The sequence below is a fragment of the Pantherophis guttatus genome, chromosome 2, assembly GCF_059756535.1.
Source record: "Pantherophis guttatus breed Tessera chromosome 2, ASM5975653v1, whole genome shotgun sequence".
Classification (NCBI taxonomy): domain Eukaryota; kingdom Metazoa; phylum Chordata; class Lepidosauria; order Squamata; family Colubridae; genus Pantherophis; species Pantherophis guttatus.
The window spans coordinates 280,604,396-280,675,462 of NC_142064.1; the positions used below are offsets into that span (position 1 = coordinate 280,604,396).

General features: G+C 43.0%; 4 protein-coding genes across 6 annotated transcripts in view; all 4 read left to right on the plus strand.

Annotated features, from left to right (window-relative positions):
* Positions 1 to 12,343, plus strand: part of LOC117668096 (uncharacterized) — a 13,609-nt gene extending 1,266 nt beyond the window's left edge. Inside the window, exons 1-11 of one of the 3 annotated variants that reach the window (XM_060693389.2) lie at positions 1 to 88; positions 681 to 1,055; positions 2,666 to 2,786; positions 3,195 to 3,268; positions 3,703 to 3,829; positions 5,694 to 5,933; positions 6,720 to 6,965; positions 7,098 to 7,171; positions 8,016 to 8,142; positions 9,341 to 9,687; positions 10,351 to 12,343. The exon at positions 1 to 88 is cut by the window's left edge and continues 1,266 nt beyond it. In XM_060693389.2, the coding sequence (XP_060549372.2) occupies positions 1 to 88; positions 681 to 1,055; positions 2,666 to 2,786; positions 3,195 to 3,268; positions 3,703 to 3,829; positions 5,694 to 5,933; positions 6,720 to 6,965; positions 7,098 to 7,171; positions 8,016 to 8,142; positions 9,341 to 9,687; positions 10,351 to 12,288 (3,757 nt within the window). In that variant the 3' untranslated portion in view covers positions 12,289 to 12,343. Of the gene's footprint in view, positions 89 to 680; positions 1,056 to 2,665; positions 2,787 to 3,194; positions 3,269 to 3,702; positions 3,830 to 5,693; positions 5,934 to 6,551; positions 6,966 to 7,097; positions 7,172 to 8,015; positions 8,143 to 9,340; positions 9,688 to 10,350 lie in introns of all 3 variants that reach the window. The other 2 variants (XM_034421771.3, XM_034421772.3) reach the window with 2 other exon arrangements.
* LOC117668122 (uncharacterized) overlaps positions 1 to 25,085 on the plus strand; it is a 43,330-nt gene extending 18,245 nt beyond the window's left edge. The window contains exons 6-11 of the mRNA XM_087885356.1: positions 15,786 to 17,155; positions 17,338 to 17,473; positions 17,593 to 17,669; positions 21,046 to 21,172; positions 22,327 to 24,012; positions 24,511 to 25,085. Coding sequence (XP_087741482.1) covers positions 15,786 to 17,155; positions 17,338 to 17,473; positions 17,593 to 17,669; positions 21,046 to 21,172; positions 22,327 to 24,012; positions 24,511 to 24,623 — 3,509 coding nt within the window. The 3' untranslated portion in view covers positions 24,624 to 25,085. The remainder of the gene's footprint in view (positions 1 to 15,785; positions 17,156 to 17,337; positions 17,474 to 17,592; positions 17,670 to 21,045; positions 21,173 to 22,326; positions 24,013 to 24,510) is intronic.
* A 4,369-nt stretch (positions 25,086 to 29,454) lies between these two features.
* On the plus strand, positions 29,455 to 41,131 carry LOC117668111 (uncharacterized). Its single transcript, XM_034421807.3, has 8 exons — positions 29,455 to 29,478; positions 30,535 to 31,785; positions 32,750 to 32,882; positions 33,011 to 33,087; positions 34,341 to 34,467; positions 35,154 to 35,281; positions 35,466 to 35,657; positions 38,472 to 41,131. Exons 1-7 carry the CDS (start codon positions 29,455 to 29,457, stop codon positions 35,514 to 35,516), a joined length of 1,791 nt encoding a protein of 596 aa, XP_034277698.2. The 3' UTR covers positions 35,517 to 35,657; positions 38,472 to 41,131.
* A 372-nt stretch (positions 41,132 to 41,503) lies between these two features.
* Positions 41,504 to 47,744, plus strand: LOC148116033 (uncharacterized). Its single transcript, XM_087884750.1, has one exon. The coding sequence runs from the start codon at positions 44,573 to 44,575 to the stop codon at positions 46,742 to 46,744; it is 2,172 nt and encodes a 723-aa protein (XP_087740876.1). The 5' UTR covers positions 41,504 to 44,572; the 3' UTR covers positions 46,745 to 47,744.
* The last annotated feature ends 23,323 nt before the right edge of the window (positions 47,745 to 71,067 follow it).

Below are 71,067 nucleotides of genomic sequence, written 5' to 3' on the forward strand. Positions count from 1 at the left end.
ACATCTGGAGGAAGCTCCTCAAGGGACCTCGCGAAATGTCTCCCCCGAGCAGGCGCAGCCTCATCAGGAGTCAGGAAAGACTGTGCAGGTAGCCCTCGACTTACGGCCACCGCGGAGGCCGAGCTTTCTGTCGTGAAGCGAGACGTTGGTTGAGTGAGTTTGTGGTTTGTGGAGTGAGTTTGGTCCCATTTTACGACCTTTCTTGCCCCAGTTGGGAAGCCAGTCCCAACTGTATAGGTAGCTCTCGACTTACGACCACAATGGAGCCCAATATTTCTGTCGTTAAGTGAGTCGCTTCATAAGGGGGTTTTGCCCCGCGTTGCGACACTTCTTGCCACGGTGGTTATAAGTGAACCCCTGCAGTTGATATGTTGGTCACACGCTCGTTAAGTGAGATTCATTCCAACCTGTTGACTTTGCTCCTCGGGGTTGCAAAAGGGGTGAGTGGGTGGGTGGGTGGGTCACATGACCCAGGGATGATGCAACGGTCATAAGTATGGACCAGTTGCCAAGCATCTGAATTTTGATCACGTGGTCGTGGGGAATGCCGCAAAGGGTCGTCAAACTGAAAAACGGTCATGTTTTTCAGCGCCATCGCAACTTTGAACGGCCCCTAAACGAACTGTTGTAAGTCAAGGACTACCTGTGTCCACCGACTTCTGCTTTTCCCTCATCCAAAGGAGCTGCAGGCAGAGACAAACCTTCCTTTTATGAGTGATGCTCCGTGGAGGAACGCGAAAGATCTTCAGGATGCCCTGCGGAAAACGACCAGCAGGAAGACGAGTGCGCTGCCACCCGGCTTGTGGGACCAGGGCCCCCGGAAGATGTGCAGCCATCTCCACCAACTTTGCCGCCAGTGGTTGCAGCCGGAAAAACACACAAAGGGACAGATGCTGGACCTGGTGATCCTGGAGCAGTTCCTGGCTCTCCTGCCCCCAGAGATGGAAAACTGGGTGCGGGAGTGTGGAGCAGAGACCAGCTCCCAGGCGGTGGCCTTGGCCGAAGGATTTCTCCTGAGCCAGGCAGAGGAGAAGAAGGAGCAGGGAAAGATGCAGGTGAGAGTCCGTCACCTGGCAAGCCCGAAAGGGATCTCAAGAAATAACCATTTATAGGAATTTTTACAGGGGTCCTTAACAGGTTTGTGAAGATACTTAGGAGATGTTGAACTCTCAATCAATCAGAATAGAGCTGGAAGGGACCTTGGAGGTCTTCTAGTCCAACCCCCTGCTCAAGCAGGAAATCCTATACTCATGATGGCGAACGTGCCACAGGTGGCGCATGGAGCCATATTGGTGGACACGCGAGCGTTGTCCTAGTTCAGCTGCAGTGTTCATATGTGCGCCAGTCAGCTAATTTTCAGGCCTTCCGGGCCCACCAGAAGTTGGCAAACGGGCCGTTTCTGGCCTCCAGGGGTGGTGGTGGGGAAGGCCATTTTTGCCCTCCCCCAGGCTCCAAGAAAGCCTCTAGAGCCTGGGGAGGGCAAAGAACAGGCCCACCGTGCTATCATCTGCCAAAAGCGGGCGGAGCGCAGGGGGTCACACGTGCATGCGCGGGGGGAGGACACTTTGAATTATGAGTGTGGGCACGCACACGCGTGACCCCCCCCCACCCCCCCGCTTTTGGCACTCTGTGGCAAAAAGGTTAGCCATCACTGTCCATTTCAGAAAAGTGACTGTCCAGGCTCTTCTTAAAAACCTGATGTCAGCACTCCAAACTACATTCGTTCCAGTGCTGACATAAGGAGGAGAAGAGGGGGCAGCTGGCAAGAGGACGCTTGACTTTTCACCTACTTATTTTCCCTGAAGATAATATCCCCTAGGAGATGGGTTGGGAGGGGGGACATTCCTGGGAGCTGAAGTAGTAGATATGGGGAGAGTGATTTGGAAGATGGCCAATGAGACCCAGAGAATTGGGGAACGGAAAGGGAAGGTTTGGGGTCAGGAAGTCAGTGTTGGCTACGACATAATCGGGGACAGATTGTCGTGCTTAATAAATGAAAGATTTCATCAAAGATTATTTGTTTGGAAAAGCAATTTATTTGAGACGATACCGAAACCTGACACCTCCAGTGATGAAACACCTGCAACTTCTGAAGGCAACTTCTGCTCCACTGGTTAATTGTCCTCACTGTTAGGAAGTTTCTTCTCAATTCCAGGTTGCTTCTCTCCTTGATCAGCTTCCATCCATTGCTTCTTGTCCTGCCTACAGGTGCTTTGGTAAATAAGTTGACCCCCTCCTCTTTGTGGCAATCTCTCAAATACTGCTATCATGTCCCCCTTTTGTCCTTTTGTCTCTAAACTAGCCAAACCCAAATCCTGCAGCCGTTCTTTATGTGTTTTAGTCTCCAGGCCTTTGATCATCTTAGTTGCTCTTCTTTGCACTTTTCCCAAAGGCTCAACAGCTTCTTTGTAATGCGGTAACCAAAACCAGAGGCAGTATTCCAGGTGTGGCCTTACTAAGCCTTTATAAAGTGGTACTAATACTTTGCGTGATTTTGATTCTTATGCCTCTGTTTATACTACCAAGGATTGTATTAGTTTTTTTGGCTCCTGCCACACACCCTTGGCTCATATTGAGCTGACAGTAAGAATATGCTTCTTTTTCATAAATTCTCTTACTTGTATTTTTTTTTTTTTATTTTATTTTGCTTTTCCTGGACCATCAGTTCCAAGGACTGAACTTGAACTCTGAGAATCCGGAGGAAAGAAGGGATAAACCAGATTATTATGGGGACCTGCTCTTCAGTGGGATCTTCCATGAAGAACCAAGTCAGGACACCTCCTCAGGTAAGGGAAGGTTCCTTGGAAAGAAAGGATTTTTTTCAGATTCTCTGGGCCCTGTTTTTTTTTTTTTTTTTAATTTGATTTATATGCCGCCCTTCTCCGGAGACTCAGGGCGGCTTACAGTGCGTTAAGCAATAGCCTTCATACTTTTGTATATTTTATACAAAGTCAGCTTATTGCCCCCACAAACTGGGTCCTCAATTTACCTACCTTAGAAAGGATGGAAGACTGAGTCAACCTTGAGCCTGGCAAGATTCGAACTTACTTTAATTGCAGGCAGCTGGTGTTAAATTACAGTGTTTTAGTCTGCAGAGCTATCCAGGCTCTGCTCTGTTTTGTATCATACTAGCCCATCCATATCTTAATAACTATGTTTCTAAAAATTCTGCTTATGTCACTTTTACCTCACAGGGAAAGGAAAATCTGCATTCATAGGTTCTTCCGTTTCTCGTGAAGTTGAAGAGCCAGTTGAACCCCAAACTCAGGTAGGAGAGGAAATTAAGGTACAAGCATCAGTTGGAGGTCTCTTTCAATGGACTCTACATATGATATTGGGCTCAGTGTCATCTGAATGTTGATGGCACCCCAAAAATCAAAATGGTTTATGAGCTTTACCCCACATTCTTCTGAAGGGCAGGATTGATCCATTAGGACCCCTAGTCCATTGGCTAAAATGTTAGAGTCGGGAACGACTAGCACAAATATGTGCAAGGGGACACTTTACCTTTACTTTACCAATGTTACATCAGTCGAAATCTCCGATAGTTCTTTCCACATCAGATTTTTAACCCTGCAGAAGATTCCTGTTTAACCCACGGCAAATCTTTGCTTTGGGATTCTTGAACCAAAGGAGAGAATTTGCAAATGCATTTGGTTTTCTCATAGGGGTATGCATTTTTTTCTTCTTTTTTTTTTGCAGGTTCTTGTCTCTCTAAAGGAGGTTACTGTGTGTTTCTCTGATGATGAATGGTCTCGGCTAGATCCCCTTCAGAAAGCCCTGCACAGAGACGTCATGCTGGAAAATGCCAGAAATGTGGCCTTTTTGGGTAAGGGCCCCTGCCTTGTCTTTTGATGCTTGGAAGAAATATTTTACGGATAGATAAAATATAGATTCGTCACTTTTCAGTGCTGTTGTACCTTCAAATGGTCACTAAATAAATGGTTGTAAGTTGAGGACTGCCTATATATTCGTTTTTCCTGGTTAATAGGCATTTCAAATTAGACCATTTAGCACAGCTCCTTGCTTCCCCCCTTTTCCACCTCTACAATAAATACTACAAGCTTTTTTCCCAATCCCTTATTTCCTTAAATGGAACTCCATCTGTCAGTAGAATTCGAGAAATAAAACAAATTTATTGAGAACAACGGAGCAGATGTGCCCCTTTATTTAAACAAATGTATTTTGTGACAGTTTAAGAAGCTCGTAAAATAGAGGTGGTCCATTTTCATACTGTGCAGTTTTACAGGTAATCCTCGATTTACAACAGTTCATTTAGTGACCGTTTGAAGTTGCAACGGCAGTGAAAAATGTGATTTATGACCATTTTTCACACTTATGACTGTCCCAGCATCCTCATGATCATGTGATTTGCATCCTCAGGGTCACATGATTGACAACTGACTCACATTTATTTTTTTGCATGTAAGATTTTTATTTTTGCTATAAGTAGAAAAAGCAACCTTTTCAATATCCATATGAACAGTGTGTTGTCTGGTTACAATTACTTTGAGCAATCTTCATCCTGGTTCGTAATAATATTCTTCAGTAATAGTCCTGTAATAACAATGCTTTCTTATAAAATTAATACATGTTAATTATTAATACTAATCAAAGTTAATAACAACATATAGTAATCAGCCCTCATAATAAAACTAATCCTTCTCTTGTGGTTTTAAAGGTTCTAACTTCTGTTTCTATTGTTTAACCATAGATAAAATGAACCCCATATTTCAAAATATTCAGTGTCTTCCTTCTTCTTAATTTCAAGTGCTAACAGTTAATCTATTCATTTCTGCACATTCTAATCTTTTTTTTATTATCTTCTCTTCTGTAGGGATCTCCTCACCCTTTCAATATTGTGCAAATATACAATTCTGGCCGCTGTTAACACATATAATATTAAATACATATTCCCTTTACCATATTTTCCTGGTATGATATCCAACAAGAATATTTCTGGTTTAAATCTGTATGTTCCTTTATCATTTTTTCTATTTGTATGTATTTTTGTCCAATATATTTTTGCCTTTGGGCACGTCCACCACATATTGTAGTACGAGCCCGGAATCTGGATATACTTCCAACATTTAGCAGACATACCTTTGAACATCTTGGCTAATCTAGCTGGTGGGAAGTGCCATGTATAATACATTTTATATACCGTATTTTCCGGCATATAAGACGACTTTTTAACACATGAAAATCTTCTCAAAAGTCGGGGGTCGTTTTATACGCCGGGTGTCATCTTATAAGCCGCTATACGGCGTGCTGAAACTTACTTCCGAGCCGGACTGGAAAAGTTGTCCTTCTCCAGCTTCAGGGACAGGCGCCCTCTAGCTGAGCCACCGTGCGCTGCATCCCGGCCAGCCGCTCCTGGAGCAGCCCCCTCTCCCTGCTCTCAGTGGTTTTCTCATGCCGGCAGTATCACATTGCGTACTACCGCTCGGATCGTCTTGGAGACAGGGAGGGCTGGGCAGGCAGGGAGAGCTGACCCACCCAATCCAAGCAGGCTTTGTATGCAGTGTGCACAGAAAATACATCACTTGCCGTGATTGGCTGGTTATTGTATACTGGGTTGGATTGGCGATTCTGAGGGAAGGCAGGGGGAAGCAGGAGCATCTGCACTTCAGCCAATTCTAATGTTGGAACGGCGGATCTCTATTGAAGTTTGGTGTGCATCTTTCATACAGCACCGGTTCATACAGTACAGCACCAGAACATACAGAACAGTATACAAATGGCTAACAGTCAAGATCCCATCATGGCTCCACCAGGAAGAAGAAAGAAATATGACGCCAGTTTCAAACTTAAAGTTGTAAACTTTGCCATGGAACATAATAACTGTGCTGCTGCAAGACAATATGGAGTAACAGAAAAGATGGTTCGGGACTGGAAAGCAAATGAAAAAGCATTAAAGAGTATGCCAAGGGGTAAGTGTGCATTAAGAAGAGGCACCCCACATTGGCCAGAACTTGAAAAACATGTAGCAGATATGGTGAATGAGCATCGCCAAAACGGTTATGTAGTGACACGAAATAAAATACGTTCGTTTGCACTTCAGTGGGCCAAATCTAACCCAGATCACAGCAACAGATTTAAGGCCACTGTATCCTGGTGTACTAGATTCTTGGAAAGGCATAATATGGTACTGAGGTAAAAGACGAAAATGGGTTTATTGTCTTATCCTTCCTTAGAGTGAATTAGGAAAAGTTTAATCCAATTGCACTGTTTTATGTTTACATGTTTGATGACAAACAGCCTTATGTTTATAAGTGACAGTTTTCCTGCTAAGTACCTGCATGTCATAAACATTTGAATTAAAATTACCATATTGAAATCAAATCTGATGTTTTTTAATTTTTATTTGGTGTGCGTTGGAAGAGGAGTAGTCAAATACGGCGAGTATAGCCCAAACCCTATATTTTAACAGGAAAAGTAGGGGGTCGTCTTATACGCTGGAAAATACGGTAAGTTATCTTTATATGCAGTAGATACTGTTAATTTATAGTTTCTATCCCACAATTTTTGCCATTTATCCAATTCTATAGAGCAGTGGTGGCAAACCTATAGCACGCATGCCAGAGGTGGCAAGCAGAACCCTCTCTGTAGGCACGCGTCGCCACGTCAAGTTGCTTTCTGGCCGAAAAACTTCCCATTTATAAAATGGGAGGGAAAAAATGGACCGCTTGACTGTCGTTTCCAATCACATGGCCCAGGCCCAGCTGCTCCCGAACCCCGGCCACTGCTCCCAGACCTCGGCTGCTTCTCCCGGACCTCAGCTGCTTGCCTGTTGTCGCCGATTGGTCCCAGCTCCTCCTGCCATCGCCTATCGGGCCCAGCTCCTCCTGCCGTCGCCGATCGGGCCCAGCTGCTCCCGAACCTCACCCCCTTTTCCGCCACCGATCACCCGGACCTCTTCAGTGGGATCTTCCATGAAAATCCAAGTCAGGATACCTCCTCAGGTAAGAGAAGGTTCCTTGGAAAGAAGGGATTTTTTTCAGATTCTCTGGGCCTTGTTTTGTATCATACTAGCTCATCCATATCTTAATAACTATGTTTCTAAAAACTCTGCTTGTGTCACTTTTATCTCACAGGGAATGGAAAATCTGCATTCATAGGTTCTTCTGTTTCTCATGAAGTTGAAGAGCCACTTGAACCCCAAACTCAGGTAGGAGAGGAAATTTCAGTTGAGATACAAGCATCAGTTGAAGTTCTCTTTCAATGGACTCTACACATGATATTGGGCTCAGTGTCATCTGAATGTTGATGGCACCCCAAAAGTCAAAATCTTTTGTGAGCAGTCCCCGCACTCTTCTGAAGGGATAGGGGCAAGATTGATCCATTAGGACCCCTAGTCCATTGGCTAAAATGTTAGAGAAGGTCCCATCAGTGCATTCTGCTGCAATAGTCCAGATTAGAAGCTGTGAAAGACCTAACTGTGATTTGTTGAGGAAAGATGTCTATGGAGATTCTCAATCATCCAAGTCATGGTTGTCCCAAAGGTGATTTTTCAAGAGGCAACTGGACTTTCTGTTTTTTCTTTGAAGTTGTTCCATTTCTCATCCAAGAAGCTTCTTCAGCTCTGACTGGATGGTGGAGAATGGAAGGATTTATATTCCTTGGAGAGAGCTGGCCATTTGCATTCTTTTAGAGCAGGGGTGACAAAAAGTCATCACGTGACGTATCGTGACTTTTTCCTCCTTCGCTAAACCGGAGGTGGGTGTGGCCAGTGCGTAATGCATCTGGCCCGCAGGCCGCGAGTTTGACAGTCCTGTTTTAAAGAGTTGTTGAGGCCACTGGAGGTTTATCTGTGTCGTCAGGATCACCAGAGTAGTGCAAATGCTGTGAGCTCCGACAGTTTTTTTCACATCGGATTTTTAATCCTGCAGAAGATTCCTGTTTAACCCACGGCAAATCTTTGCTTTGGGATTCTTGAACCAAAGGAGAGAATTTGCAAATACAATTGGTTTGCTCATACGGTATGCTTTTTTTTTTTTTTTGGTTTTTTGCAGGTTCTTGTCTCTCTAGAGGAGGTGGTTGTGTGTTTCTCTGAGGACGAATGGTCACGGCTAAATCCTGTTCAGAAAGCCCTGTACAGAGACGTCATGCTAGAAAACTCCAGAAATGTGGCCTTTTTGGGTAAGGCCCGTGACCCTGTCTTGATGCTTGGAAGAAATATTTTACGGATAGATAGAGCCAGTTATTTTTCTCCTTTAAGTTAACAAACAACCTCACCTGACTAGGTAAAGGAAGGAATGGATCAATTTATGGGTAAAACATTGATTTAATGGCACTAGATGTAATTGTCATTTACTACACCAACCATTGCAAATCCTTCCCTGTTGTGACCTTAAACTCCAAGTAGACTTTTATGACAATTGAGGCTAAAACTTCCATTCCTAAGCAAGTCAATTATTAAATGAATCTTGCCTCATTTTACGATCTTTCTTGCCACAGTTGCTAAGTGAATCACTGCAGTTAAAGAGAACACATCTTTTTTCTTTCTGTCCTGGCCACTTTTTACAGAGGCATGATTGAGAGCATTTTAACACATTGCATCACTGTTTGGTTTGGTGGCAGCAGTGCCTCAGATAGAAAGTCCATACAGAGAATGGTGAGGACTGTCGAGAAGATTATAGGAAGCTTGCTTCCCGTTATTCAGGACACTGCTTATAACTGCTTTCTGCTGATAGCATCGTTAAAGACCCCACACACCCACTTTATGGTATTTCTGTTGCTCCCCTTTGGGAGGAGGTTTTGAAGTATTTCTAGCAGGACTACTACATTCTATAACCTTTGTTTCCTATGCCATCCCGTCTGGTAAACTCAAAGATTCGTTTTTCTCGCCATAAACATGTACCGTATTTTTTGCACTATAAGATGGACCACGCAATAAGACGCACATAAGGTTTAGAGGAGGAAAACAAGAAAAAAAATAGTTTTTCTGGCATTCAGAAGGACTCTGCCAGCCAAAAACAGGTTGGCAGAGTCCTTCTGGAAGCCGGGGAGGGCAAAAACGGAACTTGCGGAGGCTTCCAGAGGCCAAAAACAGACCCGGTTTTGGCCTGCGGAGTGCTTCTGGGGGCCAGGGAGGCGGAAAACGGGACAGGCGGATGGTTCGGGAGGCCAAAAATAGGCCCGTATTCATTCTATAAGATGCAGACATTTCCACCCACTTTTTGGCATTTCCACCCACATATCTTTGAACATCTGGCTAATCTAGCTGGTGGGAAGTGCCATCTGTAACACATTTTATATAAGTTTTCTTTATATGCAGTAGACATTGTTAATATATAGTTTCTATCCCACAATTTTTGCCATTTATCCAATTCTATAGAGCAGTGGTGGCGAACCTATGGCACGCATGCTGGAGGTGGGCATGCATTGCTGCGCCAAGATGCTTTCCGGCCGAAAGCAGACTTCCCATTTACAAAATGGGGGGGGAAAAATGGACCGCTTGACTGCTGTTTCCGATTGCCCGGACCACGTCGCCCAGTGCCAGCTGCTCCCAGACCTCGGCCACTGCACCCAGACCTTGGCCGCTGCTCCCGGACCTCACCTGCTGCTCCCAGACCTCGCCCTCTTGCCTGCCGTCACCAATTGGGCCCAACTGCTCCTGCCATCGCTAATTGGGCCCAGCTGCTCCCAGACCTCGCCCGCTTGCCTGCTGTTGCCATAGTTGCTGTGAGTACAGGAACTGTATGACCCCCCCCCTTTGCTTCCATCGCTGCTCGCCCAGACCACGCTAGGGCTGGTGGTGGTGCATGGAAATTCTGAAGCCCCTCGAGGTCTTCGGGACAATCCATCCAAGGCTTTGCTACCCAGGGAAGGCTGTGTGGGAGCTGGGCCCAAAAGGCAGCCGAGCCTCATCATCTCCCCCATTGCCCCGTGGCCCGTGCATTTTTTACAAGGCTCCTGCGCCGCGCCCTGCTCCGGCTACTTTCCTGAGTGATGCTTCTGTGCCGAAAAACCTTCCCTTACCCTCCTCCCCCCCTGCACATGCCACTGGCCCTGCTTATTGCTTACACCTCCACTTCATCTTATTTATGCAAATTCCCCAAGAAGTAGGTCCAACACATTTACAGCGGAGGTAAATCAATGGTAGGAAATGCCCTCAGATGCCTTTTTCGGAGCAGGCCAAAAGCTGGTGGTCAGTGGAACATTGCCCCCTTGGGCTTGTGGTCAGCAAATTCAAAAGGGACCCCAGCTGAGGATCACTGCCATAGATCGTTGATTCAGGGAATATCTATTTCATTAGTATTAACTAATAGTGTTAGCTATTTTTAGTACAGGGATAGATTTGTATTGGATGCTTCATTTTTAAAAATTTTTTTTGTGTTTTTGTAGACTCCAAGTCTTGAACACCTAAAAACGAGCGCAGCAAAAAAAGCAAATACAGGTAGTGGAAGATCATTCCAAGAGGCCTGGACAGAGTCATTTGGAATGATTGAACACCATGGGAAAGCGTTATGTACTTTGTGTAATGAAAGTGTTGTGTGTCGCACATCAAGTGTCAAACGGCACTTTCTCACCAACCACAAAAATGCTGCCGCACTTGGTGCAACTGAAAGAAAAGAGTTTCTTGAAGGGAAATTGAGGACATATCATTCCCAGTCTCTTAGTTTTTCCAACAATCTTTCTAGAATAAATCATCTGACAGCTGCCAGTTTTCAAATTTCACTGTGCATAGCAAAACATTGTAAGCCCCTCTCTGATGGAGATATTATCAAGACGGCCATGTTGTCTAAGTGTAATTCCCTTTTTCATGATTTCCCAAACAGGGATAAAATTATTAAACGCATCTCTGAGATGCCACTTAGCAGAAATACGGTTAAAGATCGAGTCCAGCGCATGGCAAGTGATGTTAGTCAGCAGCTCACTACTGACTTAAAAAAGGCAGCCTGTTACTCCATGTGCTTGGATGAAAGCACAGATGTAAATAATCATGCCAGGCTAACAATAATTTTGCGTTATGCTGTTGGTGACATCATGAGAGAAGAGCTGGTGAAACTGGTGTCTTTGCCTGAAAGAACACAAGGGATCGATATCTACAATGCTGTGATGGAGGCTTTTTTGTCACAAGACATAAGACCAGAAAAAGTGGTTTCGATTACTAGTGATGGGGCACCTTCTATGGTGGGCGCAACATCTGGTTTCATACAGTTGTTTGTTAAAGAAACAAAGCATAAAGTTATTCAGTTCCATTGTATTATACATCAAGAAGCTCTTTGTGCCAAGGAAAGCAGCAAAAAATTTGACGATGTCCTCAAAGATGTCACAAAAATGGTGAATTACCTCATGGCTTGTGCTCTGAATTTTCAACAGTTTAAAGCACTTTTTGAGGAGCTTCAGACACAATATAATTGTTTATTTATGTACAATAATGTCCGGTGGCTGAGCAGAGGACGAGTCCTGGAGAGATTTGTAGCCTGCTTGGATGAAATTAGGCTGTTTATGAATGAAAAAGGGCAGAAATATCCACAGCTCACTGAAACGGCCTGGCTTACCAACCTCATGTTTTTTACAGATTTTACAGTACACTTCAATGTACTGAACAAACAACTACAAGGTGTAGGGAAAACAGCAGAAAGGACGTTTTGTGATATCAAAACATTTGAGAGAAAACTGCAGGTTTTTGAAAGAGATCTTGAAAGTGGGCAGCTGAAATATTTTCCAAATCTAAAAAAGCATTTAGAAAGTTCTACATCATTTTCAGACAATCCTACAAGCCATCAGGAAATCTACAAGGAATTTTCTAGCATTGTAGCAGCTGCAAAGGTGAATTTTAGTAACAGATTTTTACAGTTCCGTAAGATGGAGACAACTCTGTATTTCCTTACTTCTCCAGATAAAGCCAAATTTGAAGAACTTGATCTTTCCTGCTTAAATTGGTTAGATTTAGAAAATCTGGAAATGGAGCTATTGGAATTTCAAGAAAACCGTATATGGAAAAATAAATTCTATGACCTGCGTGAAACACTTGAGAAGATGGAAAGGATGACAACGGACAGCACAGTTAGTTCTGAAAATGAAATCCTTAAAGTGTGGAATTCTCTGCCAAATAAGTTTAAGTCAATGAAAGCACTTGGGATTGCTTTCCTTACTTTGTTTGGATCATCTTATGCTTGTGAGCAGCTGTTTTCAGCCTTGAATTATATCAAACCTGACACCAGGAACAAACTCACAGATGACCTGAGTGCTGCATTTGTTGCTCTCAAACTTACAAAGTATGAGCCAAGGATAGAAAAATTATCAGCGTGCATACAACAGCAAAGATCACATTAAAGCATGCCAAATGCAAACTTTTACTTTTCAATAAAAAGTTGTTTTTATCATTGAAGGCTCTGTTATTGTGTTTTTTTTAAGGCAAAATATGTTAATCACGTATGAGTTGTTTTTCTAAACGAAAACCTCAGTATTCAGGTTAAATTGCTGTGTTGGCACTTTGCAATAAATAAGTGGGTTTTGGGTTGCAGTTTGGGCACTCGGTCTCTAAAAGGTTCGCCAACACTGCTATAGAGTAACCAAAATTTTTAGCTCATACAATCATTATTTCCTTTACTTGCTCTTCTGCCATTCTAATACTCAGTAAATAGTTATAATGTTTTTAAATTAATTTCTCTTCGTTTCCTGTTAGGATCAGGTCCAATTCTGTTGGTTCTTTATAAAAACCATATTTTTTAGCATCTTTTTCATAGCTTGATTGTATTTGTAACTGTGGCCACCATGCTAAATCTATCCCTTGACTATTCAATTCCTGTTTCTTTTTCAGTTCTCCTTTCTCATTTAAGATATCTTTGTATCTTAGAATTTTCCCCATATCAATCAAGTTTGGATGTATCAATGCCTCTATCGTGGAGACCCAGGCTGGTGTTTTCAAATAGTGTTTTTCCTTAATTTTTGCCCATACTAAGAACAAAGCATTTCTAACATGTCCTTGGAAATATTTGTGTAATTTGCTTTTCCCGTACCATAGAAAAGCATGGCACCCCAGTTGCAAATCATGTCCCTCCAGAGTTAATAATCATCTGTGCCTCAAAGTTATCCATTCTTTTAACCACGTAAGTGCAGATACTGGTAATATAGCTCCCAGTCTGTCAACCCAAAACCTCCTCTATTGTTAGAGTCTTGTAGTAGTTTCAAACTTATTCTTGCTTTTTTATCTTGCCATATAAATTTTAATACCGTTCTGTTTAATTCCTCAAAGTATTTCTTTTTCAATTTTATTGGAATTGTTTGGAACAAAAATAATAGTCTCGGTAAAATATTCATTTTCATGGTAGCTATTCTTCCTAACAACGATAGTTGCAGGTTTCCCCACTTTTCCAGGTCAAATTGGATTTGCTGTATTAATTTGGAATAATTATCTTCTTTTGTAGTTGCACATCTTGCTGATAATTAAATTCCCAAATATTGTACTTTCTTCACTATCTGAATATCTGTCTTTTCCATTAAATCTTTTTTTCTGTTTATCTGTAAGGTTTTTGACTAGAATTTTAGTTTTTATTTATTTTTAAACCTGCAACCTCACCAATTGGCAAACCATACACAGGTGCAGTAAGTTAATGGTGCACTCTATATGGTGCAGTGGTAGAAGTTCAGCAGTTTTTCATTCATTCAGTTGTTGTTTCCTGAGAGGGTCTACGACAGGAGTGGGCAACTGTGGCCCTTTTACAACCTGTGAACTTCAACTCCCAGAATTCCTGAGACAGACAAGCTGTCTCAGGAATTCTGGGAGTTGAAGTTCACAGGTTGTAAAAGGGCCACAGTTGTCCACCCCTGGTCTAGGACGAACTGTCCCATGTGCCCAAACACCCGACACGAACTGTACTTCAACCAATGGGCTGCGGCGAAGGGACTGAGGACCCAGACTGTCAGACAATAGGCTGACTCTGAAAACTGCTTAGAGAGGGCTATAAAGCACCGTGAAGTGATATACAGGTAATCCTCAATTTACAACAGTTCATTTCGTGACCGTTCGACGTTACATTACTGAAAAAAGTGACATGACCATTTTCCACCCTTGCAACATCGCACCATCCCTGTCGTCACATGATCAAAATCTGGAAACTTGGCAACTGACTCATATTTAGGACGGTTGCAGTGTCCTGGAATGATATGATCCCCCCCCCCCTTTTTTTTAACTTGATTTATATGCCGCCCTTCTCCGGAGGCTCAGGGCAGCTTACAATGCGTTAAGCAATAGCCTTCATTCTTTTGTATATTTATACAAAGTCAGCTTATTGCCCCCACAACTGGGTCCTCAATTTACCTACCTTAGAAAGGATGGAAGGCTGAGTCAACCTTGAGCCTTGGCGAGATTCGAACCTGCAGTAATTGCAGGCAGCTGGTCTTAATAACCAGCTTAATAACAGGGTGCCTTAGACCACTGTACTACCAAGGCTCCTTTTGCAGCCTTCTGACCAGCAAAGTCAATGGGGATGCCGGATTCACTTAACAACCGGGTTACTAACTTAACAGCTGCAGTGACTCATTTAACAACTGTGGCAAGGTGAAATGGGGCAAAATTCATTTAACAGCTCTCTTGCTTAGCAATATAAATTCTGGGCTCAGTTGCGGTGGTAAGGAGAGGACTACGCTCACACAGAGTGGGCCTCCTCAGGGTGCCGTCTGCCAGACAATGTCGGCTGGCGACCCCCAGGGGGAGAGCCTTCTCTGTGGCGGCGCCCACCCTCTGGAACAACCTCCCCCCCAGAAATACGTACAATAACAGACCTCCGGATTTTTCGTCGGGCCCTGAAAACCCATTTATTTCAGCTAGCTGGGCTGGCTTGAGTTAAATTTTAAACCGATTTTAAATTGGAATTTTTAATTACGGTCAGAATATTTAATTATTTGAAACAGTTTTTAGATTTCGTATGTCTTGTTTTTACTCTGGCTGTTCACCGCCCTGAGTCCTATATTGGAGAAGGGCGGTATAGAAATTTAAACAAACAAATAAATAAATTGTTGCAATATTTTCAGGATCAGACTCAATAATATTAGTAAGAGTTAAAGGTTTAAATATAATTCCTTTTATTTACAATAGGCATTCTATATTCACTGAATATTCACAGATAGAAGCGAGGAAAAGGGTGTAGGTGGCTCCTTATATATACAATGGGTGGAGCTATAAGTGGGAGTGGTGAATTATGAATACATTAAGAAGTGAAGAATAAGTTAACCCCTGATACCCCGTTCATATATTATTTACACATTAGAGAATAAGGCATTTACATCTGACAAATCCCCCTCTAAATGCCGATTCGTTATACAACACCAATTACACTCAGATTCAGGACAATACAATACATACAACTTAGAAGTTAAATATTTGTGTTGCTTAGAAGGTAAAGGCTTTGTCAATATGTCAGCTAACTGTTCTGAGGTATCACAATGCACTGCTTTAATAAATCCATCTTGAGACAATTGTCTCACATGTTTAAATTTTATATCTATATGTCTGGACCTTTGTCCAATGGCATCGGATCTAGATATTTCAATGGCTGCTTTATTATCTTCATGCATAACAAAAGGCAAAGCAGGTTTTTTCCAAACATCTGAAATTAAATCATTAAACCATACAAGGTTATTTGCAGCTTTGGATAAACAAACAAATAGATAAATAGTTGTATAACTTGCTATTGGCCATGTTCAGGGAGCGGCGCCCAGGGGCGCTCGGTTGAAGGGCGTAGAAAAGTGAATCCCCCCCCCCTCCTTCGCCGAGTCAGGGAAGAGCGCGGGCGTCGAAGCCCCGCCTCTGGGGAGGAAGGTCCTGTAAGGGAGGGAAGGGCTAAGCTGCGGACATCCCATCAAAGGGGTTGGAGGGCGCTACGGTTGGGAATGGGGGGCTCCGGGCGGACCCTATGAGAAGACGCAGGCCGGAGGGGGCGCAAGGGTCGGGATCAGGCAGGCGATGGCGGCGCTGGGCATCACCCCGGAGCAACTGGCGAGCAGCCTGGCCGAAACGGAGGAGCTGCTGGCGGCGCGCGTCTCCGAGCCGGTCCAGGCCCGCTGGCGCTGGGCGGTGAAGCTGGACGAGCCGCCGGACCTGGATCGCTTCTGCGGGCAGCTGAGCCAAGCCCGTCGCGGACGGGAGACTCTGCTTGCCCGGAACGCGGTGCTATCGGAGGCCGAGCAGGAGCGGCTGCAGGGGCTGTTGCGGCTGGAGATGGCTCTCTTGCGCGGCATCCAAGCGCTGGCCGAGGGCGCGGGGCCGGCCCCGGTTACGACGGGACGGAGGCGCGGGAGGAAGCCGGGCGTGGCGGCGCTGCGGGCGGCTCTGCTGGGGCTGAAGGCGGAGCTGGAGGCAGAGGAAGGACCGGGCCTGCCCGGGGACGCCGCGCTCGCTCTGCGGCTCGCCCTGGAGGCGCTGCTGGAAAAGCGGCCGCGGGAGGCTGTCCGAGCGCTGCTGCGGGTGGAAGGGCGCGCCCGGCCAAAGAGTCTCCTGGCTCTGATCCAAGCCCTGCAGGAGGAAGGTTGGGCCGAGCTGCCCCTGCAGGAGCTGCGCCCGCTGCTGGAGAAGGCGCTGCGCCTGGTGCGCAAGGAGCGGAGCTGGCCGGCTGCTGATCTGGAGAGGACTGTGTGGGCAGGCCCGCTGCTGGAGGAGGAGGAGGAGGAGGAGGATGCTCCCAATGGGACCTTATCAGAAGTCTCCTTGGAGGGGTCAGGACTGGGGCACAGGTCCTCCCAAGAGGTCCCTGCAGAGAGCTCCCCAAAAGACCCCTATCAGGATCATCTTATGCCAGGAAAGATCCTTCCAAACGAGGCGCCGTGTGGAATTCAGGTGGAGATGGACGCTCCCTCTTTGAAAGATGCTCCGGGGAGGAAAGCGGATGACCTTCGGATTGTTCTCCGGGAAACGACCAGCAGGAAGACGAGCGCGCTGCCACCCGGCTTGTGGGACCAGGGCCCCCGGAAGATGTGCAGCCACCTCCACCAGCTTTGCCGACAGTGGCTTCAACCCGAAAAGAACACAAAGGGGCAGATGCTGGACCTGGTGATCCTGGAGCAATTCCTGGCTATCCTGCCTTCAGAGATGGAGAGCTGGGTCCGGGAGTGCGGAGCAGAGACCAGTTCTCAGGCGGTGGCCCTGGCTGAAGCTTTCCTCCTGAGCCAGATGGAGGAAAAGAAGGAGAAGGCAGAAGTTCAGGTGAGAGACCTTCAGCTGGCAAGCTTAAAGCGGGACGTGAAAGAAGAACCATATGTTGAGGTTCTTGCAGTTTTCCTTAATAGTGTTTTGAAGGCGCTATGGAAAGATGTTTAAGGCAGATTGTTCCATTGAGCAGACAGTGAGAATCTCCTTCTCCTACTTGCACTTCTTTGCTTTTCCAGGCCCTTCATTTCCAGAGGCCTGACTTGAAGTCCATCTCTGTGAACCCCGAGGAAAGGAGGGATCTTCCACATCCTTCCCAGGAGCTGGTCTTCAGTGGGATCTTCCATGAAGATCAAAGTCAAGACACCTCCTGCGGTAAGAGAACGATACTTGGGGAGAAAGCTGTTGTATCTTGTTATTTTTGGATCTCCTTTGCATCCCTATGTTAGTAATGATGTTTCTCAAAATTCTGCTTGTGTCACTTTTACTCACAGAGAATGGAAAGTCCTCATTCATAGGTTCCTCTCCTTTTTCTGATGGGGTTGAAAAAACAGTTGAACCTCCAACTCAGGTATATTTATTTTATTTTTATTTACTGGATTTGTGTGCTGCCCACTTCATCTAGAGGTAGGAGGAGAAATGTCAGGGAAGATAGATTACAGGTAGTCCTCAACTTACGACCACAATTGAGCCCAAAATTTATGTTGCTAAATGAAACATTTGTTAACTGAGTTGGCCCCATTTTATGACTTTTTTTGGTCACAGCTGTTGAAACGTTACATTTGCTAAGTTAGTAACATGGTTGTTAAGTGAATCTGCATTCCCCATTGAGTTTGCTTGTTGGAAAATTGCAAAAGCTGATCACATGACCCTGGAACACTGCAATCATCATAAATATGTATCTGTTGCCAAATGTCTGAATTTTGATCATGTGACTACGGGGATGCTGCAACAATCATAAGTGTGAAAGACGGTCATAAGTCAGGTTTTTTCAGTGCCGTTGTAACTTTGAACGGTCACTAAATGAACTGTTGTAAGTCAAGGACTATCTGTATATGCGGTCTCTTATTATGGGCTCAGTATATAATACTGTATATTGTTTGTAGCAATATAAAATGGGGGTTCAGCTTCAGTAATGCTAAGTTCAGCTTTCCTCTCAAAACTATTTTGGATCTGACAAGCCAAAATTGGATTGAGTGTCATCCAAATAATGAATCTAATCTTTTATATCAAATCTATCCAAATATCCAATCTAATCTTTTAATGAGCTCTCTGCACACCCTTGGAAAAGTGTATGTGTATTGGGGGGGGGCGCAGGATTGATTCCCCACAAAACCCTCAGTCCATTGGCTAACATTAGAGAAGATCCCAGTACGCATGCTTCTGCAACTGGCAGGCAAGACGCGAACCAGTGATAAGCCTATCTGTGAATTAATCAGAAAGATACTTTGGTTAATTCACAGAAGGGCCATTTCCAACCAACATTTCTGCGAGACCAATAAATGACACTATTTAATTGTAGCTTGCAGCCTTTTGTTACATTGAACCACTTGGGCTGATATAAAAGGAGATAGGTGTTCCCTTAAACAACATTACTATTGTAATGCTCTCTACATGGGGCTCCCCTTGAGGAGCACGCGGAGGCTCCAACTGGCGCAGAGTGCGGCCGCGCGGGTGGTTATGGGAGCAACATGGCGCTCCCGTGTAACACCTCTCCTGCGCGAGTTGCACTGGCTCCCGGTGGTCTTCTGTGTGCGCTTCAAGGTTTTGGTTACCACCTTTAAAGCGCTCCATGGCTTAGGACCTGGTTATTTACGGGACCGCCTACTACCACAAATAGCCTCCCACCGGCTGGTACGCTCTCATAGAGAGGGTCTCCTCCGGGTGCCGTCAGCCAAGCAGTGTCGACTGGCGGCTTCCAGGGGGAGGGCCTTCTCTGTGGGGGCACCCACTATCTGGAACGAGCTCCCCCCGGAGATACGGAGGATCCCGGATCTGCGCACCTTCCGCCGTGCTCTTAAGACCCTCTTATTCCAGCAAGCCGGCCTGGCCTAATTTTTCTCCCCTTTCTTTTAAATTTTAAATTGAAATTTTAATTTGTTTTAAATTTATTGGGATTTTAATTGTCGTGGGCCAATATTATTTAATTTGGTTTTAAATTGTTTTTAACTTTTGTATTTCTGTATTTTATCTTGTGCCTGTTCACCACCCTGAGTCCTTCGGGAGTAGGGCGGTATACAAATTTAATAAAACTCAAAACTCAAACTCAAACTGGGACCTTTGTTATATAGTACTTTATAGGTCACAATAATTGTTCAATTTATTACCCCCCTAAGGCCAGATAAAGGGACGCGGTGGCTCAGTGGCTAAGACGCTGAGCTTGTCGATCAAAAGGTTGGCAGTTCAGCGGTTCGAATCCCTCGTGCTGCGTAACGGGGTGAGTTACTTGTCTCAGCTTCTGCCAACCTAGCAGTTCGAAAGCACGTAAAAAATAGGGACCACCGTTGGTGGGAAGGTAACAGTGTTCCATGTGCCTTTGGCGTTTAGTCATGCCGGCCACATGACCACGGAGACGTCTTCGGACAGCGCTGGCTCTTCAGCTTTGAAACGGAGATGAGCCCTAGAGTCAGGAACAACTAGCACATATGTGCGAGAGGAACCTTTACCTTTAAGGCCAGATAAAGCAGTACTGAATCATACCAGGAACCAGTTCTGCATTTTGAACTAGTTAAATGGTCTTGAAGGACAGCCCCAAGTGCACGAATGACTGAAGGTCCTTCTGATCTAGGAAAGGATGCAAATGGCACACGAGTTGAAGTTTTTACAAAGTCCTTTCTGGTCATTGAGAAGTCACCTCAGGTTGTGCAGCAACCTTGAAAGGAGATGTGTCACTCTATCCAAGATCAGAGATGAAATATCTCCAGATCTGAGTGGATGCGGATCTAAACAGATCTAGATAATCTGTTTCCTCAGACAATGTGCTTCGTCCACAAATGTTATTACTTCGGTCAAATGCTTGCAAACTCTGGGGGGTTTTTTCATCAGGTTTTTAACCCTGCAGCGCATGTCCCAAAGATGGTTTTTCAAAAGGCGACTGGACTTTTTTTTTTTTTCCTTGAAGACATTTCACTTATCATCCAAGAAGCTTCTTCAGCTCAGTTCTTCACCCAACTTCTTGGATCAGAAAAGTCTTCCAAGGGGGAAAAAAACCCCCTCCAGCTGCCTTTTGGGACAACAATGATCTGGATGACTGCGAATATCCATAGACATCCTGCAGAGTATGCCTTTTTAATCCATTGTAAGTCTTTGGGGATTCTAGAAAGCAAAAAGGGAGAATTCATGATATTTTGGGGAGACTGTAAGATAATAACTGCATCTATGAGAACAAATGCCTGGTTTTTAAGTGAATTGCAATTAACATAAGTGTGAACCCATTGTTGGTTATGGGAGTGGTTTTGTCAAAAACTGAAAAAAGTGCTGGTTTTTGGTAAAACTATCATAAACCATGGTCACATGACTGCTGGATGCTACAAATGGCAGTAAATGCAGCCATGTTGCTGTGGGCTTGAAATATGGTCATGTGACCATGTGATGGGAGGGGTGTATCAGAACTTTAAAAGCGGGTCATAGGTCCCCTTTTTCAGGCAGATTGTAACTTAGGTTGTAAATCAAGGCTTACCTGTAAATATCTCCAGATTTGGATGATTACAAACTGAAGCTTGACTGAAACGGATCCAAAGACTCCTCAGATAATCTACTTCATCCACAAATCTTACTTCAGTCAAACGCAGTGAACTCTGACAAGCTTTTTCACATCAGATTTTTACCCCTGCAGAATGTGTCTATTTAACTCACTGCAAATCTTTTTTGCTTTGGGATTCTCGAATCAAATGGAGATAATTTTGCAAATAAAATTTGGTTGCTCATAGGGATATGCCTATTTGCAGGTTCTTGTCTCTTTAGAGGAGGTGGCTGTGTGTTTCTCTGAGGAGGAATGGTCTCGGCTAGATCCTGTTCAGAAAGATCTGCACAGAGAAGTCATGCTGGAGAACTCCAAAAATGTGGCCTTTTTGGGTAAGGCCCCCTGCCCTGCCCCCAGATGCTTAGAAGAAATACTTTATGACTAAATAGAGCCAGTTATTTTTTTTTCTTTTTTAAAAGTTCATAAAATGACCTTACCTGGCTAGGAAAAGGAAGAGAGCTGTCATCTTAACAATTAAAAAAATCATTTAATGACACTAGATGTAACTCTTGTTACTATGTTGACTCCTATGTCTGTATCCCAAATTCCTCCCTCTTTTCACTATATACTTTTCTTTTCCCAGTTAATAGCAAGTATTTCAAGTTAAGCAAAAAAATTAGATGTAGTTAGCACAACTCCTTGCTCCCATTCTCCTACTTCTCCGGTAAATATTACAAGCTTCTCCTCCCTGATTCCTCACTTTCTTAAACTGAATTCCAGCTTACTCCAGTGAGTAAGTAAGATTAATTTATTGAGTAAAATGTATAACAGTGTAAATGTGGCCCTTTATTTAAATAAATGGATTTTGTGATGAGTTTAAGAAACTCATAAAATAAGCCTTCAGATTCGGGTTAATGTCCAGGTTCCAAGTAACACCCCCAACAAAAGAAAACTCTGAGGCTTGAGTTTCCTCAAAGTTCCATGTTATTAGAGATGTCATATTGGCACATCGGGGAAAACCCAAATCTGAAAGCTTCCAGGTTTTCCCCACCCAAAGGAAAGTCCAAGCACCCACATGTTCATCACATAGTCCAATCAAAGCACTGTCCCAACTGGAGATGCCTCCCAGTTCCAACTGTCCAGGTGCAGGGCAAGATGTCCTTGACTCTGAGAAAAGAATGTTATTATGACTATATATCACACTTGCGCCATACAATCCCCTCTCCCAGTTTCCCACAATAGTAAATGTGTCAGGCCTGAAGATTCAATGCAAAAGATGGCTTCTAGGCCTGACAGTAAGAAGTGTTCTATTATTATATTGTGCAGTTTTCTTCATATTACTGTTATAACAACCTGTCACTCAAAGTCCAACTTTTGTAAGGCTTTGATCAGAATATTTAATGTTGGTCAGCAGAACACCTTTCAAAACAGTGGAGAATCCTTGGCAGATTTTCACTAGGAAATTTACACTTACCTCCTATGTGATGAATTCTTAGTTTGCTTCCTCTATCTTGCCTCAATTTTCGTTCATTCTTTTTCTCTTAAGGAAATAATGTTCAGGAGAACAAGGAAGCCTTCCAAATGTTCAGCGATGAAGAGAGAAGAAAGGAGTTTTCATACCCAATGGAAACAACAGAAAACGAAAGAAATCTGTCAAACAATGGAAGTAAGAGGAGCTCAACTTTCCCATCCATTGAAATTCAAGACTTTCTACCCAAAGGAGATCAGAGAGAAAATTTAAAAGTGGAAAATGTGGAAACATTTGAAGAGAGCTTAGATTTATATGAACATTACACAATTCACATTAAAGAAGAGGATCTTGGCCAAGAGGTTGAAAAAAGCTGCAATTGGACCTCTGGCATTTCTTTATGTGGAGAAGCCAAAATGAGAAATAAAGCATATAAAGGTACAGAGAATGGAAAGCATTTAAGTGGTAGCAGTTCTCTTGTTCCCAGTGAAAGGACTGACTTGGAGGAAAAACCGTATAAATGCATGGAATGTGGAAAGAGTTTCAGCCAGCGTGGTAATCTCAATTCCCATAAAAAAATCCACACAGAGGAGAAACCTTATAAATGTGATGAGTGTGGAAAGAGCTTTACCCAGAAGGTCAATCTTAATTCCCATAAAATGATTCACACAGGGGAGAAACCGTATAAATGTGAAGAGTGTGGAAAGAGTTTTACCCAAAATATTCAATTGACTTCACATCAGAGAATCCATACAGGGGAAAAGCCATATACGTGCATGGAGTGTGGGAAAAGCTTCAGGTGGAGCACTCAGTTTACTTCCCATCAAAGGATCCACACAGGAGAGAGACCATATAAATGCATGGAGTGTGGGAAGACTTTCAGTGAAAGCAGTTCCCTTACTTTCCACAAGAGGATCCATACAGGGGAGAAACCATATAACTGCATGGAATGTGGAAAGAGCTTCAGCATGAGCAGTTCACTTACCTACCATAAAAGGATCCACACAGGGGAAAAGCCATATAAGTGCTTGGAGTGTGGAAAGAGCTTTACACAGAACATTCAACTTACTTCTCATAAAATGATCCATACAGGGGAGAAGCCATACAAATGCACTGAGTGTGGCAAAAGCTTCAATACAACCAGCAACCTTGCTTGTCACAAAAGAATCCACACTGGGGAGAAACCCTACAAATGTATGGAGTGTGGAAAGAGTTTCACTCAAAATATTCAACTCACTTCCCATGTAAGGATTCACACGGGGGAGAAACCATATGAATGTAAAGAATGTGGAAAGAGCTTTACTCAAAAGATTCAACTTACCTCTCATAAAAGGGTCCACACAGGGGAGAAACCATATAAGTGCAGGAAATGTGGAAAGAGCTTCCGTAATAATGGGTCCCTTACTCTTCATGAAAGGATCCACACTGGAGAGAAACCGTATACGTGCATGGAGTGTGGAAAGAGCTTCAGCCGGGGCAGTCATTTTGCTTCCCATAAAACAATCCACACAGGAGAAAAGCCACATAAATGCCTCGAGTGTGGAAAAAGTTTCCGTGAAAACACTTCTCTTACTATTCATAAAAGGATCCACACTGGGGAGAAGCCATATAAATGCTTGGAATGTGGAAAGAGGTTCCGTGAAAATGGGTCATTTACCTCCCATAAAAGAATCCACACAGGGGAGAGGCCATATAAATGCATGGAGTGTGGAAAGAGCTTCACGACAAGCAGTAATCTTACATCCCATATGAGGATCCATTTAGGTATGAATGTATATTTTTAGATAAGAATATTATTTACTTGGCTCCTGTGTATATAATGTATATTCCTGAGAAGGTACTTTTCTCACGATGAAATCCTAATTGAAAACTCTGTGGGTGTCCAAAATATACGGTCAAAAAAGTACAATCAAAACTGCTTGTTTCTTTTGTAAGTCGCACACACAATGCACACACAAAAAAGGCAGAGCTTGTATCACAGAGTTATGGGTGCCCTGTTTTTTAAAGTTTTGTCATTTTACAGTTCCAGCCACGTGGCATATCAATAAGAGAAAATCCTTTTTTCAGAAATTTTGGGTTGAAAATGCTTGGAACGTCCAGCTTTCCTTCAAAAACCACTAGAACCACCATCTTTGGATAAATTTGAAATTGTGTGCTATTTAAATTCATTGAAACGGTGTGCTCATACAATTAATCTCATATATTGTATCTTTGTAGTTTGTGTCTTACATTTCTAATGAGTTTTTTTCTTTTTGTTCCAAGTAAGAGACATGCAGGAGAATGAGAACAAAAAGAAGTCAAGCGTGTTGACATCGCGAATAATGAAACATGAAATGAGAGAAGAGAGATTTGGAAATCATGGGGAATCAAAATAAAGAAAAAGGGATACCTTTCAAATAACATTGGCAGAAGTTCTTCATGTTTGAAGATATGGCCCAGATGTTGCTACTGATCTGATAAGATCACAGAATAACAAGAAGAGAACTGCCTTTTGCAGTTATTTTTGTGCGGAACAAAAATCAAACAGAAATTAGACTCGGATAGTGGAACTGAGGCTAGAGACAACTAGAATGAACAGATAGCAGGGAACAATTTTAGTCAACAATTTCTTTTTTTATTTTTTGTCCTAAGAATCCACCTGGAGAGAAACCAAATAAATGTTGGAGTGTGGAAAATTCTTCTCTTCAGGAAGAATTTATAGAATTCCGATGTCCTGTATGCATGTGCAAAAGACCTTTCTTTCGAGCAGTCAGCAGGGCCATTTCTGCCTTTCTGTAGTGTGATGAGAGCCAGAACAAAAACTACATGTTAAAATAACATTAAAATAGTTAAAGACACTTGTTGGGATTAATTTCTGGTCAGGGCTTAATTTTTTCTCATTTTAGTCACATTGGAAAACAAGAGATGTGACAAATAGTGTAAAATAAAATGAATATTTTTTGGAAAACCATTGGAGCCAGCCCTGAAGGTTTCAGAGTAGACATTGGCTTGAATGTGTTTTCTCAAAGAGTGCTCAGCCGCGTTGCTGCTCAAATTGAATAAAAGCCACTGGTTTGTTCAGTATCATCAGCATTTTTATCACACATTTGCAGAAGAGCAGTTTAAAAAGTAATTGCCAAACTCAAAGAACTATTGATAGATGAAAGGAATTGCTTGAAATGAATGGGCTTCCCACAACTGTAACTACTGTACTCTTAATTTTTTATTTTTGGAACTTTACAATATGCCTTTAAAAAAAAAAAGTAATGTTTTATTTGGTTGCTGTTTAATGGGCATTTCCTTTTTTTGTTCTTTGCTACAATATCATCTGTTTTCTTTTTCTTTCACATCCAAAAATTTCTTCAAAGTTGGTTATTTTTTCCTGCATCTTCTGCTTTCTACTCTGAACAATAATGGTAATTGGTTTTTCTCTGAAGTACTTACACTTCATCATGATCTCAAGATACAGAGAAACTTGATATTCTTAAGGATTCTTTAGACTTCACTTGGAGTATTCATGTTTACAGAGGACTATGAGGATCATTTAATCAAAAGTAAAGCTTTGTCTAGGGACACGGTGGCTCAATGGCTAAGACATTGAGCTTGTCGATCAGGTCGGCAGTTCAGCGGTTTGAATCCCTAGTGCCACGTAACAGAGTGACCTCCTGTTACTTGTCCCAGCTTCTGCCAACCTAGCAGTTCGGAAGCACGTAAAAAATGCAAGTAGAAAAATAGGGACCACCTTGGTGGGAAGGTAACAGTGCTCCGTGCACCTTCGGCATTAAGTCATACTGGCCACATGACTACGGAGATGTCTTCAGACAGCAATGGCTCTTCGGCTTAGAAATGGATATGAGCACCGCCCCTAGAGCCGGAAACGACTAGAACGCATGTGCGGGGGACCTTTACCTTAAAGCTTTTTCTTACAAAATTATCCAAGCTCCAAAACCTGTTTTGGCTCATTCTTTGGAGTTCTACCTTTTCTCCTATTGCAGCCTTAATTTCCCATCTCACTGCAATTTCCAAGGTTTTTCTTTCCCCCTTCTGAACCTTTATTTCTTTGAACAAGTTTAGACAAAGTTACTAGGCTTTAAATATGTATATTTTTTTCTTTCATTTCCCCCCGGATTTTACACCAAATGTCATAGCCATCAGTCTTCCATTATATCACATCATTGCTTACTCTCTAATAAAATGTAAGGTACAAGATGTGTTTTTTACTTCCAAATCCTGATAGTATTTAGCTGTTAGCTGTTGTGTGCTCTTTTTAGTGAAAGTAAAGGTTTCCCCTTTCCAGTTGTGTCAGACTCTAGAGGTCTGTGTTCATTTCCATTTGTTAGCCAAAGAAGCCAGCATTGTCGAAGACATTTCCATGGTCTTGTGGCCAGTGTATGCTATATGCTGAGATGCATGGAATGTTGTTACCTTTCCACCAAAGTGGCACCTACTGTATTTATCAACCTCCATTTCCCTGCTTTCAAACTGCTAGGTGGGCAGGAGCTGGGGCAAGTAACAGGAACTCACCCCATCACTAGCGCTGAGGTCTCAAACTCAAGCTTTTTATTAAATCCTTCTTCAGAGGAGCTACATAGATAGTCCTTGACTTACAACAACTGGGACCAGAATTTCTGTCACAGGTCATTACAGTTGTGAAAATATAGACTCTAAAACACTTCCCAAGACTGTTGTAATATTGAACCATCATTAAACAAATTGTCATAGGTCACATCTTTTCCAAAAGAGATTGGGAGTTCATATAGTTTCGTATTTTGTGTACTAGTCAGATCCTCACATTTTTCTTACAAAGGGTCAACTGAAACTTCAGGGACCACATCAGTGCCTCCTGGACAACAGTGCCATTGTTGACCTTTTACAACTACTGCGATGGGCTTTTCATGGGATAGGTTTTGTAAAGTCACATTTTGTACTCAGACAACACTAGAAGAAAAAATGTGTGCAGCCCAAGGAAAGATTTGCCAATCTTCTTTTCTACAGATTTTTTTTTAAAAAAATGATGTTTGTATGATGTGGCCATTTTATTGGAGTAGAATCCTTGACTATTTCACTGAGCAGTTGAAGTTAGGTTTTGGTGGGTTGCAGTGTTTCTGATGACAAGCTAAAAGGTGATATATTTTGGAGATGCCATCATAATCATTAGCCACTCCTACAAGAATGGCACAAAAAAAATTGTAAGAGATGGCATTCTCACAGATTATCAGTGAGGGGAGAAGGCCTGGATGCTGGTTTTTCTGCTAGGCATATACATTCTTCATCCCACTGGAGTCTCTAAGGAGCAACGCTACAATTGTTTTTGAAATTCATTATCTTTGCTGAGTGTGAACCTTCTTTCTAGGAAGTTATTTTGGGCTCTGCTGAGATGCAGGAAAAGAGCAAGAAATGGCAGGAAGCTCTCTAGTTGGGAGCTTTGAACAGCTGCCCCTGAGTATCCCAAGTCTGCATTTTCCCAGGCAATGCTTTCAAAGTATGCAAATCTGAGACTGGGTTCCAGCACCTCCATACATATAAAATAGAAATAATGTCTGGGCCTTCAAGTCACTCTTGACTGCCTAGATAAGCCTCTGCAGTTTTTGCCAGCATTTTCCAGGAATGGTTTGCCATGCCTTGAGAGAGAAGTTGGATAAAAGTCCCCTGATGGGTTCATGCCTAAGGCAGGATTAGACTTTATGGTCCCCTGGTTTCTAGCCTGGTGCCTTTAGTCACTACACTAGTTGCCTCCATAGCAAGATGGGTAATTCTGCTTTGCCCCTAAAAGGGGGCTTCCCTCCTATTTCCATCATCCATTCCAATTCCTACAAGAAAAGCCTCTCCCCTTTCTTTTGCAGGTCACTTGCATTGCACACAGAGTCCACCAGGGGGCTACCTCTATAAATCAAGCCTCTGAATAAAAGCAGTGAAATAGGCATGCATCTGAGCATTCACCTCCTGGAAAGCATATGACACTCCCTTGACTTGTCCAGAGGATGCCCAGGAATGTGTGAAGTCACTGAGACTGTGTGCTCACTTGTGGTAACCTTTGTTATGTGAAGGCAGTGTAGTTGCAGGGAAAGTCTTGCAAGGATGGAGGTTCTGATGTGACTGTGTGGTTGTGAGAAGGAAAACGGGGTTCATATGGAAGAAAAATGGGAATGCAAAAGTTTCCATCAGGTTCTCTGAATTCTGAAAGTGGAAGAACCCAGATCCCTTGTTCCCTGCTGCCCCTTTGCATGCATAGTTCAGGCAAGGGGGAAAGCAGAGCTCCAGACCTCCGGCACTGCCTCTAGGAAAAAGTCCAGAATCCCTAGGAAGCAGGATATTGGGGAACCCTTCATTCCCATTATCTGATTCAGCTGCGGTTTTGTTGGGTGAGGGGTGGGGTTGAAAGGAAAGTCCAATGCTATAAAGAACAATATTGCATAGGAACCTAGAATGTAATCTATGAATCAAGGAAAACGGGATGTGATCAAACATGAGATGGCAAAATTGAACATTGATTATCTTGGGAATCAGTAAACTAAAATGGATGCGAATTAGAAAATTTAGTTCAGATGACCATTATATTGATTACTATGTGAAAAAAAAAGCACACCTTAAACTTAGTAAGAGGGGACAAGGATAAAACAGTATCAGAATATGTAGGAATGACTCACTGAAGATGGAAAAATGGATGAAGAAATTAACATTAAAAGAAGATCTCATACCAAGCATATTTATGCCCACTTTATGTTACCAGTGCCAAACATGGACACTTGAAATAAAACATCAATGAAAGTTAGTCACCATGGAAATGAAATGTTTGAGGAAAGCTGCCAGAGTGACCAGAAGGGATAAAATAAAAAATGAGATTATAAAAGAAAGACTTGGAATAGAACCAATCTTAAACTATATATAAAAACAGCAAGTTAAGTGGTTTGCTCACCTGGAGAGAAAGTCTTGGGATTCTATACCATACAAGGCATATACAAAAAGAGAAGGCCAAGGAACACGAGGTGGATGCAGAAGATGGAGAGACAGTATCAAAGACATGCTAAAACAGTATCAGATAACAATGGTTGAGGCCACCAGAAGTGCAAGAAGCAGAACTTTGTATCTCAGTAGATTTGAGGGGAGTTTTTCATTTGCTTAGAAATGTATAAGTAACCAAATGCAGATCTGCAATACCATGTCTAAAACGGAGGAGAGATAAGTTTGCAACATTAAAAACATTGGTGGAGTTTCCGTCATAGGATCATGGTCGTCCTCTTGATTTTGCAGGTATCTGAGTAACACTCTCCCCCCCTCCCAAATCTTTATATTTTTTCACCTCAGGTCCTTTTATTCCTTTAAGATATTTTTTCATATTTAGGCTGTTTCAAATATTCAGTTCTGGGGTCTCTTGAGCAATGCATATCTCTTGAGGAGCATTTCAGTTCTTTCTTCTTCAAAAAATATGATGAATGCTTCTCCTTGATGTATTAGATTAAAATGTTAGGTTGATGCAAGCTGCCATCTTTCTTCCGATTGTCTCCTTTTCAAATAATTCCTCTTTTACACTCAGTAAACATAGGCCTTTCCAAATTTAATTTGGTGCAATTTGTGAGCTAAATTTTGAGATGGGCATTTCTTTGTATATACATACACACACACACCCCTTAAGAGTATATACGTATACATTACATACACACACACATACACTCATATAAAGTGCACATATATACCTCACCTGGTCCACCCTAAATGTGGGAGGGGGCATTCTGCTCCCTTTTGCCTTTTAGCTCCAATCCAGGAGCCCTCAAACAATCGCATTCACAACAAACCATTTTATACCAAATTTATATTTTTCTGATAAAGAAATATTTATCAGAAAAATATAAATTATATATATATATATATATATATATATATATATATATATATATATATATATTTCAAATATATACTCATCTCAAATTTTTACCTCAAAATTGCATACATACATATATATACATATGTATATGTGTGCGTATATATATTTAGATATAGATAGATAGATAGATAGATAGATAGATAGATAGATATATTCTCTTCTTAAGATCTCTTCTTTAAATATTTCTCTTCAGGATTTTAATCTTCAGAGCTCCATCCCTTGACCCCCACACTCAAAGACCACCATCTCTCCACTCCACAAATCTGTGGTGCCTTTTGAATAAAGTGGCTTCTTATTCTTCAAAATAACCGCTGAGGGAAATTTTCCAGAAGACTCCGTTCATGAAGAATAGCTCTTATTTCACAGAAGGAAAAGCCTCTTTTTTTAGGTCGCACTTCTGCCTCACGTTTCTCCCCTTCCTCAAGTCTAGAGAACTTTCCCTCCAATTTAAATGTCCGGCGCCCTTCGGGCCCCTTTTAACCGTCGCTTCTTCTAACGGTCTCTTCAAAAGGGGGGCGGGCTTCCCAGCCCCGCCCCTCGGGGAGGAGCGTCCAGCAGGGGCGGGGCCATTAGCTGCTACTAGGCGGTGGGGAGCCCCAATTGGGGAGGCGCTGCTGGGCCGGGACGCGACGCTGTCAGAGGCCGAGCAGGAGCGGCTGCGGGGGTTGCTGAGGCTGGAGATGGCTCTCTTGCGCGGCGTCCAAGCGCTGGCCGAGGACCCGGGCCCGGCTACGATGGGACTGAGGCGCGGGGGGAAACCCGGCGTGGCAGCGCTGCGGGCGGCGCTGCTGGAACTAACGGCGGAGCTGGAGGCAGAGGAGGGACAGGGCCTGCCCGGGGATGCCGCACTCGCTCTGCGGCTCGCCCTGGAGGCGCTGCTGGAGAAGCGGCCGCGGGAGGCTGTTCGAGCGCTGCATCGTGAGGAAGAGCGCGCCCAACCGAAGAGACTGCTGGATCTAATCCAGGCCCTGCAGGAGAAAGGTTGGGCCGAGCGAGGGGACGAGCTGCCCCTGCAGGAGCTGTGCCCACTGCTGAAGAAGGTGCTGCATCTGGTGTTCAAGGAGTGGAGCTGGCTGGCTGCAGATCTGGAGAGGGCTGTGTGGGCAGGGCCTCTGGAGGAGGAGGAGGAGAACACTCCGAATGGGACCTTGCCAAAAGTCTCCTTGGCGGGGTCAGGATTGGGGCACAGGTCTTCCCAAGAGCTCCCCGCACAGAGCTCCCCAAAACACCCCTATCAGAATCATCTTGCGCCAGGAAAGATTGTGCCCACTGACTTGTCTTGTGTCCCAAAGAGAGTGTGTGGGCTCCAGTCAGAACTGCATGTCCCCTCTTTGAAAGGGACCCGATGGAGGACGGTGGAGGACTTTCAGGATGCCTTGCTGGAAGCCACCGGGAGAAAGATGGGTGCTCTGTCCTGTTCCTTGTGGGACCAGGGCCCCCGGAAGATGTGTAGTCGTCTCTACCAACTTTGTCACCAGTGGCTTCAGCCAGAAAGGAAGACCAAAGGGCAGATGCTGGACCTCTTGATCCTGGAGGATTTGGTGGCTCTTCTGCCCCCAGAGATGGAGAGCTGGGTCCGGGAATGTGGAGCAGAGACCAGCGCCCAGGCGGTGGCCCTGGCCGAAGGTTTTCTCCTAAGCCAGGTAGAGGAGCAGAAGAAGCAGAGGGAGATGCAGGTGAGAAATCTTCACTTGGCGAAAATCAAGATGGAAACTCAAAGAATATATGTTGAGATACTTACATGTTGTGAATCTACAAGTAGATGTTTATTTTATTTTATTTCTTAAGCAAATTTATATGGACCCCCCACTCGCTCACAGTGACTGGGCAGCTCACAGAAATAAAACTGCAAATACAAAAACAAGTAAACCCCCACATATCCCTGGCAACAACAATCATACCAACCGTTCTGTATCACCCTGGAGTCCTTAGGCCCCACTGACCTCCTTAAGAGATGACACCCATAACATACCCTGTTTTTTGACTCTGGTGGGTTGTGTAGATGTAATTAGTAAAAAACCTGGCACCAGCCCATGAAGGACTTTTACGGTGACAACCAGTACCTTGAATTGGACCTGGAACCAAATTGGCAACGGATGCAACTCCTTCAAGAGAGATAACATATGTGCAGCTCTAAACTTGCACAAAACCATGGGGGCTGCTGCATTTTGAACCAAATTGAAGCCTCTGGATAGAGTACTTTTCAAGGGCAGCCCATATAGAATGAATTGCAGTAGTCAAGAGGTTGCTAGAGAACGGGTGATTGTGAGCAGGGCTGGTTGGTGCAGGAAAAGGCATTACTGACAATAACCAGCAGTTCACAAAGGCTCTCCAGATCATGACTCATGACTGCTACCTGCTCTTGGAGCAGGAGTTGCAAATTCAGAAGAACTCCCAGATTATGTACTAGGTCCATCTGGGGCACTGCAATCCCACCAAGCCAAAGATGGCAATTCTCTATGGACCAAAGAATCCCAAATCCAGAGTCATTCAGGTTTACCAAGGTTCAGTTTCAGCCCATTGCTATCCAGGCCTTAACAGCCGCTTAACAATTTAAAGCCTAAGACAAATTATTCCATTGAGTAGACAGTGAGAATCTGCTTCTTTTTTTGTAAGTTCTTCTATTTGCTGTTCCTCCAGGTCCACCAAGTTCAGAGGCCCAACTTGAACTCAGTCTTTGAAAATCCCAGGGAAACTAGGGATCTGCCAGATCCTTTCCAGGAGCTGCTCTTTAGAGGGATCTTCCATGAAGATCAAAGGCAGAACACCTCTGGTAAGAGAAGTTTCCTCAGAATGAAAGCACTTTTTTCTCATTCTTAGGGCCCTCTTTTGCATGATTCTTATTCATATCTTAGTAATTATGTCTCTAAACATTGCATTTCCATTATTTTTATTTCACAGGGAAGGAAAAGTTGGCATTCATAAGTGGTTCTCCTTTTTCTGGTGGAGTTGAAAGACCAGCTGAACTTCTGACTCAGGTAGGAGTGAAATGTTTGGAAGAATAGAGAGATGGGTGGAGATCTCTTGTTATGGGCTCTACATGTGATGCTGCTGATTTTGAGCAACATGAAATTAGGATTCAGCTTGCTGGTCAGTTATGCTTATTATTCTCAACACTGTTGTAGGCCTGACAAGAAGCCAAAATTGGTTTGAATGTCATCTGAATGTTGATAGCACCTCACAAATCAAATCCATTTGATGAGCTCTTGCCACTTTTGTAACATTGTTGGGAGGGAAGCAGGATTGCTCCCCAAGGAGACCTTGCAATGTATCAGCTAAAATGTTAAAGAAGATCCCACCAGTATGTCCTCCTGCAGTTGACAGATAGGATGAGAACCAGTGAGAGGCTACCTGAATTGATCCAGAAAAATATTTTGTGTGTATTCACAGAAGGGCCCTGGCAGTCCTGCATACTCAGTACATTTGATACACTGGCCATTTCCAACCAAGTACAATAAAACCAATACAATAAATAAATAAACATAAATAAATAAAATAAATAAAAATAAAGTACAATAAAACCAGGGACACAATGGCTCAGTGGCTAAGACACTGAGCTTGTTGATCGAAAGGTTAGCAGTTCAGCAGTTCGAATCCCTAGTGCTGTGTAACAGGATGAGCTCCCGTTACTTGTCCCAGCTTCTGCCAACCTAGCAGTTTGAAAGCATGTAAAGAATGCAAGTAGAAAAATAGGGACCACTTTTGGTGGGAAGGTAACAGCGTTCCGTGCGCCTTTGACGTTGAGTCATGCCGGCTACATGACCACAGAGACATCTTCGGACAGCACTGGCTCTTCGGCTTTGAAACGGAGATGAGCACTGCCTCCTAGAGTCGGGAACAACTAGCACAGGGGTGGGCAATTGTGGCTCTTTTACAATCTCAGGAATTCTGGGAGTTGAAGTCCATAGGTTGTAAAAGAGCCACAATTGCCCATCCCTGAACTAGCACATATGTGTGAGGGAAACCTTTACCTTTACAATAAAACCAACAGAATTAAAATAGAATACAATACAGAATAACAACAGTGAATAGTGTATAATTCTAATCTGATAGGGCCTCCGACTGTCCTAATTCAAGATTTGGAAAAACAGATTTTCTGGAATGTCAGCAGGGTGGGAGACATTAACCCCAGATAAGGTGCCCCTGTAACCCACTGCAAATCTCTGCTTTGGGGGTTCTTGAAAGAAAACAAAAGAATTTCTAAATAAAAATTCTCTGCTTCTTTTTGTAGGTTCTTGCATTGTTTGAAGAAGTGGCTGTGTATTTTTCCAAGGATGAATGGTCCCGGTTAGATCCTGATCAAAAAGCCCTACACAGAGAAGTGATGCTAGAAAACTCCAGAAATGTGGCCTTTTTAGGTAAGCCCCCCCCCCCCCTGCTTTGTCATTAGATGCCTAGAAGAAATACTTTATGGTCAGATAGATCCAGTTTTCTTTTTAAAAAATCTCCAAACAACTTCTCCAGGCTAGGGAAAGGAGGGGTTCTATCATCTTATTGATGAGAGATTGAATTAAATGGTGTTACAGGTAGTCCTCAATTTATGACCAGTTGCTTAATGCCTATTTGAAGTAATAACAGTGCCCCCGAAACAGATTTCTGTCCGTGCCCTCAAAATATCAGCCCCAGAGACCTCAAGATTCAGACACTTTGGAAGCGGTGACTATTTGGGGCCCTCACAAAGTGTCTGGGGTCATGTGATTGCCCTTTGGTACCCCAGAAGCCACCCATCCTTAGGATTTTCTATTTTGAGGCTCAGTTCAGTGGTGGGTTTCTCCCAGTTCAGACCAGTTCTATAGAACCGGTAGTAAAACCAGGGGGGGGAGCTCCACCCGCTGACCCAGACGTCATCAAAAGCGATTTGCGTATGCGCAGAAGAACGCATGCGGGTGTGAGCAGACCATGCACACGCACACGGGCACGATGCGAACCGATAGTAAAGGTAAGTAGAACCCACCCCTGGCCCAGCTGATTGCACAACAGCCAGGGACTGCTCAGCATGTCTATGGTTTTTTTCTCCCCATTGATGTGAATACGTGATATCCAGGGACTTTGCAGTCGCCATGTCTTTTCTTGCCAAGGTCACATGAGGGATCGATATCCAAGAGCGGTGCACCTTCCCCCCCCCCATTGTTGTTGCGTGCAGAAGCAGCGGAGCAAAGTGTTACAAGAAAGGTAAGTACTTTTTCCATATTGACGTATGCTTGGCTTTAATTTTCCCCCCAGTTTTTGTACAGATTTGTGCGGGAGCATGCATGTCGCATCTTCTTCCTGTCTAATTTTCAATTATATTTAATAACACTATGCTGGTTTACCGTTTTAAATTTTTTTTCACATTCCAATATTTTCTTTCCTTTAGAAGCAGAGAGCAGCCGGGTTAACTACGTACTTCTGTATTAGTTATTGTTAAAGCTGGCACCCGCCAGGGCATAGAAAAACTCTTACTAGTGGAAGATAGGAAGATGGGGAGAGACCTGGCCCACAGAATCTCCAAGAGCCAGACACGATTGAACAGTCTATATCATCATCATCACCGTATTATTGATGTATGGTAAGCATTTTGTCTACTATGGTGTGTTAATCTTTGTTGTTTCTTGTTGATCTAGGACAGAGTTCCCCAACCTTTCTGGGTTGCAGCCCGGGGGATTTTGTGGGAGGGGCAAATGCATGTGCACGCGTGCGCGCGACATTCGTGGCAACACTTGTGCGAGGGGGGCTGCAAGCACCCGCGATGACTCTAACGTGAGTGGGGCTGCGAGCGCCTGCAACAGCATGAGTGCTCTGTAGGCTGGGTGCGCCTACAGAGGTGCACACACTGGCCGGCCACTCATGTGGCCCAGTGGCAATTAGCCCATGGCCCGGTAGTGGCCCATGGCCCACAGGTTGGGGATCCCTGATCTAGGATGTTTCTTTTATTTATTTATTTTTTACTGTACTGCATTTGTTCTAAAGTGTTTTTTTTTAATAATACTTTATTGATTTTTAAATTTTTTTTTAAAAAGAAAACATCAAATCTCAGTTAATAGAACAAGACTATAAGGATATGTCTATTTCTAATAATGGTAGATTTGAAGATACTTAATATGTACATAATGTAAATATGTAACCGCACGACACCTAAAGTGTTTTTTAAATTTCTTTTACAATAGTTTGGAAATGATGTAGTAAATGAAAAATAATGTTTGGAGTTGTCAACACTTCCCATCTGCTTTCTCTGGGTTTTCCAACAGCAACAGAGAACCAAATACTGTCTCTCCTCCCCGCCCCCCAAAATACAGTAGCCCTACATTAGATCTGCTGTTGTTGGAAAACACAGAGAAAACAGGTGAGAATGTATTGAAAACTCTCACCACTTTTCCTCTTTTACAGTATTTTTATTTTCTTTATATTTTAAAGAGGGGTCAAAATATTGGGGAATAAAAGAAATTATGTTTATTTAATGCACAATGTGTCTTACTGTACACACATTGCAAATGTGGCAATGTCTGTAGAGATTCTCAGTCATCCAGGTCATGGTTTATTTATTTCTTTATTTCTTTATTAAATTTATATCCCGCTCTTCTCCCCAAAGGGACTCAGGGTGGTGAACAGCCGAGAATTAAAATAACATACAATATAAAAGATAATTAAAAATAAATTAAATTAAACGGCCTCCCAATTTAAAACCCCTAGCTATACAATTAAAAAACTAACCCATAAAACCTATTCAGGCCAGGCCGGCTTGCTGAAATAAAAACGTCTTCAGGGCCTTACGGAAAGTGCGTAAGGATGGTTGTCCCAAAGGTGATTTTTCAGGAGGCAACTGGACTTTCTTGTTTTTTCTTTGACGACATTTCGCTTCTCATCCAAGAAGCTTCTTCACCTCTGACAGGATAGTGGGGGATGGAAGGATTTATATTCCTTGCAGACAGCTGGTCATTTGCATCCTTTTAGAAGTCCTTGAAACACGTGGAGGTTTATCTGTGTCCTCAGGGTCACCTGAGTAGTGCTCCTGGTTCCTGTAGTCTGCAATTTTTCCTCTGGAAATCCATTCTTACTCCTGCACCATTCAAAGGGTGTTCATCTCAAATGGTATAGCTAAAAGTCTGTAGAGATTCTCAAGTCATCCAGATCAATTTCCAGAGGAAAAATTGCAGACTGCAGGAACCAGGAGCACTACTCAGGTGACCCTGAGGACACAGATAAACCTCCACGTGTTTCAAGGACCGTCTAAAAGAAAGCAGATGACAAGCTCTGTGCAAGGAATATGAATCCTTCCATTCCCCACTATCCTGTCAGAGCAGAAGAAGCTTCTTGGGGAAAAAAAAAAAGAAAGTCCAGTTGCCTCCTGAAAAAGCGCCTTTGGAACAAATGTGGCAATGGTTTCTCTGTGAGAGAGTCATGCAGATGGCAGGGACCCAACCATAGAATAAAATGCTAGTGAAACAATACCATATGTATTGTCTACCTTGTTTCTAAACTCCTGACTTTTAACTTCGCAAATTATTTTTATGAGGTTCTTATCCCTTTCTACGAACCCTGGCTTTTCCTCACAAATGCATTGTATGTAGAGCAGGAGTCCGCAACCCCTGATCTGTGAACCGGTCCCAGTCCACGGCGTGCCAAAAACTGGGCTACGCAAATGAGCGAAGCCCCATACACGGGATACAGGCAGCACACAAAACCACACCCTTTCTGGTCCGTGGAAAAACCTCTCTCCACAGAACTAGTCCCGGGTGCCCCAAAGGTTGGGGGCCACTCCCTTCAATTGTCAAAAATCAGATTCAGTCTTGCACATGCTGTACACCAGGGGTGAAATGCTACCGGTTTGCACCGGTTCAGGCAAGCCGGTAGTGATAAAAGCTACCAGTTCGGATGAACTGGTATTTCCAACGATCAGCTAGAAATCCTGCTTTCTAGCGAATCTAAATCGCGCGGCACAGCTGTCCCGCCCCCTCTTTTGCATGCTTTTGGCATGCACTGTGCATGTGTTCACATGCAGCGTGCTTTTAGCATGCACTGTGCATGCACATGCATAGCACGTGTTTGGCACGCATTGCGCATGTGCAGACAGCGAACCAGTGGCAATCTGCGGAGGATTTCACCACTGCTGTACATTATAAGAAAAAAAAAAGATCAAGAGCAGGATGGGGAACCAGTTAAGAAAAAAGATGGTGTGTGTAAACAAATATTTAGTGCAATGAAAAAATGAATTTAAAATATGTTGATGGTAGCAGTAATCATTCATATCCTGTTGTACAGAGAAATTGTTTTTTGCCAGATAAGAAAAACACATTCTTGTACTACAATACTGCCTTCCCCTACCCTAACACTGAAGATAAATTATTCTGAACCAATCTCTCTCTCTCTTTCTTTCTCTTCATAGGTCAATACTTTGCAATTATCTCTTGGTTTGGTTGGCAGTGTCTTCAAATCAAAAGAAACTGAGTTCCTCTTCAGTGAAGCAGGGAGGCGAGAAGCAAAGGAAAAGCATCAATCTGGATTTTTTTTTTTTTAATTTGATTTATATGCCGCCCTTCTCCGAAGACTCAGGGCGGCTTACAATGTGCTCAGCAATAGCCTTCATCCTTTTGTATATTTATACAAAGTCAGCTTATTGCCCCCACAACTGGGTCCTCAATTTGAAGAGGAAGATCATCAAAGCACATGACGAAGGAAAGGAAGTGAACATTATAGTGCAAGAAGAAGGGCTGGCCCATTCTACTGTCTTTGCTACCATCTTCCCCTATCTTGAAGGCCAAAGAAAAGATCAGAGAGGTGATTAAAGGAGCACCGGAATGGATGCCATTATCGCAAGAAACCAAACGGCGGCTCATTCGCGAAATAGAAAACTGTTTTTGTTGTGGATTGAGGATCAAATCTAAAAGAGGATTCTGATTGGTCTTCTTCTCATTCAGGCTAAGGCGCACAGCAGTTTCACAGCGCTGAAGGAAAGACTGGAAAGGAGTACACCACGATATTCACTGCCAGCCGTAGACGATTTACGTGGTTTCAGTGAAGATTCAATTACCACAACATACACTCAGCAAGCGAAGCCACAAGCACCGACGAAGAACGCTTTCCAATGCTTTCCAGATGAACTTGATGACATCATAGCAAAAGGCAACTCTTTTGCCTGAACAGAAATTCAACATGGATGAAACTGAGGTGTTTCGGAAGAAAATGCCGGAGTGGATCTGTATACACAAAGGAGGGAGGCCAAAGAGACACCTGGATATAAAATGTTCTGCGACAGAATAGCACTTCGCATTAGCACTTAGACTTATATAGCACTATAACAATAGCACTTAGACTTATGCTGAATTTATATTTTACCAACAAAGAAATAAAGGGAGACTAGTATAGATCTATTTCAAGCTATTTAGCTCTCATCAGCTAGCCATAAATAGCTTGAAATAGATCTATACTAGTCTCTCTTTATTTTTTTTTCGGTAAAATATAAATTCAACCCAAAAATAGTTTGTCGCAAAAGTGACTGCCTGTGAAGGCTCCTGGATCGGGGGCTGAAAGGCAAAAGCGGAAGCAGTATGCATCCGTCCCATATTTGGGTAGACCAGGTTGCCCTGATAGACCGATCTCACTGGAAAAACACTTTTTCACTTAGATTTATATACTGCTTCACAGTGCTTTACAGCCCTCTCTGAGCGGTTTACAGAGTCAGCCTATTGCTCCCCAACAATTTGGGTCCTCGTTTTACCAACCTTGAAAGGATGGAAGGTTGACTCAACCTTGAGCCAGTGAGAATCGAATTGCTGGCGGTCGGCAGAATTAGCCTGCAGTACTGCATTCTAACCATTACGCCACCACATCTCTTAATAACCTCATTGTTGGGCAGAAATGTCTGAATTTAAGCGAAGCCATTTCTGATCCATAAAACAGTATGTTTAAAAATCAGCAAGCACACATTCCCATTTATTACAGAGCCAGTTAAAAAGTTTGGCTGACTCCAGTCCTCTTTGAGGATTGATTTATGAGTTGTTTTGTACTTCTAAGTAAAGACATACTGCTTGGAAAAACTGAATTCGTTTCAAAACTTTCCTGCTTCTCGACAACATCCCTGGACATCCCGTCTCTTGGCAATCTCAAAGATATATAGGTAGTTTATTTCTCCCCCCAAAACTCCACCTGTCTCCTTCAGCCTACAGACCACTGCAACATTCAAGATTTATTATTTGAGTGCAAGTGGAAAATGAAGGCGTAGCATTATGTGACTTTTGGAAAGCCTACAATCACTTCCATTGCATTATAAATGTTGTAGCAGCTTGGCAGGATATCATTGCAAAATGTATACAAGGCATTTGGAAAACCCATATAAAAAGTTTTGCTTGCACTTACAATTGGGAAAATTTTGATGAAAATTTGCAAGACGTCCATCAGGTATTTTGTCGCTCACAAAATCCCACGATTTAGAGCCTTATGCTGAAACATTTGATAGCCCAGACTGAGAGAGCTTTCAAATGAAGATTCAATAGAACTGCAAGACGAATAGGAAGGATGACAGACCGAGAGGGTGGGGGGGTGGGAGAGGAAGAGGATTTTGAAGGGGAAGGAGAAAATGTAGCAATTCAGCCCAAAAACTTACCTCTGAAAGCATTGACTGGTTTTTTTTTTCTCTCTCGCATGAACCAAGCTTTATAATTTTGGGAAAGCAGAGATCCAAATTTACAATGGGTTGAAAAGATGCCTAGGGGAATTGACGAGATCATGTGCTGTAGGGTTAAAAGCAGAAAAATTTATAAATCACGCTTGCTGGATTCTTTAGGAAAGTTATTTCTTTTTCAAATGTACCACCTTCCCCATGTACAGGAACAGAAGACTGTCAGCCGTCAATCAGCTATGCCAACCTATCTATCGTCACCGGCACTCAAGACACAGGAAAAGATTACTGTATGTTTATACAGAAGGCAGTCGTAAAATCTGATTTTGCCCTTTATTTTTGCCCAGTAATGCAATATTATGTCTATAATAATACTTGTATTTTCTTTTGTTACATACAAGTTGTTATTAAAATGTTTTTACTGTAAAGTTTTAAATGTTTTGCTTAGCCCTGAGTCTCCGGAGAAGGGCGGCATATAAATCAAATTTTAAAAAAAATGTTCAGTTCTTTGAAGGATGACAGAAATAGATTACTGAATTAAAGATGGTTGAAGGGGGAAAGGTGTTCTGAATTGCTCTGTTCTGTTCTGAAGCTTGTATTGTTAGGGCCAATTCTTGGGTTTGGGAGAATTAAATACTGTAATAGCCCACTTAAGATAGCCCGATAGTAGCAATTCTAATCTAAAGGTGGTTTACAGCTGCCGTTTTAAACTCTCACCTTACATACAGTTCAGTAGTATTGTATTTATTCTTAGATCCTGTAAAGTTTTTAAGACAATCTTTTGCTGATGAAATATGCCTTTCTGAGTTTTCAGAATTCTAATATTCTCCTTAAAGAACCAAGGTGAATTGGAAATACCTCTGTGACTAGTATTATTTTCAGTTAATAATGGTTGATTATTTGAACGTTTTAAGGTCTTTTTTGGAATCTTTGTTTTGCAATACAGTATTGTATAGACCAGGGATGTCAAACTGAATTTCATTGAGGGTCGCATCAGGGCAGTGGTTGACCTGGGGGGGGGGCAGCTGGGCATGCCCAACTGAGTGGGTGTGACCAACTAGGTGGGCGTGGCCATCTTGACACCACTCCCCCAACTGCTGGCATGTTTCCTCTTCGCACTCGGTAGACCGGGCTGAAGCCACGCTGGCCTTGATTTTTCCTCTTCGCACTGGGTAGACTGGTCCGAAGCTACGCTGGCCCAAACTTTCCTTTTCACATTGGGTAGACCAGGACGGCCCCATGGGCTGGATCCAACCACATCGCAGGCCAGATGTGGCCTGCGGCCCTTGAGTTTGACACTCCTGGTATAGATAAATGCTTAACTTATAACCTCAATTGAACCCAGAGTTTTGGTCATAATTCCTTGCAGTCACTAAACGAGGTACCCATGAGACCGCTTTGTTCAAGAACCACAATCCTGATTCTCCCTTTTGCAGTTATTAATCGACTGCATGCCATAAAGCAGAACATTTGGTGATTGGTGAGGCTGTGTTGCAGGTCTGCACTCTGTTTCAGGCCCAGGCACACACTGCCTTTCCCTCAGCTCATACATGGCCTGTGCTGGAACTGAAATAAGAGACCCAGGGTTTTCAGCAGTCTCAGCCAGCTGCCATCACCATCCCCGTTCTAATCATCTGTTTTAGTCCTGTATGTGAGCCTTGAGAAATGATGCAATTGCCCCCGTGGCCCAGTGCTCCCTAGGAACTGCAGCATGCCACTAACCTTCAAACATCTTTCTCCTGTTGACAGGTCCGCGCAGCCTATTCGAGGCAGCTCTGGGTTTCATAAGACCTTATGCCTTAAGCGGTTTCAGAGCATGTTCTCATGTGACCTTCAGATCCTTTAGAAGCTACATAAGAGGGGTGTGTCTCCGGTGGCCTTCAAAACATCTGGAGACTGTGCAGGACCATGCCCCATTCTTGTGAGGATTCCGGAAGCTGTGTGAGAACACGTTCCATTCTTGGGTGGATTCCAGAACCTCAAGAGGCTGGTGTGTGAGCATATCCTGTTCTTGTATAATTTCTGGAAGCTCCAGAAGACAACACAAGAGCATGTCCTATCGCCCACCTCCGAAGGCTCTGGAGTTTGCGTGAGAGCACACCCTGTTCTCATGTAGTTTCTGGAAGGTCCGTAGGCCGTGCAACAGCACACTTTGTTCTCACATGACTTCCAGAGGTTATGTGAGAACATGCTCCACAGCTGTTTTTAGGAAAGAAGGCCTTGTGCAACTTGGAGTTGCCTCAGATACACTGTGGGGGCCTCTCAATAGAAGGAGGAAGCCAGCTGAAGGTAAGTGGCATGCTCATGTGCCTTGGAGATTGGCACGAGGCAGCATTTCTGCGCGGCAATGGTGATGCTAGGGCTGAAGAGGCCGGGATGGTAGCAGATAACTAAGACTGCTGCAGGTCCCTGGCCTCTAGTTCAAGTCCAAGCTTAGTGCAGCTTGGTGCCAAGTGCTACTAGTGAGGGTAGCCTAGACGGAGATAGTCAGGTGGCTGGGTGCGAGTTGCAGCACCCCTATGGTAATAGTAGGTATGCTGCAGAGCATCCACATTTTGTTATGTGATCATGGGGGCACTGCAATGGTTATAACTTTGAGCAGTGGTTGTAATTCTGTTCAGCACCATCGTAATTTCAAATGGTTGCTGAACAAATGTCGTAAGTTGAGGAATACTTGTACCATAGTAACTTTAAAGGTGTACAACTATTAAGGTTTTCCCCCCCGATATAGAAAACTGCAGCTTTTGTTACTGTTTATAAATCTGGTTTTTATTAAGATACAGAATTAATTTAAACTGTTGGGGGGGGGCATTATCACATTATCACCTTCCGCAGCAGTACTGCACACTATGTGTGGTTTCATTTAACAACCTTAAATGACTGAAGGAAAACTGCAAGCACCAATTGTGATTCATTTAATGACTACTGTAAAAATGGTTTTAAAAACAGATCTGGTCAAATGATTGGATTTATGACCCTAATTTAATGGGGAAATTCTGGACAATTCTGTTGAAGGTTACCAGTAAATGTAAATGAAATTAACTATATAGACTGCTGCTGTGCTCCCTGAATCCCTTCCTGTTTCTCTATAAACTATTGTTTTACCACAGTTAATAGCAGGTATTTCAAGACAGACAAGAAATTAGATCTAGTAATTATAAATCCTTGCTCCCATGGTTCCATTTGTTCACCTCTGGAATATATATTACCAGCATTTCCCCCCTGATTTCTCACTTCCTTAGCTGAACTCGGAGATTTGATAGCAACCCATAAGCAGAATTCATTCATTCAACGAGATGGTGTAACAATGCAAATGTCTCTTTTATGTAAGCAAATGGATTTTTAGATGGTTTAAGAAGCTCATAAAATAGAAGTGATCCGCTTCTACACTGTGTAGTGTTATACTATGGACATTATAATAACTTGTCACTCAAACGCCAAATTTGTAAGGCTTAGATCAGAGTATTTACCGTAATGTTGGTCAGCAGAACAAACTCCTTTCAAAATACTTTTTATTTATTTATTTGTCAAGCGTGTATAAGATGACAGATATAGGTATAAACATGATTATGAATACATGAAATGGATACGAATAAATGGGGACATTAGAACAGGGACGGTAGGCACGTTGGTGCACTTATGCACGCCCCTTAAAGACCTCTTAGGAATGGGGGTGAGGTCAACAGTAGACAGTCTAAGGTTAAAGTTGTGGGAGTTCGGGGAAGAAACATGGCAGAATTTCACTAGGAAATTTATACTCACTTTCTGTGCTTGAATTTTTATTTTGCTTCCTCTACCTTGCCTCAATTTTTCATTCATTCTTTTTCTCTTAAGGAAATTGCATTCAAGAGAACAAGGAAGCCTTCCAAATGTTCAGGCACGAAGAGAGAAGAGAAGGGCTTGCAAATTCAATGGAACCCAAAGAACATGAAAGAAATCTGTCAAAAAATGAGAGTAACAGTAGCTCAACTTTCCCATCCACTGAAATCCAGGACTTTCTTCCCAGAAAAGATCACAACAAAAAAATAAATGTGGAAAGCGTGGAAACATTTGAAGAGGGCTCAGATTTATATGAACATCACACAATTAGCACTAAAAAAGAGGATGTATACCAAAAGGTTGAAAACGGCTACAATTGGACTTCTAACCTTTCTTTATGTGGTGAAACGAACATGGGAAATGAACCATATCAATGTGCAGAGAATGGAAAGCATTTAAGTGAGAGCAATTCCCTTGCTTCCAGTGAAAGAATCCATTCAGGAGGGAAACAGTATAAATGCATGGAATGTGGAAAGAGTTTTAGCAAGCAGAGATATCTTACTTCCCATAAAAAAATTCACACAGGAGAGAAACCATATAAGTGCATGGAGTGTGGAAAGAGCTTTACTCAAAAGGTTACTCTTAATTCCCATCAGATGATCCACACAGGAGAGAAACCATATAAATGTATGGAATGTGGTAAGAGCTTCAGGAAGGCCACCCAGCTTACTTCCCATCAAAAGATCCACAGAGGCGAAAAACCATATAAGTGCACGGAGTGTGGAAAGAGTTTTACCCAAAAGGTTACTCTTAATTTCCATAAAATGATTCATACTGGAGAGAAACCATATACGTGTATGGAGTGTGGAAAGAGCTTCCGGAAGAGCGCTCGGCTTACTTCCCATCAAAGGATCCACACAGGAGAAAAACCATATAAATGCACGGACTGTGGAAAGGGCTTCAGCTTGAGCAGTTCCTGTACATATCATAAAAGGATCCATGCAGGTGACGGAACGTATGAATGCATGGAATGCGGAAAGACTTTCAGCCAGTGCAGCTATCTTAATTCTCATAAAAAAATTCACACAGGGGAGAAACCATATAAGTGCACAGATTGTGGAAAGAGCTTTAATCAGAAGTGTAACCTTAATTACCATAGAATGATTCATACGGGGGAAAAACCATATAAATGTGAAGAGTGTGGAAAAGGCTTTATCCAGAATTTTCAACTTACCTATCATAAACGGATCCACACGGGGGAGAAGCCGTATTCGTGTTTGGAGTGTGGAAAGAACTTCAGGTGGAGCATTCAACTGACTTCCCATCAAAGGACCCACACAAAGGAGAGACCGTATAAATGCACGGAATGTGGAAAGTGTTTCAGCCAGCGCGGTAATCTCAATTCCCATAAAAAAATCCACACACAGGAGAAACCATATAAATGCATGGAATGTGGAAAGAGCTTTACTCAGAAGGTGACTCTTAACACCCACAAAATGATACACACAGGAGAGAGGCCATATACGTGTACAGAGTGTGGAAAGAGCTTCCGGAAAAGCAGTCAGTTTATATCCCATCAAAGGATCCACACAGGGGAAAAACCATATAAGTGCACGGAGTGTGGAAAGAGCTTCAGCATGAGCGGTTCCTTTGCATACCATAAAAGGATCCATGCAGGAGTAGGACCATATCAATGCATGGAATGCGGAAAGAGTTTTACCCAGTGCAGCTATCTTAATTCTCATAAAAAAATCCACACGGGGGAGAAACCATATAAGTGCATGGATTGTGGAAAGAGCTTTAGTCAGAAGTGTAATCTTAATTCCCATAGAATGATTCACACAGGGGAGAAACCATACAAATGTGAAGAGTGTGGAAAGAGCTTTATCCAAAACTTTCAACTTACCTACCATAAAAGGATCCACACGGGGGAGAAACCGTTTAAATGCATAGAATGTGGAACGAGTTTCAGGTGGAGCACTCAGCTGACTTCCCATCAAAGGACCCACACAAAGGAGAGACCGCATAAATGCATGGAATGTGGGAAGACTTTCAGCCAGCGCAGTAATCTCAATTCCCATAAAAAAATTCATAATGAGGAGAAACCGTATAAGTGCACGGAGTGTGGAAAGAGCTTCAGTCTTAAGGTTACTCTTAATAACCACAAGGTGATTCACACAGGGGAGAAGCCGTATAGATGCACAGAGTGTGGAAAGAGCTTCAGGAGAAGTACCGAACTTATTTCCCATCAAAGAATCCACACGGGGGAAAAAACCATATAAGTGCACAGAGTGTGGGAAGTGCTTTAGCATGCATAGTTCCTTTACATACCATAAAAGGATTCACAAGGGGGGGCAAGCCATATAAATGCATGGAATGTGGAAAGAGCTTCATCAATAGCCGTTCCCTTACATATCATAAAACGATTCACATAAGGGAAAAACCATATAAATGCGAAGAGTGTCGGAAGAGCTTTGCCCAAAAGATTCAGCTGATTTCCCATCAGATGGTCCACACAAGGGAGAAGCCATATTCAAAAGCTTGGGGGGTGGACTAGAAGACCTCCAAAGTTCCTTTCAGGTCTGTTAGTCTGTTATTCTGCTTCAACAGAAAAGGATCCACATGAAGAAGAAACAGTAGAAATGCTTGGAATGTGGAAAGAGGTTCTGTGAAAATCCATGAAACCATCTTTCCAGAGGTTTGGTAGTGACCGATCATCAGGAATGTCCACTTCCAATATAATTGGCCCCAAGAAATTTCTAGCTATAAAGCTAAAGGTAAAGGTTCCACTCACACATATGTGCTAGTCGTTCCCGACTCTAGGGGGCGGTGCTCATCTCCATTTCAAAGCCGAAGAGCCAGCACTGTCTGAAGACGTCTCCATGGTCATGTGGCCGGATGACTAAATGCCAAAGGTGCTGTTACCTTCCCACCAAAGTGGTCCCTATTTTTCTACTTGCATTTTTTACGTGCTTTCGAACAGCTAGGTTGGCAGAAGCTGGGACAAGTAATGGGAGCTCACCCCATTATGCAGCACTAGGGATTCGAACCACTGAACTGCCGACTTTTTGATCCACAAGCTCAGTGTCTTTAGTCACTGAGTCACACAGAGTCTCAGATGATAAACTCCTGGAGCAGTTTCTGAGCAGTGATTCTTGTCAATTCCATCTCAGCCAGCTGGAGCAACAGAAGGAACAGGAAGAACTACAGAGGAGAGGCCTCATCTGGCAAGCTCAAAATGGGATCTAAAATAATAAAGTACAGCTGTTTTGAATTCTTAAATGACTTCCTGTTTGAGTTTTGCTGGGGTTAACAATATTAGATGTTTTAGGGTAAATTATTCCAATGCAATTCCAGTGAAAATATTTGGAGAAATTCTTGCACTGTTGCCCTCCATTCTTATCTTTGGTGTAGAGGTAATCCTCAATGTACGACTATAATTGAGCCCAAAATTTCTGTTGTTGAGACATTTGGGAGTTTTGCCCTATTTTATAACTTTTCTCACGTTAGTTGTTAAGTGAATCCCTGTGATTGATTAGTAACCCAGTTGTTAAATGAATTTGGCTTCCCCATTGACTTTGCTTGTCAGACAATCACAAAAGGTAATCACATAACCGTGGGACACAGCAATGGTCATAAATATGAAGCAGTTGCCAAGCATCTGAATTTTGATCACACGATCCTAAAAAATGGTCATGAATCACTTTTTTCAGTGCCATTGCAACTTTGAACGGTCACAAAATGAACTGTTGTAAATCGAGGACTATCTGTAGTTAATGGTCAGGCAAATCCCCACCCTACATGCTCTCATCATCTGCTCGCCCCACATGCCACATCCCAAACTACCAGTTCAGACATACCAAACATACTTCTCAATTGAGCCACTCCTAGAAATGTGCTTCCAGGATGTTAACATGAAATTCTCCTTATGTTCTGCCCCAGCTACGGACCCCAAAGAACGCAGCACACACAAAGTCCGTTCAAACCTTAAGTTTACTAAATAAACCAGTCTTTTACAACAACAGCTGTTAATTAACTGCATTAACAGCCGCCAAGAATTCAAAGAATAATAACTCTACTGTGGTTGGCAGAATGCCCAGAAGCAATTTGCAGGAAGCTGATAAGATCAGCAAGACAAGACACGAAGGTATGTGAATGAAGTTGTTCCCTGCAAATTGCTTCAGTCGGCGTTCCTCCTTAAATAGGCTAAGGGAGTGGCCAATTAGCCCCAAGTCTTACTCTCGAGGAAACCTCCTCCTGAGGAGCCACTCCTGCCTTTTGGCAGCTTTGCACGCCCATGCATCGAGAAGAGGCTCCTCCTCTTCATCCTCTTCACTTAAGGGAGCTTCTGGAGGCCCTGGCTGAATCCCCGCTTCTGGCACCACATCTTCTCCACCCTACTCATTGTCTGACTCGAGTGCCAGCTGCACAAGCTACTGGCGCAGCACCACACCAGCCTCCTTGCTGTCTGAATCAGCTACTAGCTGCACAGGCCACGTACGGGCCACAATACCTTAGAAGGAATGACCTCTTATTTTTTTTCTAACTTCATCCTTCTCCAACCCCATATATATTTCTCCAGTTTCTCCCTCTTCCCAGCCAGTTGCTTAGTAAAGCAAAGGGTGAATATGAACGGAATCATAAATATGACTTAATTTGGGGGATACAAGAAAATGGCAATCTTACAAAGACTGAAAATATAAAGGCATCTGAAATACCAATCTTACAAGTCCCAAATCATGCCTCTCCATCTCTAAACATCTTAACAGTGGAAGAATTATTTGGAACTTTATTACCAGAGGAAAACACCCTAGCTCCCATGTCCAATCCAGAGAAGACAAGACAAAATGGATACCTCATGCAGAGAACACAATTTGCTTTTACCTCAGAATTAAGTTAGAGAAGATGGTCATGAAAATGCCATTATGGTAATACACAAGTAAACCTGAAAATTTTCCACTTGGTGAGAAACATATAAGGGCCAAATGCAGATCAGCCAATGAGTCGCACCATTTGCAAAGTATTGACGAAGCTGACTACATAAACTTCTCACATAAAAAGCAGGTGGAGCTTCCATAGCATCCTCAGGGCTGCCATTTACCACATCTTTTAACTATTATGTGTAGTTCCCCACACATTGTCTTTTTGGTTGTCAATTCCCTTATCACCATCCCTTTTCCTCTCCAAATACAGGCAAATCTCTCCACAATGGTGCAAGGACCTTTCCTGTTCTATTATTCTTCATAGAACAGATTTTATACTTTATCTTTTTTTTCCTTATGACCTTTTGTTCCTCAGATTTTTCAATATATAGGCTTCCTCAGAGTCTGAGTTTTGAAGTCTCTTGAGCACTTCATCTCTGCTAATACATATTTCATTTTTTTTTCTTTACGTATAATGTCATGGATGTGTCTTGAAGATTTGTTAGATTAAAATATTAGGTTTATGCAAACTGCCAGTTCTCCTGATTTTTCTCCTTTTCAAAAAATTCTTTTATACTCGCTGAATTTATCCCTTTCCAGGTTTAATTCCCCACCTGGTGCAACTTCTGAGGTAAAATTTTGAGAAGGGTGTCCCGTGATCAAGCACCCACAACTTCTGGAGGAAAGTATTGTGCAATCAAATTTTATGAATAGCAGTTGTGGCTTGGAGACTGCCAGTTGTGTGCCACATGTGATCTTTCCTGGATTGTGAGGCCCTGAGTGCAGTCACTCATGCCCTGGTCATCTGGTTGGATGACTGCAATGCGCTCTACATGGGGCTAACCTTGAAGAGTTATTTGAAAGCTACAACCGATACAGAGGACAGCAGCGTGGACAGTTCTGGAGGCCGCTTGGGTGGCACATGTCACACCGCTGCCAGTTTTCATCTGGGTCCAATTGAAGATGTTATCATTACTTTAAAGCCCTTTATGGCAGGGGTCTCGAACCCCTGGTCTGTGGATCGACACCTATCTGAGGCATGTCAGCAACTGCGTTGCACAAAGAAGTGAAGTCCCATCCGTGGGATGCAGGCAGCATGCAAAACCACACCCCCTTGGGTCTGCGGAAAAAACTTTCTTCACGGAACTGGTGCCTGGTGCCCCAAAGGTTGGGGGCCGCTGCTTTATGGCATGGGTCTAGGGAATCTGAGGAACTGTGTCACCCAGATGGGAACATTTGTTCTAGTGGAAATGACCTACTTCAGATCCCACTGGCCAAAGAATTTCAGCTGGTGGTATCCAAGAGAAGAGCCTTTTCTGCTGTGCCACCACCCCTGGAATATTCTCCAGTCAGAGGTGAGGTCTGCTTCACACTACTGTCCTTCTGGAAAAATCTAAAAACATGGCTCTTCTGCTTGACCTGGGCCCCTGACAAGCCCCTGCTACATTGGGATGGCTGACCAGATAGAGAAAATTCTTATCCATCATCTGGCTTCTAATTTTTAACATTTCTATTCAATTTTTCTAATTTTAATTGGGTTTTTAGCATTTTAAAAACTGTATTATATTGTAAGATGCCCATAGTCACTGTATCAGTGATGGGAAAAATAGAAATTACATACATACATATATATGGATGTACGTACAAAAATGCAGAGCAGTAAACCAATCAGAGGCACAATTATGGCGATGCAGGGTTGTAAGAAAAGCATTGATGACCAAAAGAGTAAATTTCCAGTTGATCAAATGCAAAACTTTCAATAAAACACCATTCAAGGACAGCATCAAAAGAAGCTACGTCTTTGTGAGGAAATATAACATATCAAGTATTGAGAATATAAAAGCGAGACTTTTATCAACATTTAAAAAATTTTTAATATGGTAAATAATGAACATGGAAAATATACCGATAATCAGCATTCTTTACTGATTCTCCTTTGTCCAAGGGCAATTCCTGTCAGTGGTGGAAAGAGAGGAGAAATCTAGCTCTGGGCCTCTGCTGAATCAAGTGTCACAGTTCTTGATTTGTTCCCCAAATCTACATGAAACCGCTGTGACACAGTCCATTGGGTTAGGTACTATCGATACAGTGATGATTCTTAGCCATATATCTCTGCCCCAGGGTACCCAAGCAATGCTGTCAAGGGGCTTTCCTAATACCCGGAGGCTCTACAGACCTGGATGGAGGGTGGTCCAGCTTTGGTTCAACTCTGACAAGACCAAGTAGTTGTGGGCTTTAGAGTCCCCCATATCAAGGGTGAAATCCAGCAGGTTCTGACAGGTTCTGGAGAACTGGTAGCGGAAATTTTGAGTAGTTCAGAGAACTGGTAGAGGAAATTTTGAGTAGTTTGGAGAACCGGCAAATACCACCTCTGGCTGGCCCCAGAGTAGGGTGGGAATGGAGATTTTGCAATATCCTTCCCCCTGCCACGCCCACCAAGCCACGCCCACAGTACCAGTAGTAAAAATTTTTTGATTTCACCAGTGCCCCATAGCTAGTGATCAGCTCAACTCTGGCTGGGATGATACTCCCTGTCAGAGCTGTGCCACAATCAGGGGGTCTCCTGGCGTCACAGCTCTTAGAGAGGGGGTAACCAATGCACTCTCCATGCGGCTGCCTTTGAACATTCAGAAGCTGTAGCTAGTCCAGAATGCAGAAGCATGGACAATATTATGAGTTCTGTGGTATGCCAATGTAACACCACTGCTGTGCGAACTGCGCTGGCTCCCAGTAGGCTATCAAGTGCAATTTAAGGTAGAGTTGGTCACCTTTATAGGTTATATCATCTACATAGATAACATGGGGCAGGACTGCCTACTATATTCCTGATGTTTTCTTCCTATCCTACACCATCTGGCAGGATGGGCATGCTTCGGGTCCCCCAGGTAAAACAATATTCCCGATGGAGGCCTTAAAAGCCTTCATTTATTTATAAAATTTATTAGCCATCCATCTTACTATAAGATAACTCTAGGAGGCTTACAGTCATTAAAATATGTCTATACGTATACAATGAAAACATAATTACAATCAAACATTAAAACCTAAGGACACATGGGGAGCGTAGGGGCAGACTTGGAGAAGGTGGGATCTGATGTTACTCGATCAACTACCTCCCTTGTGCTGTTCCTCCACAGGGGCTCCAAGCCAACTAGCAGAGTCACATCTTTAGGCCCTTATGAAAGGATAGGAGGGTTGAGGCCAACCTCACATGCTGGCACAGGTGGGACAGGCCAATCCCAGTGGGATGAGATGGCTCCCTCAAGTAACCTGGATCCATGCCATGAAGGGATTTAAAGGTGATCACCAAGAGACGTTCATTCAGGATAATGGATTTGCACTTACAACCATGTGGTTTGCTTAATGATTGTGATGGCTAGCTTTAGACCATCGTAAAAAGTCTCATAAAATGCCTTGATTTATGACAGCAATGACTTACAACTGAAATTACAAGTGTCACTGTGGTTGTAAGTTGAGGTCTTTCTGTAGTGGTTAAAAACCCAGGCTAGAAACTAGAACCGATTGTCAGTTATAGTTCCCTGTCACTCTTTCAGCCTACAACATCAGATTGGTCAATTTCCTGTCACAACCAATGGATCAACAGTTGGTTGATCCAAAACAAAGCAGACACTATATTTGACTTACAGGAAAAAGGCTAAGGAGAAGAATAAAAGTAAAATTCTCCTGAAGTGTAAGTGCATTAGGTGACATGAAATGACCTTCCTATTGCTAAGCCAGCACTGCAATCAACTCATTACATTTTCATAGAGGAAAATTAAAAAAGCTTTCCTTCAATTAAAGCTTAAATCCAGGTGGTTTCCTGGATGTGGTTTTGCACTCAAAGTTCTAAAGGCCATTTCCAACACTGATTCTGAATATATCTGAGTCAGGGGTGAAATGCTCCCGGTTTGGACCGGATCGCTTGATCTGGTAACAATGGCAGCCGGTGGTTCGAAGAACTGGTAGCAAAAATCACTCCCCCCAATTCCTAGCTGAGCCGCGCAATCATCAGAGGCTTTTTAAAAAAAATTTAAAAGCATTTTTTCTACAACCTCTTCGGCTGAAAAATGCTTTTAAAAGTTAAAAAAAAAGCCTCTGATGATCGCGCGGCTCAGTTGGGATCGTCAGAGGCTTTTAAAAGCATTTTTTTCTGCAACCTCTTGGGCTGAAGAGGTTGTAGAAAAAATGTTTTTAAAAGAAAAAAAAGCCTCTGCTGATCAGGCAACTCAGCTGGGATCGGCAGAGGCTTTTAAAAGCATTTTTAACAACCTCTTGGGCTGAAGAGGTTGTAGAAAAAATGTTTTTAAAAGTAAAAAAAAAAAAAAATTGGCCACGCCCACTGTCACATTACCCCCCCCCCCAAGCCACGCCCACAGAACCGGTAGTAACAAATTTTACATTTCACCACTGATCTGAGTGTAAGCCTCAGTCAAGCTTTAAGCAGGCAAAAGTTATTTACATTTATGGCCTTCAGGTTCAGTGCAGGATGTTAGCCTAACATTACCTTTGCTATTTGGCAAAAGGGCTACTCAAGAGAGTTTTGGAGCAGAGTGTGACTGAAAGTTTTTTTTTTCTAAGTCTTTGTATCTGGGGACACCTCTTACTAATTTAGTTTGTTATTGGCTTCAAAAGTTGATCATCTCTCCAGAGAGAAAGCAGCGAGAAAAGAAATCCCTACAGTTTTCATAATTATAGGAGAGAAAAGTGAAGCCTGTCACAACTCCTCTGCAGAGGCAGAGCTGAAGCTAAGCCCATAAACAAAACTTGGTTACATGATTTGAAAGTCCTCTGAAATTTCTCAGTGAAGGGCAAATGTAAGTGACTTTTCAAGATGTGATGATGAAAGAGCCTGCAACAGTGGTGAATTAATGCCTAGGTACTTGACAAACCTAAAATAGCTCCCTTATGAGTTACAGCCATTTAATGCCTCCATTAAGTCTTATGATTAAAGTAATTTGAAACATCAAAATCAAAACAAGGCTAACTTCACACACAAACTCTGAAGGCCCTAATGTAAATATTTCCCAGTTTAGAGGGGAAAATTAGTGTCACTAGATAATTTCAGACTCTGGACTTCTGGTTCCTATGTCTCTCCCCATATATAGCAAAACAAGTCATATTCCTTCACTTCAAAATGTGCTACGCCAGGGAGAATAAAGGGTTGAATACAAAGGTATTTCAGGGTCGCCCCCAAAAGAGCCCTTTGTATTCAAACCTTTATTCTCCCTGGCGTAGCACATTTTGAAGTTAAGGAATATGACTCATATTTGTTGTTTGGGGACTGCTTTGTGTGCTACAAGCCTCTCTTGATTCCCTTGTCCCCTCCTGCCAAGATCCCCTTTATTTATTCCTTTACAGATAGTCCTCCACTTACAACAGTTCATTTAGTGACTGTTCAAAGTTACAATAGCACTGAAAAAAATGACTTATGACCGTTTTTCACACTTACAGCATCCCCATGGTCACAGGATCAAAATTCAGATGCTTGCAAGGGACTCGTATTTATGACCGTTTCATTGTCCCCGGGCCATGTGATCACCTTTTGCGACCTTTGTACACGTAAAGTCAATGGGGAAGCCAGATTCACTTAACAACCATGTTATTAACTTAAGAACTGCAGTGATTCACTTAAGAACTGTGGCAAGAAAAGTCATAAAAATGGGGCAACACTCACTTAACAAATGTCTCGCTTAGCCACAAAAAATTGGGGCTCAATTGTTGTCGCAAGTTGAGGGCTACCTGTATTTATTTATTCCCCCTTTACAAAATGGTTGGGGATCCCCGAGCTTTCCAGGTGTGGTTGGATAACAACTTTCACCCTCTTACCATTTAGGGCAGGGATCTGCAACCTTAAATACTCAAAGAGTCATTTGGACCCTTTTCCCACAGAAAACACCAGGAGCCACACAAAACCTGGGTGGGTGTGGCCAACTTGATGTCACTCACTTCTACTAGTCACATGACCCCCCCTAGCCATGCCTACCCAGCCTGTCATTAGGGCCGAGAACCAGTTGTTAAAAAACACCTGGAACCACAAAATCCTTTTGACATACCTCTCTCCCCTCCTTCCCTCTTTCTCTATATCTCTCTATGTCTCTCTCTCTCCCACTCTCTCTGTATCTCTCTGTCTCTGCCCTGGCCGCTTCTCCCATCCCCCTGTGGTGGCCCTTACCTTCTCAAGCCAGGCAAGGAGTGACTGGGAGGGGAGGACGAGGGGTCAGCTAGTGGTGAGATCATCTGACAGGGAGCCACAGCAGAGGGCCCAAAGAGCCGCATGTGGCTCCGGAGCCGCAGATTGCTGACCCCTGATTTAGGGGCACTGGCTGGGAATAGAACCACTGAAGCTCCTGTAGATGTGAAAGAGGGCCACTATTAGATACCTCAGCTAGAGCGGTTACTAATTATAATTCTACTGTACAATTTTGTGGTAGCCAGGTGTGCGCCTGCTAAGCGTGGGAAAATCCGCCGCTCCTTTCCCACGGGGAGGGGCACCTTTTGCCCTTTTCGCGACCTCTTCGGGATTTGCGCGCCAAAGAAGACTCTCTCCCCCACCCCCACTCTGCCAAGAACGGGAGACCAAGAAAAGGCCGTTATCCCTCCCCCTCCCCCAATTCCCGCAGCTTCTAGGATCGGCTGAAATCCATCGGGTCTGCTTAGTCTGAAAGTCCAGGCTGCGCTCAACGGCTCTTTGCCGGGGGAAAGGGGCGGGGCCGCCGAGTCCTTCTGGCGCTGCCTCCCAGCACGTTCTACGTCGCGCGTAAACAGCCCCCTCCACCGCCTCCGAGCAATCGTGCGCAGAATCTCCGGAGTGAAGCACAACGGCGGCAGCAGCAGCAGCAGTGAACAAACGGAGCATGCGCGAGAACGTTGCCGCCGGGAGCTCTCAGGCGGTTGCGTTTTTTTTTTTAAAATTTAAAAAGAACGCCAGGGACGCGCGCGGGCAACCGTTGCTTGTGACGTCATCCGGCGGAACGGCGCCTGCGCGCAGTATAACGGCGCCAAAGGCTGCCTCTGAGCTGAGAGAAAGCTGGACCTTCTTACCTCAAGCTCGTCCGGAGTGTCTTCCTAGAGCTGTTGAGGCGGCAGCGCTGCGGAGTAGCTGTCCCTTTTTAAACCTGACAAATAGCAATAGCGCTTAGCTTTATATACGTCGTCACAGCGCTTTACAGCCTTCTCCAAGAGGTTTACAAAGTCTGCATATTGCCCTCAACAATCTGCCCCCCCCTCAAGATGTCCCTCAGATGAGTCCCGTAATGGCGCCTCAGCCGCGAAGACGGTGGAGATGTTGCAAGTTGCTGTTGAGATACCTCCAGTTTAAGATGGTGATGACTAGATCCCACCTTCTTTAGGTTTAATTAGAAGTTAAAAGATTGACGTGCCGGCAAGCCTCAGAATAAGCGTACCAAGAAAACCTTGATTTGCATTTGGCGCTTGGCCTAAAATTAAGAATACCTCACTTGCTCCATTAAAGAAATCTCTTCAAGGAAAAATTGGGAGGAGTCGTCCAGTCTTTCTCTCTCATGTGTATATAGTGGTCTACTAAGTCTAGTTCTTAAGATATAAAATGTTTTCTTCTTTTGGTGAATTTATTTATTAAATATAACCTGACTCTTTTTCAGGTTTATTTTTTAGCCAAATGGTTCTTAATAATTTAATTTTTAAAAAAAACCTTCAAAGGGCAGACTCGATGGACCACTAGGTCTTTTTCCGCCATGAGTTTTCTATGTCTCTATGCTTATGGTTGCTAAGTGCCTGAACTGCATTCACATGACCATGATCAGAACTTCTGAAGACCAGCCATAAGATTCCTTATTGAGCATCGTTGTGGGAACTGTCAGTGAATGGACGGTTGGTAAGTGAGGACTAAGTTAACTGAGTGAGTTAGTACTGAGTAAGTGAGGCTGAATGGTTTCATCTCAAACCACCCCATAGGTTTGTGGTTGTGGGGAAAATGGGAATATGTTGGATATGTTTGGCGTCTTGGGTTATTTGTAAAAATAATAAAGGTGGGATATTTAAGTAAATAGAAATAAAGGGGGGATATTTAAATTAAATTAATGTCAATTTGATCTTGTAATAAATCCACAATTAGGAAGGAATCTGCATATCTGAGGGCGATCTTCCAGGATTTAAACATCCTCAGGACAACATTTAAATTTACATATCCAACATGTACCTAATAATCAAAGCCCAGGGCAGAAGCACCTCAGTCTGCACATCTAAAGGTCAAAAACTGCTTGTCATTATATAAATGCGGCCGCGCGGGGAATTATGGGAGCGACTGGGCGCTCCCATGTGACTCCTCTCCTGCGCGAGCTGCATTGGTTTCCGGTGGACTTCCGGGTGCGCTTCAAGGTGTTGGTGATCACCTTTAAAGCGCTCCATGGCTTAGGGCCAGGGTACTTACAGGACCGCCTTCTGCCACCAATAGCCTCCCAGCGGCCAGTTCGCTCCCACAGAGAGGGCCTTCTCAGGGTGCCGTCGGCTAGACAATGCCGGCTGGCGACCCCCAGGAGGAGAGCCTTCTCTGTGGTGGCACCTACTCTTTGGAACAATCTACCTCCAGAAATACGAGTGATCTCCGACCTCCGGACCTTTTGTCGGGCCCTAAAAACTCATCTCTTTCAGTTAGCCGGTCTCTCTTGATTTTATGATTTTATGGTTGATTTTAAATTTTGATATGGATTTTAAATTGATAAATTTTAAACTATGGGCCAAATTTAATTATTTTAAATCTATTTTTAATCGTATTTATGTATAAATGTTTTTATTTTGGCTGTTCACCGCCCTGAGTCTGAAAGGAGAAGGGCAGTATAGAAATTCGAATAATAATAAATAAAATAAAATAAATAAATAAATAATAAACATCTACTGGCGGACCCACTAATAATGTAGGCTACCTTTAACCATTGTATGTGGTTGAAACTACTCTACTTCCAGCAGCTGCCATTTGTGTTTATTTGTGACACAGCTCAGGAAATCGGACCACAAAATTCTAACAATATTTAACTCACAGGCTGTGAACACACACAAAAATCCCTCCTATTTTCCCCACAACAAGTTTGTGAGGTGGTTTGAGATGAGAGTCATTCAGCCTCACTCAAGGGTTTTTTTTTTGTTTTCTTTTTAATTAATGAATTATTAATAACTATTTGGCTTAAAAATAAACCTGAAAAAGAGCCATGTTATGTTTAATAAATTCACCAAAGAATTTTAAAAAAATATATCGAGAAGAACTAGACATAGTAGACCACTACATATACCTTGGCCAATGGATCTCAATGGAAGAGGAGAGAAAGAGGAGAGAAAGGAGATTGAACGGTGGGTTAAATGTATTTGGCAGGGATTTGGCAAGTTAAGCATAATTTTCCAGAACAACCTCCCCCTATGCCTGAAGAGAAAAATTTTAAATCAGTGTGTGCTACCTGCTCTAACGTATGCCAGTGAAACGGACACTAGCCTCACAATCAATACAAAAAATGAGTGGTGCAGAGAGCCATAGAAAGATACATGCTTGGCATTACAAGACAGGATAGAAAGACCTGCATATGAATTATTGAACAAATGAAAGTATATAATATCAAGAGAGGAAAAGAATTGAAATGGAAATGGGCTGGTAGCAAGAAGAACTGATGATAGGTGGACCAAGGCAGTCATAGAATGGATCCCACTTGATAAAAAGTGTCCAGTGAAAGAGACCTAAAACAAGATAGATTGATGACATCGGCAAGTATGGCAGGCCCAATTGGCAAAAGAAAGCTCAGGACCATATTGGTTGGAAACATGAGGAAGAGGCCTTCATCCTGCACTGGATGGACAATAACTAAAATGATGATGATTTAATTATCATTTTTAATTATTTTTTAATTTTATGGATGCATGGTGGATATGCATTTATCCCAAGCATGTTTAAACTCAGTTACTGATGTTTGTCGCTACCTCCACTGGAAGTTGGTTCCATACTTCCACCACACTGTGAAATAATACTTTCTAATATTACTTTTGAACTCCCCCACTATCATTTTGAGAATACCCACCCTGTTCTTGATTTTTGCCAAACATTCAAAGTATTGCCTTCTAGTACTGCCTTATTCACAACCTTAATATATTTAGAGGTTTCAATCATGTCCCCACTTTCCCTTTTGTCCTCCAGGGTACACATTCATTTTTCTAATCTCTCCTGATATGATTTGGCTCTCAGACCTTGCATCATTTTTGTTGTCCATCTCTGGACCAGCTCAATCTTAATATCTTTTAAAAAAGGTCTCCAGAACTGGACACAGTTCAGTGTGATCTGACTAACACCCTATATAGCGGGATCTTTTGAATTGATTTATGTTCTTCAATGTTTTTAACAGTTGTAAGTTAACCAGAGATGCTGGGACTCAAGCTAGCATACAAATTGAATGAATTATTATGGTTGGTCACATCATCAGTGAGATTTATATATTATGACCTTGTATATTATTTGGCTTCTTTCTTTCCCTCATCAATCACCAGATTGAACAGCCCAGATTTATATTATTTTTGATCTACCCCCTTCAAATTCATGATCCCTGGAATCTATAGATCGCATGACTTGTCCTATATTTAAACAGTGCCCTTCTTTTTAATTGTCCATGTCCTCTTTTCCCTGTTCAGAAATCAGGTAGCTCTAGCCACAAGTCAAAGAGAAGAAGCACAATGCTACCCTCTAGTGGTCTGCATTTTCGAATATGCGTGAACTAGTGCTTGCCAGCAACACTCCAGTCCCTCCTCAGATCAGCTGGGAAGAAATTGGAGAAAGGCTTTCTCCCAGCCCAGAAGGAGAATTTGCCAATCCACAAATGCCTAGGTGTCATTTTGCCCCCCAACACCAATACAGGTTGCACAGGCATTGCTTGCAAAATCGTATAAAACATGCTTCCGTCATTCTGGCTGCATTGGGCTTCAAAGTGGGAGTGGGCATGTGCAAAATCCCCTTTTGCCAGGCCTTCCAGGGAAAGGAGTGAGATCTTGACAAACGGGACAGAAAGGGGGGAGTCTGCTTCTTTAATGCTGCTCTAGCAGGACCTTTCCCTCACTGAGATCAGCAGCACAGGAAATTATTTTCTTGAAGAACGCAACTGCACCCCTTCTGAAAGGTCTGCCAATCACAAACTTTCCCCAATTCTTACTTGAATGCAAGATCCAAGGAAATAAAGGATTATTTAGATTTTTTAAGAATATAGAATACAAACAGCAAACCCCACTCCTTACTAGCACTGATGATATAACCTAGTTTAGGTAATGAAATGTCTGCAAGAAAACAAGCAAACTCAGAGAGCATCAAGGACCCCTCCAAATAAAGGATTCTCCAGGAGGCTGTTGGATTACTGCTCTGGATTTCTGCAGGCCGTCTGAACTTTTTGTCTTCCATATTTGAAAGTGGAAAACGTCTTTGGCAGTTGAACGAGGAAAAGAACCCATCCTGAAGATTGCCTCATGGAAGCAATTTGCTTTCAAAACTAGGAGATACTTTGGAGCTGTCCCTTAGAACCCGAAGGAGAGATGGTTTCACAAGACCTGGCAGGAGAAGGAGAAGGTCCCTGTGTCATCCTGCCCGGTACTTCAGAGTATAGAGATCACATCTCGGGCAATGTCCCTGGCAGGTTTCCTCTTGAGCCAGACAGAGGAGAGGAAGGAAACAGAGCTGCAGGTGAGAGGATTTCCCATAGACGATAGTAAGATGATGGATATTTTTGGAATCTTAAATCACACACATACAACACACATACACATCTTTCCATGGGGATAAAGATATAAAAAGGATTTGTCACCCCTTCTGGAAGTCGTTTCATGGCTTTGTCCACATAATTGACTAGGAGTCTGAGAAGCACCAATCCCAATCAGAATACAACTGGAAGGGACTTTGGAAGTCTTCTAGTCCATCACCCTGCTCAAGCAGGAGACCCTATACCCGTGATGGCGAACCTATGGCATGGGTGCCACAGGTGGCACGCGGAGCCATATCTGGGCACGCAAGTGTTGCCCTAGCTCAACTCCAGCACGCATGCGCGCGCCGACCACCTGATTTTCAGCCCTCTGGGCCCACCGGAAATCAGGAAACAGGCTGTTTCCAGCCTCCAGAGGGCCTTCGGGGGGATGGGGAAGGCAGCTTTCACCCTCCCCAGGCTCCTTGAAAGCCTCTGGAACCTGGGGAGGCCGAAAAAAAGGCCTACCGGCCCACCGTGCCAAAAGAGGGGGGAGCGCAGGGGGGGGTCACATGTGCGGGGGGACGGCACATTGAATTATGGGTGTGGTCACACATGCGCACAACCCCCCCGCACTCCCCCCACTTTTGGCATGCGACGGCAAAAAGGTTAGCCATCACTGCGCTACACGATTTCAGATAAATTGTTGTCCAGTCTCTTCTTAAAAACCTCCAGTTTTTAGAAGCACCCACAGCTTCTGAAGGCAAGTTGTTCCACTGGTTAATTGTTCTGAGGAAATTTCTCCTTAGTTCTAGGTTGCTTCTCTCCTTGCTGAGTTTCCATCCATTGCTTCTTGTCTTAGCTTCTGGTGCTTTGGAAAATAGGTTGACCCCCTCTTTCTGGTGGCGGTGTCACAATTGGAGTAGATAGTGATAATTCAGTCCTTATTGCATGTTGTCCTTTCATTCATCCATAGCTGAAACATTTTGGTGTGTTTTCAAGCTTCCAAAAGCACACATAATCACATTTCCTCAGCCATTAAGTTACTGAAGAAACTCAATTTCCTTCCACAGAATACTAGCATGGATTCATCATCCGTATTAGGGATATGAAGTGGGACTTGTATGCCATAGATTTGATTTGATTTGATTATTTTATTTTTATTATTTTATTATTTTATTTTAATTTAATTTATTTTTTTATTTTTATTTTATAACATTTATATAGCCATTTACTCTCTCGCAAGGACTCTAGGAGGCTTACAGACAGTAAAACACAAAATATATTTAAAAAAATGATAAAAAACAATAACCACCCTATTCTCCCCCCGCCCGACACAACAGTACATGATTATTCTTTTAAATTCTTTTAAATTAATTAATTTATTCTTTTAAAAATTTTAAATTTTGTATTGGTATATGTTTTAGTTCTGGATGTGCACCGCCCTGAGTCCACTAGGAGAAGGGCGGGATACAAATTGAATAAAATAAATAAATTAATTAATTAAATAAGCCATTTGATGGGCTCCATTGCACTCTGGGTTACCAGGCCTGCTGGCAAAAACACATCTTCAGGGCCTTCTGAAAGAATTTCAGAGTGAGGGCCAGTCTAATTTCTGCAGGGGTGATGTTCCAAAGGGAGGGAGCCACCACGGAGAAGGCCCTTCTGGGTCACTCCAGATGTACTGCCTGGTGAATTCGGGTGATCTGACACAGACTCGCGAATGAAAGCAAATACACATATACCAGGATAATATTGCAGAATCCAATCTGGGTCGGTCACGGGGACCAGAGGTGTAGTCTTCTGAAATTTCGGACTTGTGCTGGAGCCCATCTTCAGGGAACTTCTCTGGTGAGAGAGATGTTCTCTGAGGATGGGTTCCAGGATAAGTCTGAAAGCTCAGAAGACTATACTTCTGGTCCTGGTGACCGACCCAAATGGGATCTTGACAAAAGTCACTCGTATCCATGGTCTGGCATAGAGTAAACAATCAGAAAATGAATATATCTGCCAATATTTCAAAATGTGTTTGAAAACCTGTAATCCTTGAAGTAAAATTGGAAAAAGATAAAAAAAAAAAAAGAGGGTACCCTTGGGCCTTCCTCAACATTCTAAACTTAATGACACATTTATAACAATTGTAATATTTAAGCATTATTATATAAGTCTTATATAATATATAAGGTCTTATATAGGTCATATAATATATAATTATATATATCCCTAGTGCCGCATAACGGGGTGAGCTCCTGTTACTTGTCCCAGCTTCTGCCAACCTAGCCGTTCAAAAGCACGTAAAAAAATATAAGTAGAAAAATAGGGACCACCTTTGGTGAGAAGGTAACAGAGTTCCGTGCACCTTTGGTATTTAGTCATGCCGGCCACATGACCATGGAAACATCTTCGGACAGCGCTGGCTCTTCGGCTTTGAAACGAAGATGAGCACCGCCTCCTAGAGTTGGGAACGACTAGCACATATGTGCTAGGGGCTATACCTTTATATAGTAGTCCTCAACTTAAGACCACAATTGAGCCCAGAATTTGTTGCTAAGTGAGACAATTATTAAGTAAACCATGCCCCATTTTGCAATCTTTCTTGCTACAGTTGTTAAGTGAATGTTGCAGTTCTTAAATGAGTAAAACGGTTGTTAAGTGAATCTGGCTTCCCCCATGGAGTTTACTTGTCAGGAGGTCGCAAAAGGTGATTACAGGACCCTGGGACACCTACAATTCCTACAAGCCATCTTGCCCAAGCAGAAAAACAGATGAATAAATAAAATGTGAGCAAGAAAAAGGTTCAGAGTTCAGAGAAATAGTCTGGACTGCCCTTTATGTCAAGAGTGCCAGGCTCTGTTATCCCCATCCTTCACCTTAGCTTCCACAGGACTCAGATCTTTTTCATTTTACCTGTTTTTTTTTCAACCCAAAACTAGAGAAGAACAAGATCTCCCTCTGAACCATGGGCAACCAAATTGTGCCACTGTTGACCTACAGAACCAATAAGGTTACTAAATGCCCTATTATCTCAAATGTTCCTTTTGGTTGTCCATTTAGCAACCATTGTTTTAAAATTAAACATTTTTTTGGCTTTTTTTAATCTTTTTTTTTAAAAAATGGATTGTTTTCACAATGCTAGTCATTCAAATTATTGTGTAGGATCTCCTGCTTGAGAAGGGGGTTGGACTAGAAGACCTCTGAGGTCCCTTCCAATTCTGTTATTCTGTTTTGTGGCCTTGTATACTGTTGGAGGAACGTTGTCCATGGGGTTGCAATGGGTTGGACACAACTTTGCAACTAACAACAACATACTGTTGGCTTCTTTCCCTTCTTTGTTGGTCAATTGATTGTACAGCCTAGATTTATGTTATTTAGTTTATTTCCTGATTGTTGCAGTGAGCTTCATCCAGTCCCTTCAGATCATTAGAATGTGTACAACTTGCCATGTATTTCTGTTGTGAATTTTTCAAAGTGTATCATTGTTGATGCTATATTATTAATATAATGGTTAGTATATACCAGTGATGGCTAACCTTTTTGCCATTGCGTGCCAGGAAGGGGGGGTGGGGGAGGTTCACGCACGTGCGTGCCCACACCCATAATTCTATGCGACCCGCCCTGCGCATGCGCGCCCAACCCCCCCTCCCCCTTGCTCCTGGCATGTTTTTCTTTGTCACCCGGCTCCAGATCCTCTCTATGCATCTGGGGAGGGTGAAAACAGCCTTCCACACCTACCCCCAGGCCCTCTGGAGGCAGAAAACAGCCTGTTTCCCTACTTCTGGTGGGCCCAAAAGGCCTGAAAATCAGGTGGCCGGCACGCACATGCGCGCCAGAGCTGAGCTGGCGTGCCCACTGATATGGCTATGTGTGCCACCTGTAGAAGATAAAAAGATAAAAATGCAAAAAAAAAAAAAAAAAAAGAATAGCAGAAAAAGAATGACTTCTGACTTTCTTTGATACGAATCTGAATAACCTAGCATATGTTCTGGAACATAAAAGATTTGTGGGAAAAAATATCCCAGTTGAAAAAGCAGCCTTTTTGATGTTGGAAAAATTATTTAGAATCAGAATAGAGCTGGAAGGGACCTTGGAGGTCTTCTAATCCAGCCCCCTGCTCAAACAGGAGATCCTATACCACTTCAGACAAGTGACTGTCCTGTCTCTTCTTAAAATCCTCCAGTGATGAAGCACCCACAACTTCTTAAGGCAAGCTATTCCACTAGTTAATTGTTTTCACTGTTAGGAAATTTCTCCTTAGTTCCCAGTTGCTTCTCTCCTAGTTTAGTTTCCATCCATTGTTTCTTGTCCTGCCCTCTGGTGCTTTGAGAAGAAAAAATGGGTGGAAACTAATCAAGTTATTTCATATACGTGTGTGCTTAGGTACACTTTTTTTTTTTTGCAATTTTTCACTGTAACTTTTGTTGCTGATCTTGGCATCTGCTAAAGTTAAACAGTGTACCCTTCTTTTCTGTCCATTTTCCCTTCTTTCCAATTGTCCATGTCCTCCTTTCCCTGTTCAGAGATTTGGTAGTTCTAGTAGTACTCAAAAAGAAGCGCAATGCTGCCCTCTTGTGCTCAATGTATTTTTGAATACATATGATCTGGATTACACCAGGAGCTCTCCACTCACTCCAGTGTCTCCCCAATTCAGCTGGAAAGGAGCTCCAGAAAGACTTTCTCCTACCCCACAAGGAAAATTTGCTAATTTCCGAATGCCTGGCTGTTATTTTGCCCACCCCCAATCCAAATGTGGGTTGTACAGGCATTGCATGCAGTTTGGTATCTTCTGCAAATTTGATGATATCCCCATATCTAACTCATTTATGAAGATGTTGAAGACTACTGTTTCCCGACTTCTGGTGGGTCCAGAAGGCCCGAAAATCAGCTGGCCGGCACATTCATGCGTGCTGGAACTGAGCTCACCTGCCCACTGATATGGCTCCACGTGCCATCTGTGGCACACGTGCCATAGGTTCGCCATCATGGATATATTTTATTTATTTATTTATTTATTTATTTACAAATATTTATATGCCGCCCTTCTCCCGAAGGACTCAGGGCGGCGAACAGTTAAAAAGATACAATGATAAAAGAAAATCCTAATTAAAACCAATTAAAACAGGGACAAATAAATAATAAAACCCAAGAATCAGAACACATATAGAAGGTGTTTTCATCATCCTGGCCTCATCTACCTTTAAAGTGGAAGTGGGCATGGGTGAAACCCTTTGCCAGGAGTCCTTTCAGAGATAAAGAGGGAAATCTAGGTTGTTTAGTGGACCAGTGAGATGCTGTGGACATTGTATACTTGGAGGCCTCTGTAAGGCTTTTGACAAAGTAGACCAGAGCCTACTTCTTGAAAAGATAGAAAAATGTGGGATAGACAGCATCACCACTGCCAGATGGATTCGTAACTGGCTGACCAATTGTGTAGTCTTCAATGGAATTACATCTACACGGAGGGAAGCATGCAGTGGGGCACGCTAAGGTTCAGTCTTAGGCCCAGTACTCTTCAACATCTTCATAAATGAGTTAAGGTAAAGGTAAAGGTTCCCCTCACACATATGTGCTAGTCATTCCCGACTCTAGGGGGCAGTGTTCATCTCTGTTTCAAAGCCGAAGTGCCAGCGCTGTCTGAAGACATCTCCATGGTCATGTGGCCGGCATGACTAGACGCCAAAGGCGCACAGAGTGCTGTTAAGTTAGATGTGGGGATATCATCAGATTTGCAGAAGATACCAAACTGGGGTGGGAGGAGAAATAGCCAATGATCCAGAAGATAGTTATAGTGATCATAGGTCCTGAAGTGGTGTAGGGTTTCCTGCCTAAGCAGGAGGCTGGACTAGAAGACTTCCAAGGTCCCTTCCAACTCTGTTATTCTATGTATTGTAAATTACAGCCCTTTATTTCAGAAAGCTGTCCTTTAGATTTAATTAATTATCTTGCTTTTGCTCTTGAATTCACTTTTACAAAGCAAAGTTATAAACATTTTTTTGTATCCTAATGAACATTTTCAAGTATGTCCAAGAAAATACCTTATGCAGAAGAGAAGTACTGAATTATTTGGAAAGAATGGATAACTTTATTATTATTTATTATTAGGGTTTTTTTATTCTGCATTTTTAAATAAATACATATAGTCCTCGACTTACGACCACAATTGACTCCCAAATTTCTGTTACTAAGTGAGACAGTTGTTAAGTGAATTTTGCCCCATTTTACGACCTTTCGTGCCACAGTTACTAAGTTGCTGTAGTTTGAGTTAGTAGCAGAATTGTTAACTATAGTTGTTAAGTCAGCAAGCCGGTTGTTAAGTAAATCTGGCTTTCCCATTGAATTTGCTTGTCAGAAGGTCGCAAAATGTCACATGATCCCTGGACACCGCAACTGTCATAAAAATGAGTCAGTTGCCAAGAATTTTTGATCACGTGACCGTGGGGATGCTGCAGTGGCCGTAAGTGAAAAATGGTAATAAGTCACTTTTTTCAGTGCTGTATTATTATTATTATTATTATTATTATTATTATTATTATTATTATTATTATTATTTATTGGTTAATCTTTAGTGAGATTCACAGCCTTTGAGGCTGGTTAATAGCTCAGCAGCTCGAGTCCTAACCAAGGACCTAGGAACTGTTAAGGTATCGTCGGAGGATGTAAGCTGTTCCGAGTAAGGTGGTTTTTTGTAGAGTCAAAATGTTCAAGACCGGCAAATTTAGAATTTCTAAATAGCGGGGTAGCCCTTTGGGTATTGCTCCGAGGGCTCCAATTACAATCGGGACAACACACGATTTCTTTTTCCACAGTCGCTCAACTTCAATTTGTAAGTCCCGGTACTTTGTGATTTTTTCTTGCTGCTTATCTTCAATTCGTGCATCACCAGGTATTGCAATGTCAATGAACCATACTTTTTTCTTTTCAACTATTGTTATGTCAGGTGTGTTGTGGACCAAGTGCCTGTCAGTCTGAATCCTAAAGTCCCACAAGATCTTGAGTTTCTCATTCTCTAAAACTTTCTCAACCTGATGTTCCCAGTGGTTTTTGCTGTACTCAAATCCAAACTTCTGGCACAATTTCCAGTGAATGATTTTAGCAACACGGTCATGGCGTTGTAGGTAGTCAGTTTGTGAAATTTTGCTGCACCCACTGATCAGGTGGTCAACTGTCTCTTCTTTTTCATTGCAGAGGCGGCATTTGCTGTTGGTGGTAACATGTTGAATTTTTGCCTTCATACAGTTTGTGGCTAGGGCTTGTTCTTGAGCTGCCAAAATAAAGCTTTCTGTTTCTTTTTTCAGTACTCCTGATCTTAACCAGTTCCAAGTTAGTTTCTGGTCAGATTTGCCTTCAATACTTTTCAAGTATTGGCCATGCAGAGCTTTGTGTTTCCAATTTTCAGCTCGCTGCTCAGTTACTTCTTTCTTATATTCTGCTTTTGTTTTAGTTGTCTTTAAAAGGCCTCCTTTATTTACTTCCTTAATCATTGGTTCTTCACTTTTCTGGATGTTATTATTATATTATATTATATTATATTATATTATATTATATTATATTATATTATATATATAACATAATATTATAATATTATAATATTATTATTATTATTATTATTTCACATTTCTATGCCGCTCACTCTCCGAGGACCCTGGGTGGCTTACACCAAAGACAGTATACTAAATAGCATATTGCCCTCAACAATCTGGATCCTCATTTTACCATTTTATCTTTGAATGGTCACTAAATGAACTGTTGTAAATCAAGGATTACCTGTAAGACAAAGAATATACCTAATGCAGGTAGTCCTTGACTTAACAACAGTTCCTTTAGTAGTTCGTTTAGTGATTGTTCAAAATTACAACGGCACTGAAAAAAGTGACTTAGGGCCATTTTTCACAATTATGACCTTTGCAGCATCCCCATGGTCACGTGATCAAAATTCAGATGCTTGCCAGCTGGTTCATACTTATGACTGTTGCTGTGTCCCAAGGTCATCTGATCATGTTTTGCGACCTTCTGGCAAGCAAAGTCAATGGGAAAGCCAAGTTCACTCATTGGGTGAATTGGGTTCCTAACTTTCCAACTGCAGTGATTCACTTAAGAACTGTGGCAAGAAAGGTCGTAAAATGGGGCAAAACTCACTGAACAAACGTCTCACGTAACAACAAAACTTTTGGGCTTCAATTGTGGTCATAAGTCAAGGACTACCTGTACTGCTGGCTCTTTATTTCCCTCCCCCCACAGCAGCAGTCCTGTGAGGTGGGTTGAGCTGAGAGAAAAGTGAGGGTGGTAGTAGGAATTTTATTTCATTCCATTTTATCTCCATAATACAGGTAGCGCTCAAGTTACGACCGCAATGGAGCCCAAAATTTATGTCGCCAAGTGAAAAATTTGTGACGCGAGTTCATCCTAGGTTACGACTTTTCTTGCCACAGTTCTTAAAATGAGTCATTGCATTTGTTCAATGGGTAACCTGGTTGCTAAATGAATCTGGCTCCCCATCGACGTTGCTGGTCAGAAGGTCGCAAAAGGAGATCCCATGACCTTGGGACACAGCACCCGTCATAATTATGAAGCAATTCATAATTTGCTCTGGGCACAATGAGAATATATCTGCTGAAGAATAGAATAGAATAGAATAGAATAGAATAGAATAGAATAGAATAGAATAGAATAGAATAGAATAGAATAGAATAGAATAGAATCGAATAGAATAGAATAGAATAGAATAGAATAGAATCGAATAGAATCGAATAGAATCGAATCGAATCGAATAGGAATTCAATTCTTTATTGGCCAAGTGTGATTGGACGCACAAATCTCCGCACTGGCGTCAGGAAGGGCATCCGGCCAGTAAACATTCTGCTAGCTCCATTCAGTTGCCCAGACTCCACCCCGCAAGGGATTATGGGTCTGTTTATAGATGATGATGATGATCCTGGCGATGCTGTAAGGGTCGGTAAGTGCAAAAAAATGGCCCCAGGTCACTTTTCTCAGTGCCGTAACTTTTGAACGGTCACTAAACAAAGTGCTGTAAGTCGAGGGCTACCTGTGTTCAAATTTCTTTTCTTTTTTTCCCTCTGCCAGGTTCACATATCCTCTGCACTGCACTGGCAAATCTTTATTGGGGGGGGGGGGGGATGTGCTATCGGGATGCTAAAATGCTCCTGCAGCGTTTTTAGGGAAGAAGCTGCTTCTCTTTCCCTGCCAGGACTTCTTGGAGTGTCTTGGCCCTTGGGTGTGTGTGTGTGGGGGGGGATCCACAGTGCAAGAGGCGGGGGAAGGGAGGGAAGGCTTTGCAGGATGCACAACTTCCCCCGACGGCTTTTCATCAGGGAAAAGTCAGCAGAAAGGAGCAAGAGCCCGCGGCGCATGCTCAGTACCCTTCTGAAGCTCTGGGGCTGCCAGGACTCCGCTGCCTGCAGAGGGCGCACCCCCTGGTGGTGGCTGCCTGCCATGACAGCCTCACCTTGCAAGCCAGCGGATAAAGGACTGCCCCCCCCTCCACATTTCAACCCTGAGCTGCAAATATTTGCCTCCTTTACATAATCTAAGGGGAATAAAATCTGAAGGGCGGGGGGGGGGAAGTGGGTGATGGGACACAAAGGGAGCGTCTCAGCTGGGCGCGGGGGCCGGAGGGCTTCCTTGCTCGCTTTCCACGCAATCCTGCTTTTTGCTCGTGGGAAAGAGAAAAGCCAATGAACTACTTTGTGCAGTTCACGCGGCTGTACGGTTCATGGCGTTTATGCCTGCAAGAGCAAGGCGCAGTGGAACGGTTAAAGACATAGAGGTGTTAACTCCTAGAGCGAGACCCGTAAAGACAGAAGTGTTAACTCCTAGAGCGGAAAGGAGAGAACCGGCTTCCTTGGGAAACATCTGTTCACGCCGCCTCCCCCCCCCGCGGGAGCTACTGCGGGCAACGTTTCTCGCGCATGCTCCGTTTGAACTCTGAAGCTGCCAAGATGGTCGGCTTCTCCCGGAGAAATTCTGCGGCCGAAACTTAAGAGGCCGTGCAATGCA

Coding starts and splice junctions, on each gene's coding strand:
- LOC117668111 (XM_034421807.3), top strand. CDS start 29,455: ATGGTCGTCCTCTTGATTTTGCAG. Junction 32,883..33,010: donor TCAAAGGCAGAACACCTCTG/GTAAGAGAAGTT, acceptor TTTATTTCACAG/GGAAGGAAAAGTTGGCATTC. Junction 33,088..34,340: donor CAGCTGAACTTCTGACTCAG/GTAGGAGTGAAA, acceptor TTCTTTTTGTAG/GTTCTTGCATTGTTTGAAGA.
- LOC148116033 (XM_087884750.1), top strand. CDS start 44,573: ATGTTCAGGCACGAAGAGAGAAGAGAAGGGCTTGCAAATTCAATGGAA.